General features: G+C 33.8%; 3 protein-coding genes across 16 annotated transcripts; 2 read left to right on the top strand and 1 right to left on the bottom strand.

Annotated features, from left to right (window-relative positions):
* Nucleotides 1-4,626: 4,626 nt before the first annotated feature.
* LOC120782413 (probable galactose-1-phosphate uridylyltransferase) lies at nucleotides 4,627-6,437 on the top strand. The gene is made up of 4 exons (XM_040114662.1): nucleotides 4,627-4,757; nucleotides 4,841-5,010; nucleotides 5,076-5,281; nucleotides 5,352-6,437. Exons 1-4 carry the CDS (start codon nucleotides 4,739-4,741, stop codon nucleotides 6,004-6,006), a joined length of 1,050 nt encoding a protein of 349 aa, XP_039970596.1. The 5' UTR covers nucleotides 4,627-4,738; the 3' UTR covers nucleotides 6,007-6,437.
* On the bottom strand, nucleotides 6,281-7,635 carry LOC120782414 (COMM domain-containing protein 5). The gene is made up of 3 exons (XM_040114663.1): nucleotides 7,219-7,635; nucleotides 7,010-7,153; nucleotides 6,281-6,950 (listed from the first exon to the last, which is right to left on the bottom strand). Exons 1-3 carry the CDS (start codon nucleotides 7,521-7,523, stop codon nucleotides 6,773-6,775), a joined length of 627 nt encoding a protein of 208 aa, XP_039970597.1. The 5' UTR covers nucleotides 7,524-7,635; the 3' UTR covers nucleotides 6,281-6,772.
* Nucleotides 7,636-9,829: 2,194 nt separating this feature from the next.
* On the top strand, nucleotides 9,830-60,210 carry LOC120781114 (fasciclin-1). Of its 14 annotated transcripts, XM_040113305.1 has the most exons (20): nucleotides 9,830-10,023; nucleotides 14,262-14,436; nucleotides 25,749-25,781; nucleotides 34,095-34,224; nucleotides 34,470-34,639; nucleotides 35,027-35,160; nucleotides 35,232-35,328; nucleotides 36,997-37,165; nucleotides 37,290-37,450; nucleotides 40,167-40,184; nucleotides 44,582-44,590; nucleotides 47,014-47,022; nucleotides 50,353-50,504; nucleotides 50,588-50,678; nucleotides 50,978-51,198; nucleotides 51,294-51,456; nucleotides 51,525-51,675; nucleotides 51,910-51,945; nucleotides 52,864-52,989; nucleotides 56,714-60,210. In XM_040113305.1, the coding sequence occupies exons 2-20, from the start codon at nucleotides 14,308-14,310 to the stop codon at nucleotides 56,716-56,718; spliced, it is 2,004 nt and encodes a 667-aa protein (XP_039969239.1). In that variant the 5' UTR covers nucleotides 9,830-10,023; nucleotides 14,262-14,307; the 3' UTR covers nucleotides 56,719-60,210. The 14 variants fall into 14 exon arrangements, with proteins under 14 accessions (XP_039969239.1, XP_039969192.1, XP_039969188.1 ...); XM_040113258.1 differs by lacking the exon at nucleotides 56,714-60,210 and having other exon boundaries at nucleotides 14,265-14,436; nucleotides 52,864-53,987; XM_040113254.1 differs by lacking the exon at nucleotides 56,714-60,210 and having other exon boundaries at nucleotides 52,864-53,987.
* Nucleotides 60,211-60,642: the final 432 nt, after the last annotated feature.

The following is a 60,642-nucleotide window of genomic DNA, read 5'->3' as shown; positions in this document are numbered from 1 at the left end:
AATATGACCAAATTTCATCTAAATATTTTATGCATGGAAGCGAACAGTAGCGGAATAGAGTGGTGCAACTACGTGCAAATGTGAGTTATGAAATGACAGGCTTTTAGTCAATCTAAGCTTATTAATATAATAATAAATTTATTTATGTATTTTCGGTTAATAGTGTAACATAATGCATGTACACGGATTGGGTTTTTAATAGTTTTTGGTATTTAATACTCTACCTGTCAAGTGAGGTTACTACGACACGCACCTCTTTATATTGATTAATTAACACCTAATAATTTTAAATTAAACGCTTCATGCAAAATTAAGTTCGTAAAGCGATCGGTCAATATAGCCCAAACTTATTGTGACAAGTTAAGCCTAAGAACCCAAAAGCTGCAATAGCTTTTAATCATAAAGCAGGTGCATGACGTACCTTTGTACTAGCTTACCGAAAATATTTTTTCGATAAATGAGCGGATCTACAAATGTTAATTCGCCACATTTTGGCGTTTAAAAGGCCCGTAACAGTTTCTAGCGAAAATATTTACTTTTAAGTTTCTGTAAATTTCATTTTATTCAGGTAATATAATATAAGTAATTAAGCCGGAATCTAAGCTAATTTTCACAAACAATCTACTACAGCGCTTTTCCAGCAAAATGTTACTCATACGCACTGCTGTCCCTGAAAGCATGCAATTGTTTGTGTACAGCTGAACTCATTAGTATTTTGAAATAATTTGTAAAAAAATATATTGTTTTTGGTTTTTTACATTTAAGAATGCGGTAATAATATGAACAGTTACTTATTTGTATGATTCAAACGGAATAACCAAAATGTTTGTATGTTACATTGATTAACAAGTATTAGCTTAAAAAATATATTTAGGTAAAAAGTATAGAAGTGAAACTAGGAAAGTGAAATAACAGCAACAACAACAATACAGCTATATACCAAACGTATATAGACAGGAAACAAAAATGTTATGTACACATATATTTAGAGTGTCGACTTACACGTATGTAAATGTATTTGTATGCAGTATAAATTCATACATAAATAAATATATACGAATATGTAAGCTGATAAATGATAATACACAGTGAAGGTTTGGAGTGTTAATAAATTGACAAATTCTCACTTGCATTCTGAAGTACATATGTAACTTTACTCTAACAACCATATGTAGGCTTAAACCCATTGTTATTTATTATTATAACTATACATATATTAAAATAAATAAAAAAATGTGTAAAATATATCAACTAAATATATATAATTATGTATATGTATACACACAGACCATACATACAAACACATATTTAATTAAACACGTGAACTCACACACACACGCATATACTTACATATATAGGCCGCATATAATGAATGGCAATACAAGTGACGCGATAAGTTGAATAGACAGAAATAAATTAAAATATATATACAGATATACATAGGTACATAGGTACATGCGACTAAATTACACAAACAACATATATACATTAATATATGGTATATATATGAATACAATGTATGGTATATCGTATGTAGCGGCAGTGATTGTTAAATTGCTTTGTTTGTTTGTATTAGATTTTATAATTTATAATAATAAAAAAAAGATGATGAAGAAAACAGAATGACTGATAAATCGCAAAAATAAAGTAAATCTGATAACAAATAAATAATAAAAATAAATAATATTTATTGAAAATATTGTTGTTTCTTACAGTACCGCTAGTCAGGTATGATGTTAGGAAAATTAAAAAAAAAAAAAAAACAGCCTGGAAACTGGAAATCCTTCCGTCCCATCCTCCACCTATTTTTTTTCAACGGAATGGAGGTTCCGTTTGCTTCCCCCGTGGGTATTGCGTTGAATGCTTTCAGAGCTTAAGTGTTTTCGTTAATTCGAACGGCATGATCTACATACATACATATGTCGTCGTATATCTCATAAAGCTCATCGTTCTATCGAATGTGACATTCGCAGTGGCCAATGCGCAAAGGACCATGACTTTTCCGTGGAACCTTTCTCTCGAAAATTCGTAATGTCGACTCATCAGATGTAGTCATCGTCCTCCTTTGCATCATAGAGCAAGACGGGAATAATGAGTGACTTATAGAGTTTGGTTTTTGTTAGTTGAGATAATAATTCAATTGCTTACTCAGCCCCAAGCAAAACCTGTTGGTAAGGGTTATTCTAAATTGGATTTCGAGGCTGACAATGTTGTTGGTGTTAAAACTAGTTCCAAGATGGACGAACTTATCTATGACTTCTAAGTTATGACTGTCAACTGTGACGTGGAAGCCAAGCCGCGAGTCCGAAGACTGTTTGATTCATGGCAGGAGATATTTCGTTTTTCCCTCGTTCACAACCAGACCCCTTTGCTTCGCTATATAAGATTATAACATGTTTATAAAATTTCCATTTATATGAACTCCTTTATTACTTCTATATGTTGAGTGTGCTTATTCCATATAATGCTTTTATGTGTTTCTTTAATTTAGTCAATTTTCAATAATAAATGAAATGAATAAATGAACAAAAGCAACATAGCCTATATAGGTGCGAGAAATACCTTTAGTGTGTGCCACCTTATGACCAAAAATTATTTAACTCCAATAAAAACTGTTCAAGCCCATAAGTACCGAATATTTGGACCTTAGTACCTATAGTTGACTTTTCGTCGAAAATGTCGGACAATGTGTGATATATATGTATAACTGAAATTAAGGGATAACCCCTCTCTTATAATATTATGTCCGTCCATCAAAAATGGGTTGAATCGTGACAGTAATTCCCTTAGTTTTCATATACCTAACTTAAAGATTTTCGAACTTCCGGGTGACTTTATACCGCATATATCGGCCAACATGTGAGTTAACAATGTGAATAGCTGCATTTTGACATAATGCGAGTATTGGCCATTTGTAAGAATAAGTCAGATCTAACATTTTATATACACCCATACAAGCTATTAGTTAAAATTTATAAATTTCGGAATGGACCATAGAAAATTTTAATTTTGAAAAATATTTGAAACTATGTCTCTCGCGTAGTTATTTTTATAATGAAATACTGAATCAAATTGTGAACATCTTCTTCAAAGTAACCCCCTCCCGCTGCAATACACTTATGCCAACGAGTTTTCCAGTCAGTCGGTATATTAGTTGGAAAAATGGCCCAGACATAGTAAAAATCGAAGAAATCACTTTTAGAGCCTCACGAAACGACGCATATCTCAAATACTAATGAATATTTTGACGTGAAATTCAGCATAGATACCAACTTACAGAAAAAAAATTTACCGATTCGAAAAACACGCGAAGTATAAATTAAATATTCAACTTTCAATTTGATCACTGTAGTACTTTTTTCACATACGCAAATGTTTAAAGCCATTTTTTTTTTCAAAATTTATAATTTTGAAAATTCATAACTCCAAAATTTTTCATATTGATTCGAACTAAAAAAAAAATTATAAGTGTAAATAGAATAAAGTTGCTCAGATATCGGACCACTCTGGAATAAATGTATGTAACTGCTATACAAATTGGTTGAGCAAAATTATTTGACAAGAAATCTTCACTAAATTTGGCGTGAGTAAAGCTAAAGCTAAGCTCTAATCTCCGAACATATTGTTCGATCGGATCACTATAGCATATACATATGTAGCTGCCATTCAAAGTGAAGATAATTTCCTTATTAAATAACCTTAATTCCACTTGAAAGTTGATTATATCAAACAGCATGGTTAAAAAGAACTAGTAAAGCGTTTTGCGTTGGATGCACAATGTTGGCCGGTTGCGTTATACTTAGATATTTATGTAGTTGCTTTAAGAAAGGCTTCCGTCAAAGGTATTATGATTACGGTGCATTGGGTGTAAAATTTTTGGTGTTTTTATTAGCAGCAGTGGGTCGGGCCGTTATCAGTAGGCTATAAATTTCATATGTATACCTATGTATTCCTATGCACACATACATACATATGTTCATATGCATGCCCAACAAATGAAAAGTCCAAAAAGTCAGAAGTCAAAAACCCTTAAAAAGATCTTCCTCAAATTAAAAGAGGAATTCCAGATAATAATTTTTTTTTCATTTAGTTTTAGAATAGGAAACTTCTGTTTTCGCTACTTTTAGAAAGGTGTTTTCTTCATAAAGAAATATTTTATGTGTTGTAAAATTTTGAAAAAAAATATTTCGAAAGTCTATACCAAATACAATACAATAAAACTTTTTTATGGTTTCATGCACAGAGAAAGTTGGAATCACTACTAAAGTGGGGAACCTTTTTTGGCGCATCGGCAGATATCATATGTAGCTTGAAAACATTTAATTTTTGTCTTTGCGCCATAAGTTATTTATTCTAACAAGCTAAGTACATTTAGGTGTAATAAATAAACTACCGTTAGCTTATTTAATCGGATTTTATTTCACTTTATGAAAAACATTTCCATATAGTTGTACGTACATATGTATATATGTATGCCCATGCCCATACATATACATATGTACGTAGGTGAGATTGTAAGTTGATTACATTCGTTTTAAAGCTGATAACACAAAGAACAATTTTTGTTTATTTATACTCATTGCACTTGACATTGCGCTAGAAGCGAGCGAGCGATCGGCTGATGTGTAGTCAAGTGGTGGAATTTCAGTCAGAACTAAATACTCACCGCGGTAGGTTAGTAAGTCAGTCCGTTTTGATTTTGCGTAAAATAAACAGATTTTATCACAATTGCAATAAAATGCAATTCGTAGCATCTGGTAAGTTTTGTTGCATTTACACGCATTCAGAATACGACCAAATGTATGAGGGTATGTACTTTTCAAATTTCAATTACGTATAGAGCATCCCCATCGACGATTCAATCCATTGACTGGTCATTGGGTGCTGGTGAGTCCACATCGCATGCTGAGACCATGGACGGGACAACAAGAGGCTCCACAGAAGAGCAACATACCCGATTTTGATCCCACTAACCCACTTAGTCCAGGTGTGGCGCGCCCAAATGGCACCGTATGTCTTGGAAAACAAACAAATTTACATTTTACATATAAATGCATGATTTTGTGTGCATGCAGGTGAATCCGGTATATACAGGAACATTTGTTTTCACAAATGATTTTCCGGCTTTGATGGAGGATAATCCGGTACCACCACCGTCAGATGATCCCCTCTTTCAAGTGTCGGAGGCAAGAGGTACTTGTCGAGTTATGTGCTTTCATCCGAAATCGAATGTAACGCTGCCACAGATGACAGTCGGCGAAATAACTGCGGTTATAGATGAGTATGAGCTCTATTCCACATTAGTAAAATATATATCCATTAATCCATAAGTGAATTCTTATTAATCACAGATGGATCAAACAGTTCAATGAATTAAGTAAAAAATTCCTCTGGGTACAGGTGTTTGAGAACAAGGGTGCTGCTATGGGTTGTTCGAATCCACATCCTCACTGCCAAATATGGTGCTGCTCATTCCTGCCTACGGAGCCACAAATTAAAGACGAACGATTGCGCAATTACTACACCAAGAATGGCCGCCCAATGCTGTCAGATTACGTGAAACGAGAGCTAGAACGTAAGGAACGTATTGTTGTCGAGAATCCCGATTGGTTAGTTGTGGTGCCTTTCTGGGCTGCTTGGCCCTTTGAGACTCTACTCATATCAAGAAATGACAACAAACGCATAAGCGATGTTACTTCAACACAGCGAGAGAATTTGGCAAAAGTTATGAAGGAATTAACAACCAAATATGATAACTTATTCCAGTGCTCCTTTCCATACTCAATGGGTTTTCATGGTGCTCCTACTGGCGAAGCCATCGGCGCTGACACGTATCATTGGACACTTCACGCACTTTACTACCCGCCTCTATTGCGCTCTGCCACTGTGCGCAAATTCATGGTCGGATTCGAATTACTGAATGAGGCGCAACGCGATTTGACACCAGAACAAGCAGCTCAACGTCTGCGTGAAATTGATGGCGTTAAACATTATTCGGAAAATTGATCAAAAAATTTAAAGTATATATATGCATACATATGTATGTCTATAATGTGAAACGACAGTAGGTGTAGTTAAGTTCGATTAACAGGGAGGTAACCAAATTATATTTTAACAGAGACCTCACATATCTCATTATATATATATGTATACTATAAAAAGAAAATCCTTAAAACTAAACGGTTAAGAAAATTTTAGATAATTTAGGGAGAAAAAGTTAAATGTATAAATGATTTATGATAGAACCAAAGATAAAGTAATAAAAATATTAGTTTTCCAATTTGTTAATATATTGAATATTTATTGTTTCATACATAGAAAGCACATATGCACATTAATATGCGTGTATAATGTAAATTTAATTTAACCTACTATCTAGAAGTCTGTCTTTGCTTTGAATATATATGAATATATTATTGAAAACATTATTTGCACAACTCTGTTCTTGTATTACTTGCTAATCACGTAGACACCTATTGCTATAACAATAATCGCCGCAACTTCTATAACAATTGAATAACATTACATTGAACACATTTACTAACAAAGCTACATTAAATACTCTTGTAATACATTGGTAAATAACGCAAAATGCTTCGCTTTGTATGTCCATCCATACACATAATAATGCGAAGGTGAGTTAATTCCATAAATATAATATATTCTTGCTCCAATAAATATAGTCAAGAACCAATGTTATAAATGGCACGTTTGCCTAATTGAGCATTCAAATTTCAAATAGAAAGTTCCATATAGATAATTTATCTCGAACTTAAAATTTCTTCATGACAGCGCGACTTTCAAGTGCTTGCATTTCACTTAGTAGCAAAGCAACATTATAGCGCAGTTGATGAAACATTGACAGTGGAAATTCCAGTGTGCGGTAACGACCATCGGGTAATTGAAAATGCAATATGATAGTCGGCGCATTAATACTGCCATTGCACGTGCTGCCACAAAAAAATGAAATGAAAATATTAAAATATTTAAAGAGTTAAAGCACACATACCCCTCTCCTAGTGATATGTTGATACGCCATTGCAGATTCTTTGGTTTGGAACGTGTTGTCTTGGCCTCAATGAAATTCTTCGTTAACGAGGCACGATGGTTATATAATACTTTACTTAAGTCTTCAACGCATTCATCAGTAAATCTACATATTGGAATATAATTGAAAAGGGCACATTGAAGTTTTTTTGTTTTGCAGAATTTACTAACCTCAGTTCCTTAAGGCAGTCTCGTAGTTCGTGGTCTTTAACAATACCCTTTGGCGTACGCAAAAATATTTGCATAATTTGTAGCACGGCTGCGAACAATTCACAAAAGTTATCTGGAATGTCTTGGCCAGAATGTGTAAGTTTAGTCAACTCCAAGTCTAATTCTTCCGGTGAACACTTCGAACTCTCCAAATAATGAACAGAAACTTTAATAAGCACCCGAAGTACTGGCTTTGTTAATTGCGGAAAATATTTGACATAAGGGCGTACGGTTCGCACCATGGTATATCTAAAGTTTGAGGACATTTTTCTGGACGTATCGCTTTTTTTGCAAAATTAGAAAATCTAGCTGAATTTCTCCGATTTTATTTGTATTTTCTTACGACTTTTGTTTTGTGTACGAAACAGCTGTGTAATAAGCGTAGCCAGATGACCGGTGTGTTATTTTTTGCGTGACGTTTACATTATTCTAGACACAAACCAATTAGTTAAGGCACAAATACAATATTACTTATAACACGACTTATGTTCTATGTCTTGACATATCTGAAATTTAATGTGTTGTAATAAAACGAGGTAAGAGAAAATCTTTATTTATTTTATTGAGAAAATTACGTTTGCTTTGAAAAAACTAATATTGGGACTTAGTTAATAATCATACAGTAGAGAAAATAGGATTGTCACCAACTACAACAGAACTCTAGTCTACAAAGCATCTTCGACTGCACCGAAGCTATATACCCTTCACAGCCGATCTTTATGTTGATTCTGATCGATCAGATTGTATGGCGTAAGTATAGTGGTTCCATCTGAACTTCATTTGCACCGAAGCTAAATCGGTTTTTGCTGTTGTTGTAGCACCAAAAACATTCTTGAAATAATTTTGAGGCATGGTACCGAGTTGACTACCCTTGGCCGGATAAAACGTGAGCAAAATTTCAGATCAATATCTTAAAAGGGAAGAACTAGATTCGTACATACAGACAGGCATAGCTAAATCGACTTAGTTCGCCACGTTGATCATTTGTAAATGTATGTATTATAGTAAGTGCGAAATTTCCTTTTGGGTGTTACAAACATCTGGGGTATATGTACTTATCTGTAATATACCTAGGGCATAAAAAGGAATACAAATTAACAAGAACTTATACTTCGCCGTTTTAAGTTGGGTCTAAGTAAGCATAACGAAAGTGAATTTACATACATATGTATATCTGGTTCTTGAGAGATCAGTTATGATCACGAAAACGTCATTGAATATGTATTGAATTCTAAAATGTGCAAGTACCGTTGAGGAATACACAAAGAGAAACCAGTCTTTAGTTTGTTAGAAAATGTGGATTTTGGTTAAATTTTAAAAAATATTGAAGAGATGAGAGTCGAATCTCCTTCAATGACTTTTTATGAAGCCAACTGGTCCCACCGTGCTAACGGTTAGTTTTTTAAAAGTGATTATGTACATACATATGTATATACGTACACATGTATGTACATATAAATGAATTTATGTGCGTTTACGTAACTTTGAAGTGCACTAAACTGGGTGTGACCCTTTTTTATTATAAGCACTTTCACTCTAAACTCACTCACACAAGTGATCTTGGCTGTTTGTCGCTGCAGCGCCAACCCTTCGAAAGTTCATTGCAAGAGAAACAAATAAAAATCGACATTTCTGCTCGAACACCCAGCGACCGTTAAATGGCGCAGCGTTTCGGAATCGCATTCGCTGCTTTTTTACGTGCCAAGTTCAATATCATTTATGCAATTGAAAGACGAGGGCATTTTATTTACGTATTTTATGGCGGGACGTGTATACTCACATACATACATACATACACCACATAGTACATACATTTATGTGCAATTTACATAAAACATATGCACCTACATGTAGTATGTATGGGCAGATGCAAGTAGCATTGCGAATTAGCACTTATTTTTAGGCAGAAAAATCGCCAGCATAACTTGATCAAGTGCAGCATACAATTGTATGTATGTATATTTGTAGCGAAATCTCCCCCAATTTTCATAATTTCATGTTTGGGCTCTCAATATATAATTCAATTCTGTTTCATATAGAAAGCTCTCTTGAACACTACGAAACACACATATACACAATATTGCTTGATTTTGTTAGTTTGCAAGCATCTCCTCAATTACTGCACATTTATGTATGCACGTATGTTTGCGAGCAAGTTGGTTAGTTCTCTGTGCTGGCTTTGGGCTGAGACAAGCCCAAACGCTACACCTAGCCAACGTTGCGGCTTTGGCCATGGTGCGCTGTGTTGTATGTGGTGCTTGTTGTGACCAGCCGACCGAGCAACCACACCACTTGCCGCTGCCACCGGCGACCAGTAGTGTTGCTGTTATATTCCGCTCTTGCCACCAGCCCACCAGCCGCCAGCCAACATGCGGCTCTACGAGAGTATGCGCGCGCCGCCGTGTCGTGTCGTTTGTTATCCAATTCAATAAGAAAAGAGCCATAATTGTATTCACCAGTTATGACATACATATGCACATGCACGGCAACGAGTCTGCTCTGCTCCACGAGTGCATGGCAGTGGCACAGAACGCCGCCGCTCAGCTTGTTGGCTCGTCGTAGCAATCGGTCTCAGTCAGTTCTTGGTGAACCGTTGTGCTGGTCGTGTCGTTGTCGCTGCCGTTGTTTAAACGCTCTTTACTGCCAATAAAAACTTGTTCCGTGTGTGTGTTTTTCTTGTTGTTGTTACTGTGTTTGTAGTACAGGTTTAGCCTTAGCCTCGACTTGAGGGTGTGCTACAAAGTGTCAGTGTTTTAGTAATTATACGTACGTATGACATATCAACGCTAATAACTGTGTGTGTGTGTGTGTAAGTGCGAGTATGCATGTATGTTGAATACTTGGTCTTGGTCTGTTTGTGCAACGGTTAATTGGAAATTACCAAAAAAGTCGGCCTCCAACATCCCGACCGCGCCAAGTACACCTTCCGCCGTGCTGCTGCCACACACCAAAGCCTCGGCTGTCATATTATTACTCAGTTATTGATTTTGCATTTGATGCGTGTGTGTGTGTGTGTGCGCGTTGGTGCTGCAAAGTTTTAAACGTTTTTTATTTTTCAAAATTTAAATACAGTCGCTGGGAAAACACTTGTGCATGCCGAAAAAATTTCAAGCTTACGATAAATATTTAACGACAGTGAAAACAGAGCTTTAATGAGCGTGTGACAAGCTGCCAAGCTGCCAAATGCGTCTTCAACGTGAATAAGCAGTTGTGGCAAAAGCATGATGGTGTGGCAAGCGCATGTGAGCATTTGGAGAATGTGCTACTTAATTTTTTCTTTTTCAATTTTTTTTTAAATTTATTTACTCAAAAAGTACGCTGCATAAAAGCAGTTGTTACTGTAAGACAATGCGCACACGTACATACATATAAATATTTCGCTGTGTGTTTGTCTGCACGAATGTAGAGAAAAGCACACAGCACAATAATGAAAACATCAGCTACTGGCCTGGTGCAGACTCGACCAGCAGTCGAAAGAAGTTGCGCTTGTGCTGCAGCGTGTGCAAAGCCCGCAAGAGCAGCAACAACAACAATTGCGTAATTACGTTTTTGTTGTACGCTATTATAGCGCTTTGGTGGTGCAATATTTAAGCAATTTTTTTCTTATTTTTTTTAAATACCAATTACAAAGAATTCTATACAATTTGAGCGAATTAGTAAAACACTTCACGCAGCGGGAGAACGAAGCCCTAGCAAAGTGCAAAGAGCCACCAAACGTCCTTTCATACGTAAAAACACACATATGCACATAAGTATGTGTAAGTGTGTATGTGGTTGTTTAGCACATGCAAGGATATGCGCCTATGACGTTAGTGACATAACGGTATAATTATAGTGTGCAAAAAAGGAAATCCTTGAATGAAAGTTTTAAGGGATGCATTTGTGCCGCGAAAGGCGCTTAAGCACTAAAAGAAAGTCAATGCAAAGAATTTGTAGTAGAAGCGGTAGGTAGAGGAGGAGTTCGGGCAAGCATTCCCGTCCACAATCTCGTTTATCGGCTGTTATCGCCATGTTGAACGCGTCCCTTGCATAATGAGCGCAAATTCACTGCTTACAATTGCAACTGTGAGCTGTCAACCACAGCAGCTACTGATTATCAGGGTTGTCTGTCTGCCTGTTGACCATAAACGTTTGGGGTGCCTTCCACGCGCTTATTATATTATATTATCTAGCATTCCATCTCGAAGCGCATATTTCATCTACTCACACCATTCTTAATATCTTTTCTTATCTTTAATAGGTTTATGCGCACCACTTGCTTATTTGATTGGCGCAAATGTCAATAGTCGCAAAAAAAAAAAACAAAAACAAATTGTTAGTACCCTCACCCATTGTGGGCTGAGTGCATGCCACCCAAGGAGTGTTATTGTGCATCCAACTGTTTTGGGTTTCGACCGCTGCTGTTTATCGCTTCCGTTGCGAGCAATTTCAGACCACTCAATTGTCAAGCCTGTGTTCCTCTGTCAATAAACACAGTGTCTGTTGGTAGCATAAATTTTGTGCAAAAAATACATATATGCTTACTGTGACTAACTATTTTCTTGAATTATGTAAGACCACACCCTCTTTTTATCATCAACAAATTTAAACTTGTTTTCTGCTTGCAAGCCACTCTAGAAGCTGTGAATTCAATATGAGCTTAGAAAATTGTAATCATAATCTCATGATTGAATGTTGAATACGAGTATGTATGTATAATACAATTAGAATTATTATTTTAATAGCAGCAAAATAAAAGCTCGATTTCGATATGTTAGAAATTTTCATAAAATATGTGCTCTTAAAAACACCCTTTAGGCGATAAGGATTTATAAAAGCGAGTGTAGATTAAGTTTGCCACGAGTCTCAGCGTCTCGATCTCTGTTTGCTTTAACGCGACTAGTCCCTCATTTTCTAAGATATCGGTGTGAATTTTTTTGTTCCCAAAATGCTGCTCCTTTGTCGGAATCGCCGATATCGGACTATAGCATATAGCTGCCATGCTGACCGATCAAAACCATGATAAAGATCTTTTTATACCCTTTTATGCTTTCACTTATGTGAAGCGTATTATAGCTGCGGTAGAACCGAATAACACTTTTTTGTTTTGATTCAGTAAAACAAATTCGTTCCAAAAAGTTGACACATTAACCTTGAGAAACAGTGGTATAGTATGAGTCATCTGTATGATAAACAACTGTTTTCAGAAGCTGACAATTGACAAGGAGATAACTCATTGCTTTTTTAAGCTGAACTTCCAGCTTATAGTAATTCATGATTCAGTATTGCGGTTAGCTATAATTATAACTTAACTATCATTTTTATCGCAATTTATATTGAATTTAAATTTGAGGAATAAATTTCGTAATTTTCAGAACATTTATGATTTCCATTTACATTTTCGCGATTTGTGCTTACATTCAGTTTTGCGTCAATGCTGAATCGGTCCAAATACGCAATAAGAGCTGGGAGCGCTTCAAGTTAGAATTTAGTCATTGATGTAATATCAATTGAGCTGCCTTTAGTCACGTTTTTATATACATACTTATGTATAATAAGCTAATCAATGTTATTATACCTTATAAAGCTAACCGAATAGTAACAGCTATATACACATAAGTGTGCGAAATTTGCAATATATAAATTATTTTAAATAATATAAATTTTTGAACAGAGAGATAGCTGAAATATTTTCACGAAATTTTGTCAATCTATTCTATTAAAATAGCTTCCCGAAAGTAAGCTTCGTTTTGTAATTTTTAAGTCTCTAACGGAATTTGTTTTTTTCAGAAACATGCAGAACGTGACATTTAATTACTCTTACATTACATTAAAGGTCACGTAAAATTTAATGCAAGCATTTTTTACATACATACATATACTTAGGTATGTGAAGACTTAATAATAATATATTAATATGTAAATTCTCCTGAGTAAATTTCAGCTGTTTTACTTCAAGTTTCAAAATGAACGGGAAACGGAAGTTTCTATTTTTAATATAATACTAATATTATTAATTAATAAATAAATTTATTATCTGCTCAGGAAGTTAACCGTTATCGAACTTTGCTTAATGCTCGACCAAGCGATCACTTCAAACTGTTATAGCATAATTTAAGAATAGTGAAAGTTCAAAAAAAAACTCTAGACGAATGACAAAATTTTGTTGTATGTTTTTTAATGTCGAAAATGATTAAAAAAAAACAACAAAGTTTTAAGTTATTTAATAGCACATCGTGGTACATTATGCACTAATCGAACCCAATGAAATATAACCCGAAACTGGAAATTTGAGAATTTAAACTGCGAAGAAAATTGTAAATATTACAGTATTTTACAGAATTTCCTTAAATAATCAATTCGTTCTTTTCCCGAAGGCCTTACGTATATCACTGTAATAAAAAGCTCTATTGAGCACCAAAATCACAGCATAATGCTCAAAAATATTTTTAACTACTTTTCACTCTTCTTGCTACACTGTATGCAGCGTTTCATGCACCCTCGGATGCTTATGTAAGTGATTGGTAAACTGATTGCACAAACTGGCAGACGATTCCAGCGTCTTTATTGCCAATTGTCGAATTTTACCGTGACTGCATTTGCAGTAAACATGTTTCAATGATTGCGATAATTCGCGCTGCCTCCCCCGACGACATAAAACTTGTGCGTGTAGACATATGTACAAGTGTGTGTGCGTGAGTGTATGATTCTGTCTACGATTATTCGTTGGAAAAAAGTTATATAAATACCATGTGAAAATCATAAACGCGAATATCGACGACACGCTCAAAAACAGAAATATGTAAAAATGTTATGACTCACGTGCATAAATATATATACCGTGTCAATATGCATATATAAATCTAATAAATAGCTTCTTTTTTGTTGTATTTCAAACCAACTCGCTGACAAACACCAACATCAATCAAAACGTGAAAACGCTGTCAACGCCGCTGCAATTACTGCCCACACTATACGCACACAAACATGCATTTCCATTTTTGTACACGTGTGTGTGTGTGCAGTAGTATAAGTCTAGCAAACAAACCAAACAAAAAAACAAGTGAGAAAATGCCATCAGCGTTCCGCAGGTGCACGCTGCAGGCCGCGCTGCTCGCCTGCCTCTGCGTGGCCATGTCGCCGTTGCGCGCCAGCGCCAGCATCGTGGAAAAACTGCGCGATGATTCCGATCTGTCGCAGGTAAGTCAACAACTCAACGCAGATATTTTCCTAATGTATCAGTTTTCAACGATTTTTTTTCTCCATTTCTATTTATAAATTGTATTTATGTACTTTTATCGTTTTCTTTCATTTCCACGTTTTTATTGTTGTTAGCGTTAGCGTTAATGCTATTGTGTTGTTGTTAGAGAGCGTTTGTGTTTTAACCCTCTTAGGTCGTCCTTGTTGTTGTGCTTCCCATTAGCTTGTTGTCGTTGCCCTCCACCTTTGACTTTTCGACTGTGTCCTTTAGAATACAGCACTACGCCCATACATCTACAAGATTCATACATATGTACATACATCCTAATCTCTTAGTATAGTTATATACATGTATATTTACTTAAGAACTTTTATTTAGGGCTTAGACCTCGTAGACCTGCTGCCTCAAACATACTTTAATTTTACTTAACAACTATTAGGCCTTAAACAAATGTTGTTGTTGCGCAGACATACCGACACACATATTTAGAAAAGTGTCCTCCAGCCGTTTTGATGCAATTGGCTACAATTCCCTGACCTAATTCCTATGTCAAATTCATGTGTACACGCACACGCACACATGTATTTGTTCCATCACGTTGGCATCGCGTCACAGCGCTCCAATGTCGTTGTTGTTGCCCTTGAATTGCCGCCTACCTGCTCGGGAAGCTGTATGCATGTGCATGTGTGTGAGCCGCTGTTGGAATTCGGAAAAATGTGGTAACAGCTGCTCATTCACAAGTCGCTGCAGCATACAGACAGCGCGTCGCACGAGTAAGATGAGCACTTCGTGTTGAGTTTTTTGTTCGTTGACGAATTGTGCAATTGCGAGCAGAGCGTCCTTGACCTCTCCCGTTTTGTGTTGCGTGGAGAAAGGTTTTGCGGCGCGAAAAAAACGCTAAAAACGCAAAAAGCGCCGCTGGGAATTAGCCTTGCAACAAAGTGTGGTTTTACTTTACATCGCTAGAGGTACAAATTTAGCATATACTTGTGTGTATGTGTTTGTTTGTCAGCTTTACATGCATAAAAAATCAATAGTTACACAAAACGGTCGCCTTAATTTATTGCGCTGCTGTCGCTTGGCCTTGTTTTGTTGTTGTGCTTGTGTCCGACTGCTTTCGTTTTAGCGCAGGCAAAGCTGGCGCCCCTCAACTCACCTTAACTAAGTTGAAAATATGTGAAATTATACGAGTATATGTACATGTATGCTATGTAAGTATGTATGTAAGTATTTGCATCCTGTGTGAGTAATCGATATTTTTTACAATTTGACTTTCTCTCGCTTTTCGCTTCACCCTTTGGTCGTGTGAATTTTTTTGCCTTTCCTTCTGGGCAGTTTTGACATTTGGCGATATCCGTGCGACATGTGGTGCAGATTAAAGTTTACGTCACCTGTGCGTGCTTTGGGATTTCGTATAAGCCGTTGGATTCTGCATGTGTGTGCGCTTCATACACATATACACGTTTTATACCTACATATCATCTATTTTTGCTATACACAGCGTTACCAAAGAATTTACCGTTTAGAAAATCACGAATTCTTGAGACGGTTAGCGGAACGATGATTTGTATGCTGTAAACCTGTTGCTTCCAAGTAATCGCAGCGTTAAATTTCAATAGTTGAATTTCGGTTACATAAGTGGCAAAACTAGAATTTGCTTCGAATAATTAGTTATATTAATTAATTTGTTGGAAATGTTCAGCAATTAACATTGATCAGTGCTTTCCTTGTATTAAAAACAACACAAACTCATTTATACTCGCTATGCCGCTGGAATTTAAAAAATTACGTAATATTTCCGAAAATTCTCTTAAAAAATATTTTGTAGATAAAAATGATAAAAATAAGAGCACGGTAATTTTTATGGAAAATCGGACCAGTTTGAGTATCAAACGGCTTAAATGCATTAATTTCAAAATAATGTCAATTTACGTCCCGCGTGACGGCCGTTTATTTTGGAGCTGTTCAAAAACCAGAGAGCTTCCAAATTTTTACTATATTTGGTTGGTTGCGAAATTTATCGCTCGAATGGCACCCATGAAGAAAAAAGATATAAAAAAGTGCCCATGTTTACACCATGACTAACCCATAATCAAAATAGCAAACTGCCGGAATTAGGATCTTTTATAGATCTTGAAAATTAAATTTTTATGCTCTTGCATAATTGTGCTACAGAGTATAATAGTTTTGTTCACCTAACGGTTGCACGTATCACCTAAAATTAATCGAGTTGGATATAGGATGGTGAGACGAGTTGAAATCCGGGTGACGTTTTGTCTGACTATATATGTATGTAAGCTGTAACTGGAGTAAAAATTAAGATTTCGCGATGAAACTTGGTATGCAGTGTGGGCGAAATCGGACTGCAACCACGTCTACTTCCCATATAGCACAATTTTGTATTCCATTTGATTATTACACTTTCCAGTACCCAAATCAAGAAGTAATTAATATAACAGGATCCAATTTTGCACTAATAATTTTTTTAAAGTATGCCACCTTAAAATCAAAAATTGTTTACAACCCACCAAAATTGTTGAAGCCCCTAGGAACCGAAAATGTGGACTCCAGTATCTGTAGTTGATTTTTGATCGAAAATATTGGTTAATGTATGAGGTAAACAATTGAAATTCAGAGAGAATCCTTTGCTCAAAATATTATCTCTATGTATCAAAAATTGGTTGAATCGGGTTAAAGCTTCCCTGAGCATCCGTATATCTAATATAACTTCCAAGTGATTGTATGTGAAATAATGAAACCTAGAAACATTTTGAATTGGAAATAGGTCTGACAGTGAACGAGGGCAAAACGAAATATCTCCTGTCATCAAACAAACAGTCGTCGCACTCGCGACTTGGCTCTCACGTCACTGTTGACAGTCATAACTTTGAAGTTGTAGATAATTTCGTCTATTTAGGAAGCAGCATTAACACCACCAACAATGTCAGCCTGGAAATCCAACGCAGGATTGCTCTTGCCAACAGGTGCTACTTCGAACTGAGTAGGCAATTGAAAAGTAAAGTCCTCTCTCGACGAACAAAAGCTAAACTCTATAAGTCGCTCATAATTCCCGTCCTGCTGTATGGTGCAGAGGCTTGGGCGATGACAACAACCGATGAGTCGACGTTACGAGTTTTCGAGAGAAAAATTCTGCGAAAGATTTATGGTCCTTTGCGCATTGGCCACGGCGAATATCGCATTCGATGGAACGATGAGCTGTACGAGATATACGACGACATCGACATAGTTCAGCGAATTAAAAGACAGCGGCTACGCTGGCTAGGTCATGTTGTCCGGATGGATGAAAGACACTCCAGCTTGAAAGTATTCGACGCAGTACCCGCCGGGGAAGCAGAGGAAGAGGAAGACCTCCACTCCGTTGGAAGAACCAAGTGGAGAAGGACCTGGCTTCGCTTGGAATATCCAATTGGCGCCACGTAGCGAAAAGAAGAAACGACTGGCGCGCTGTTGTTAACTCGGCTATAATCGCGTAAACGGTGTCTACGCCAATTAAGAAGAAGAAGAACATTTTGTTGGTATGTGGCATGATACTAGTTAATAGAAATCAGGTCAATACCACACCAACTCCTATATACTACGTGTGTCGTTTCGTTTTTTGATAAATCTTATGCTGAATTTGTTGGACAGTGTTTGAGTTATATAGAGTATAGGTGTATATAAAACTGCTTAGATTCTGACTCTCTGGTTGACATTTTACTATACATCTTAAGGTATTGCCCTGGCGTTGATTACTGCAAGTTTCACGAGTGTAAAATGTTCGGTTGCACCCGAACTTGTTCTTACTTGTTTTATTTTGAGGCCCAAAATAGTGTAGGTAACTGTGAAAAAAGTATAAGATAACGTGTTCTTAAGTAAAGCAATAGTTGGATTATATGATTTTATTTATAATACATCTTGTTGGATAATGATTTTGGTGTTTCCACGTAAAGCTAATAATCACTATTTTCTTCACTGTTTCACAAGAAAGTTTGTCATAGCCTTGCAACACAGAAAATTTCTATTTATTGAATATATTCGATCTTGTTAAATGCTTTTATGAAAATTTTAACTGATTTGAAGACTTTTATCCGTTTGCTTGCGAAAAAAGGGAAGCCGACAAATATTTAAAAATGATTACTATTATCGGACTGTCCGTTGAAAAATCTATTCCAAACTTTTAAAATCGACACTTATTGTGAGTCACAAAGCTAGTGTCTTATTCATTCATTATAAATGAAAACTAGAAAAACAGTAAATTCAGACGACCACACCTTCTTCATTTAAATATTCAGCGAACGAAACAGTCAGGAGCTATCGGCTTCCCCAATGATCCAGCGATCATTATTCTGCAGACGTTTCTACGCATGCACGACGGAGCGTGTACTCGTATATTCAACTAATTATTCATGCCGTTGTGCGGGTACTTACGCACTAAAGACGGTGTCGAAGGCTGGGACGCGACAAGACGCATTAACACACATGCATAATTATGCATGAAAACGCTGTGCGCCTAGGCAAATGCGTTTAGCCAATTGGAGTGTAAGAAGACATTATTCTGCAGCAACGATGGCACCGAACAGCGATTTTGAATGTCGCTTTTTAGCACGCTTGCATAGATATATGCATGTGTATGTATGTGATTAGAGTTTGCTTACATATCATACTTTCTTTTGGCCAAAAGCTGTAAAAATAACACAAAAAACACCACGTAGAATTTGTAGATATGTAAATCCATGTATGTGTATGTGTTTAAATACTTTACAGGCACAAGAGTAGAGTAGGCACAATGAACTCATTTGCGCCTCGTTCATTGTTGGCCTGGCCATAGTTCCACATTGTATGGTTTGGCAGATATCTAATACACATGTTTGTATGTATGTCGGTTTGTCTGCTTGTCTATGGCATACTTGGCATTCTCTTGGCCAGCTTGCGTACATTTGTTGTTGTTGTTGTTGGTCATAGTGTTAGCGCCTTCCAGTAGACCTCTGCGAGCTGCACACCAGCTATTCATGCTACCATAACATTTCACATATTAATACCCATCACCACACACATACACAAACAAGTTCTCCACGCACATGCACATACCTACAAACAATAGTTCAACTCATTTACATACTTATTGTATTTAGTATGATTCGTATTACCTCAGGCTTGCTTTGCACTTCAGTCATTGTAACGCGCCGAAAAGCGTCGCGCTCTGTTAGGCAAGTAATGCCAAAATTTCCAGCAACCAAAACTCGCTGCTCCACGTAAAACAACTGCCAACAACAACGCGTACAATGCGACTCGACTCGACTCGACTCGACTCTGTTTTTAGTATTCATTAAAATAAGTGACAAAGGGTAACCAGGTGGCTAACAGCAGACTTTTCTAATTGTAAACGTGTTCTTTTGTTGTTTTTGTTATTGCTATTTTAGGTTACAGCGAAACAAAAGAAAACTGCAAGTCAACACGAGTAAACACATATGTATATGTTTATATATGTAACTGCAGCTATGTATATACATATGTATGTGCATGTATAAATCAGCTTGCGAAAAAACAACAAAACTTACGCAAACTATTCACACATACGCGCATGTGTGTGTATGTGTGTGGCAAGTGAAAAAAGCCTAACTGGGAAATGGGCACACAAGGTAAATAAACGGCGTGAAATAAAAGAAATTTTGTAGTTGAAAGTCATCGTTAATGTTTGCAATGCGCTCGAAGATTTGAATGCTTATGCGCGCATCAACACACATGCAGACGTACATATGTATGTACGTACATGCATGAAACCAAAATATGCAGTTTGTTAACAATAGACCAGATATACATACTATACATACATATGTACGTATGTATGTGCATACATAGAAAGTATGTTGACAACCAAGTTCAGAAGGCATAATAGTTACCGTAATTCGTGTTTTTTGAGAAAATAATTTTTTGCTGGTACTGTGTAGTTGTCGGTTTTTTTTTCGCGCAGTTCAAGCAACATTAAGCTCAGTATAAATATACTAAAATTGCTTTAAATGGCTCCTCTAAATTGTAATCGCACCTCTAACAAGCTTTCTTATAAAAACTTGTTTCTAATAAATATGTGATCACATGCCCGGATTTATTACACGCCTGGTAAAGTACTTTCACCTGAGTAAAATTCTTCAGCATATTTGATGTATAACAAATGATTATAAGTCACAGCTCTCTTCGATACGCCGAGCGTTGGAGAATTGCACTAACATGTCCATTTACGCATGTTCAATGCAGTTCTTTGATGAAGAAAATGTTCCACGACGAACAAAATTTTAGTCACTTCTTAGTTTCGAGACTTGTGTTTTCTTTAAACAATTTTAATTTATTTCAAGTCGTAAGTTTTCATCTCAGCCATGCACAATGGTAAATCTGGGCTGAAATGTATAAAATAAAGCTTAGTAGTATTGAAGATAGGCGTTGTATCCTCTTAGTCTAAGCCTTTTGATAAGAGAGCATATCGAATCGAAGACAGCCAAAGTTTTTTAATTTCATATTTTAATCGTACAAATTGTTCCTGGTAATCGGCAGCATTTATTCAGGTAACAGCGGTACTGATTTAGAGGACGTGATGAGTGTGCGTCTTTCAACATTTCGATTATGGAAAAAATGTTTCTTAACTTCTGCTGTTAAACAGTAATAAGTTCTTCGTGACAGTGTACCCTACTGAAAATCACATATTTATTCCAAAGTAAAGGTTAGGATGACCTGAAACCACTAGAATTTAACTTTTGTAAAACACATAGTTTAGGGCGGGCTATACTGCTTTGTTTTGGTTATACACCCTTTTGTCAAATAAGTTCCTGCTTAATAGAAACTTATACCTACTTACAATCAGAATTACATATGTATATGTTTCACCATAAAACAATATTTTTAGCTTTACGTTTTAAATATGTTGAGCTACTACATGCTTAGTTCCTAAGTCAATGTTGGGTAGCCCAAACAGAAATATCAGAAAGTAATTTGTTTAAAGTATCATATTTTCATGTTGCCGGCTATGTTAATGCGAGGGTTGCCTTTTATATTTCGGGATTAGAGAACAAAAACAAATTTTGCACGCCGAAAAACGCTTTACTGCTTTTCAAAATATTCTCCATTAAAATCTATACACTTTTGCATCAGGTATAAAAAATTCATATTTCGCTTCAAACTACTAGAAAAAAAAACATCTCGAATCCTAGGTTTTATAGAAAATTGAATGCTCTGCAAAATATGAATTTTGCCATTTAAAATTTTTTTTTTCACTGAGTTGTGAAATCAACAAGAAAAACATCCTTAAAATAGTAAAACTTCAACTGTCAATAACTTTAAAACGGTTAGGTTTACGAAAAAATCGTAGGATACCATTTTTATAGCATTAAAATTTCATACAAAATCTATGAAACGAGTTGAGTTTTGAAGTAGTTGGATGCCAGATTTGGACTTTGCTATGTGATTTTAAGAAATACATAAATAAATAACTGAGAACCTAACCGTTACAATTAAGAGCATATATGTACTTGGAGAGATTTTTGTAGAGGTGTCTAAGAAACAATTTTTCAGAGTACCAAGCTAACTATTTTTTTTTACCCACCGTATTATATATACATACATATGTATATTATACGCATATATATTCTCGAATGCAAAACAAGCAATTTTTTTTCTTTTTACTCACCCTAATTGATACATATGTATACATATATTCGCGAATGCAGTGCAATTTCTATAATTGAATATGCGATCTCGCTTTCTGCACTTTCATTTTATTTTTAACAAATTGCTTAATTTAATGTCGTAACTTGTGCATAGTAATTGACCTCTGAATTTAAAGCGCTGACCCGTCTTCCTGCCAGAATCTTACAAGTCAGCGTAAACATATTTATATGTTGTATATAAATTTACAATGTAGTCACATATATGTATATAACTATGTCCGCCAAATGGGTGTGTAACTGCACATGCAGCCAAGCTCAGCCCACCGGCCGCAGTCGCTTAAAAAGTGCGTTGAAAGAAATGCTCAGTCAGCGCCGGCTTTCTGTGGCGGCCAGTCGGCCACTTGTCAACATTGGCATATTGCATTCTCAGCCGCTGTTGATATATTCCTCAAGCAGCAAATTATGCATTTACATAAAAATGCATGGAAAACATTTAAATGCTTATGTGTGAACGTGCATATGCGTTTGTGTGAGTGTGAGAATGCATGCATGTTGCTTATAAATGCGCCGCCTCTGCTTTTGTGTGGGCGCGCGTTTGAGTTGGTAATACATATACATATGTATATACATATATGTATGTAATCATATGTGTATACATGGGGATGTGTGTGTGCATACAAGTGGTGGCGCATGTGGGACGCTTCGCTGCGATTGACATTAATGGCACTTAGATCCCATTTGTTGCCTTTGTTTACCGGGCAGTCGCTTTTGGCCTCCAACTCTGCATTTATGGAACGTGCTGAATGATGAATGCAGGATCTATGACTATGATTAAATGCACATGTAATACTGTATACACATATGTATGTACGTACGCCTGTGTGTGGTTCGGGAGCGGCAAAGTGCTCCAGCGACTACTTCAATTAAATTTAATTAAGATTTAAACTGCTCAACAACGTGACGATGACCTTAATGTAGCCACATCGATTGTGTCGGCTATTATGAGGGGGTGTTTATTAAATTTATGCGAGTATCAAAGCAAGAGTCACAGCGTCTATGTGCATGACGTGCAAAGAAAAGCGAACTTCATAAATGCTTTTCGCCGCTCACAACCGAGGCTTTCGCAGCTATGTTATGTGTGCGTTCATGTGTGCGTTCATGTGTGCGCTTGTGTGTGAGACTATGTCCGTTCCCGTTTTACTTTTTACAGCTAAGATGAATATCATATGCAAACATACAATGATTTGAGCCTGTGTGTGTGTGTTTGCGTCTTTTGGGGAAGTGCTAATTGAGAATTACTTTCATCTTTCATCAGACAGGCAAAGCTTCAGCATTTCTAATATTTCTGCTAAGTGCATGTTACGTGTATTTGTTGTTCTAATTGTTATTGTAGTAAGCTGTTGTCTTAATTTCCTTCTTTTTAGTTGGGAAAACTTTCTTAGGTCTAATTATAATGAATCGAAAGCGTTTTTAATTGATCGAAAATTAACGCGTGAAGAATTTTTAATTTTTACAACGATGGTTTTTTGTTTTTGTAAATGAAAGTGATACCCAATGTTGCGTGGATCCAGTAATAGCAATCAAGAAATTAAATTAGCTTTACTGCGCAATTGTTTAATGCAATCAAGAAATGTATGAAAGTTGTTCTACTAATTCAAGAAGTCACTGTGAACTATGATGGATCGAACAAATAAATGTGACAGTGAATTGTAATGAATTACTTTTATAGTCCATTGGTTTAAGTAAATTAAGTGATAAACCGGACGGAATTGAAAATGTCAGCTTAAAATTTTGGATCCGCACTCTATATACCCTCATCATTTAGTAAGTCAACACAAAATACAACAAATGTTGTTGGAGATTATAAAGTTCCCGAGTTATCTTTTTTTTTAAAGATGGAGCATTGAGTTACGTCAGATTATAAAAGAGAAGCCCATCAAAAATCAAGTCTAATTTTTTCTATAAAAAACATTGAAGAATTTCAATCGAGCAAGAGGTACTTATATTAGCTATCAATTCGTATGAGAAATCTCAGTAGGAGCATTGGTATTGGATTTTCCTAATACTGGAAGGGAAAAATTAGAAAAAGGCATTGGTCACATTTTCGGAATGAATGATTTATGATTGAGTAGGGGCTGATTGAATAGTTCAATCTTAAAAAAGTTGAAGACTGACAGACAGACTGACAATATTTTCATTACTTTCTTCTTTTTCTTTATTCATCCAATTTTCCATTCACATTGTCTGCGCAATTGTCTTCACTCGGTTGGCCTTTAGTTACCATAGCAAACCTTAATTTTTCCGATTTCGACTCATTTCTGAATAGTTCCGAGCACATTTTCTTAAGCCCGCGTCTCGCCACGAGCAATGATGCATTTGATTTTGTCAAGAGTTCCAATTTTCGTGGAAATTTGTAAATCAATAATCGGGCGAAAATGTTCGCCTTTATATTTTTTTGCCACGATGATCATTTTAAGTTACTGTAAACAACACAATTAGCCCTCGTATGTCAAAACGTTCTTTACGTTCCAGTTGTGAGTTAACAGATTGCTACAGCGACCTCTACTTGACGTTGTTTGCACGAGAATTAGGTATTTTGGTACGAAACAAAACAAACCAAAATGTTGATACGTAGGACATGTTGAGGTTCTTTGTTGCCTTTCTGATGCCAACATGACGATTTTCAAGTATACGTATGTATATTGACATATGTATGAAGATCAAAGTACTCAGAAACACAAAAAGGGTTTTACCAGGAAAAAGCAATTTTTTATCGCTTCGGTTCGTGTGCGCAGATTAAATGGACCAGTCCGAGTCAAATTTGTAACAACTAAACGTCGTAACAACTCTAATCAAGAATTTGGTATGATCAGCTTATAAGGGAAATTAAACACGCTAAGAAATTTGGGCTTTTACCTTGAGCTCTTCTTTGAAAAAGTTTAACAAAAGCACCAACAAAGGTATTCTGTTGAATTCCATGCCAAGGTAATGCGGATTCCTCGCTGTAGTTATACATATAATCCCTTGTTATTGGTCTCGAAAATATTATGCCAGTATAAGTGATTGACACCAGCTCTTTGTTCGATTTCCTACTCTCCAATGCCAGCCAAATCGAATAAAGCTTTAGTTAGCTTCATTAGGGTAACAATTCGGTTCATCCTAACCCCAAAACAACTTCAAAATATTACTCAAATATATGTATATACTTGTACTTTTTGATTTTTCCTAAAAATTATTTAAATTAGTTTTACAAAACACACATGTATACTAAAAAATAAAATATTTGTTCCTTTGATAATTGAAAACAGTATCTAAGAGCTTAGCGAAATTGAAGTGTTAAATTACCACTTACTCACTCAAAATACATGCACAGTTATACATAAACACCTGTTTTCCTATACATATATACATATATGTATACATATGTACATATATACACATATACATATATTATATATAAAACTAGTTAGTCCTTTAGTAAAGTTCCAGCCAATCATACTTGTATACTCACCCAAACACACAAGATCCATCTAGCCACTTATGGGATACATACAGACATACTCACACACACACTCATACGTGCATACAATATATCCTGGGTATAGTGTGTGTGTGTATGAGAAATAAATGTTGTTTTATCGCCTCTTTTCTTTCAGGCGACAACGCTGAGGCGCCTTATACCTGTTAGGGTAAGATATCCTTGAAGAGTTGCATTTCGTTGCGTTGCGTTGCGTTGAGTTGCGCTTTATTTCCTTTTCCTTTAGTTATGTTCTTCCAGTTGAGTTGTGTTGAATTACGTTTAATTAGTCGGTTGGTTGCGTTGTGTAGCGCATAGCATATTGTACGTTCCTTGCATTTAATTGTGCACACATGCAGACACACTCACACACACATGCCATCATAAGTGCATAACAAGTTAAGTAAACTTATGTTGCGGTCGAATTATTCGTATTTGTTTTGCGGTCGACTGTTTGTATTGGCCCGGTGGTTTTATGCTGCCGTTAGGAGTCGCCCATTATGGCCGGCGTCCTGACCGAGGGTTGACCGTGCGCCAATATGCACACATGAGCGTCTGAGCTATATGACCGGTGGCTACTGAGGGCGCGGAAATTGGTTTTTTAAAGCACACCAGAGATACTCCCGCTGCAGATATGATTAGAAAATTGTTTTTTCTATTTTTTTTATTGCATTCCATACCAGCTGCAATTTGTTTCTGTATGCGGGTGCATTTCAATATAATTCCAAGGGTTGCTCTTATCTCGAGTCATTGTTAGCCTTTCTCATTTTAAACTGTATTCGAACACGCCAACTCAGGATGTTGATTGAACGTCTGTCATTACCTCCTCTGCCGAAAAACATTTGCAAAAGGATGTGTGCATGTGTGTATGCATGCGTGTGTGTAATCATTTAGAACATTACCATAATGTGTGTGGAAAACGTGCCGCCTCTCTTTTGTTTGATGTATTGATTTTATAATTGCTAAGGTGTTCAGTGTTCAGAAAATGACAGTTATGTAGCTGGTTACGCGTGGCTTCCACGGGTAGTGACTAAATACATTTCAAACCAAGCATACGAGGCGCTCATTCATTCATTTCATACAAATACACACACACAGTAGGTATGTATGTACATGCATTCATGTGCTTATTGGCTTTTGCACATGTGTATGCATAAGTCCACATGAAATACGTTCTCGAAATATGCATGTTTTATATATTTTATTTATGAACTCATTCTGTTATGCAAAAATGCATGCTTTTGCACCGAGCGACGTTATTTTATTTATTTTTTATTTATATACGTATATATGTATCTTTCTGTTAAAAAATAATTATTATTTATACGCCAGCTAATAAGAATTAGTAAAACCTTTCCATGTACACCGTTTAAATACTTTTTCGTTTTTTTTTTTCAAAATATAACATCCAACGTTGTTTTATTAAGTTTACACAGCATAAATAGCATAAATATAGTTTTATTAGAATTTCCCAGACCATTTCCTTAATATATTAAATTTTTATTCCAGTTGAAATCGATAGCCCTATGCCGCATATAGGTAGTATCTAACTTATCGATTTTGACATATCTTTGCTTCAAAAATGTGGCAAACTTATTTTCATTGCTTTGTGATATTCCTTTCTTCTTCAACTTCGGAAGTTTTCAGCGGATTCCTCTTAAAAATATTCCAATATATACATATACATATAATAGTTTTTCCTTTTCCAGAAAGTCGATGAAAAATTTGCATACTAAAATATAAGCCATAACGTTGTTAGCTGACGGTTTCAGTTGGTTACGATTAAAAAATTCTAAACAATTCTCAGTTTTTAAGCATTGTCAATTTTCCAACCATGCTCAGTTGATCTATTCCTCATTCTACGGTTATTTAAAACAATTTTTGGCTTTTTGTACTCTTTCATTCTTATTTGCTTTGTTTGGACTTCCACTGTTCATCGTTGCCGCGGCTACGTCTCAGATGTTCCCGTTGAGTCCAATTTTCGATGACTCGATCGAGCATTTCGACTGGCAACTGGCGAAAGATACGTGTGATGTTTTGTTCCAATATCTGAATCGAAGCGAGATTGTCCGCATAGACTTTATGTACATATCCGCAAAGGAAAAGTTTAACGGCCCAAAATGTGAAATTAACTTCTCACCGAAGTGCTCTCCCAATAAATCTTTTTATTGATGCCATGTGCGGGAAGCAGTCCATCTTGTTGAAACCAAATATGGTCGAGATGTGGAGCTTCAATTTCAGGCATCAAATAGTCGGTTATCATGGTCGCCAATGACGGTTACGTTTTCACCGGCACCAGTTTTGAAGAAATATGGACCGATGATTCCACCGGCTTACGAACCACACCAAACCGTTACTCAAATGCGGCAATTTTACTTGTTTACATACCCATTTAACTAGAAGTTAAACGATTCGTAAACTTTGTTCAAATCGACGTAAGACTTTCCATGACGAAATGAAAAAAAAATAACAAGACAACTTGTCTCACAGTGATATTGAAGGCTGGGTCTAGTTGCAAATCATGTGAATTCAATTCCAGTGACACTTTCTGGTCTAATGAGTACAAGTAGCCTGGTATGCTAAGGGAGTACATAATATTTGATGTAAGGGGTACCTTTATGATAAATTTAATATTTTCATCTAATTTGAATAAGATACTTTAAAATTCTTCTGTTCATCCATGTATTTCAAAATCAATTGAGGGCATTGTTTGTGAGACGGTTTACTGACTTCTATAAGATCGAACAGTTCTGTGAAGGCATGTATTGGCATGTAAGCATCAGACTCCTCTTTCTATGTAATATGCCTGTGAACGATATCACTAGGTTATAGTCATTTTGCGATTTTGATATTAGAGACTGCTTTTAGCTAATTTTGGGTTGCTAAAACCGAAAATGATAGTAAAAATTTCCAAACAAGAAATACTATATATAGCTATACGTGCTCAATTTTCGAAGTCAAATTAGTAATCAAGACACCTCACATCAGTCGCAATTTCTTCTTGCAGATTTGTCTAATTAGTTTACTGCCGACTTTTATTAAAGTACCCATATTTTGTTATGATCCATTATTTCTATATTGTTAAACAGATCGTATTGTTAATTGAAGCAATTTTTTTGCAAAAGACTGAAGCTAGGATATAATGTGGATATAATGTGGGTTAAAGAAGGGCTTTGTCATTCTTTTGTTCATTCATTGTTGTTTACATTGCAAAGTTTTAAGAGCATTTGTTTCAAAAACCAAAGAAAAAGGGTGGGAAAAATAGTCTCGTCAAGATCCCTTGATGAATAAAAAAGCTTTTCATACAAGGAATTGATTTTGATTATTCAATTTGTATAGCATCTATATCCAATAGCGATTCTATATCATTAGTTCCGACAAATTAATAACTTTTTGGGAAGATTTGAACGTGTGTAAAATTCTAGATCGATATTTAAGAAGCTGAGGGACTAGTTCGGCTATATATAGACAGACGAATATGGATAATCAACACAGCTCATCATGCCGATAATTTACATATGTACATACATACATATTCTATAAGGTCTCCGACATTTGTCACAACCTTCGTGTATACTCTGTTTAGAGTTTAATAATAGTAATATTCAATTTTCATAGCAAACTGCTTTTATATAGGGTTTCCAAATGAAGTTTTTTTTGTGCATAATTTATGTAAATCGCCAGATTGTCCTGTCGATGTAGAAAGATATGCAATAATCTAAATATAAGAAAAGTTGAAGTATAAAATAGCAGTGAGTCATAATAACGAAGAAGCGAGCTCACAATCAGACGGAAACGAGTTCTCAAACTCGTGTACAAAAACAAATAAAACTTTCATAAAATTGAGTTTCAACCTACCCTCACAAAAAATAGAGCACTCAACTGCAAAGGTAAGGGCACCCAACACGAAGTCAGCCAAAAGTAGTAATAACACCAACTACAAATTATAAAACAACAACATCAACAATATTAAACGAGGAACTGAACGGCGAACGACGAGCGTCGAACGCCGAGGAACAGCCAAGGACCATGACACCAAATTCAATTCATTAATTTAGCTGCTCCTGGCTTCGAACTTTTCGTGTTGTTGCTGGTGTTGCTGTTGGTTGTATTAGTGGTGGTGGCTATAATTTGAGTTTTCTTCTACTCAAACTTTATGCTTTGCTATTCTGCGCCAATTGGCAGCACTACTACCAAACTGTAATGTCAATAAAAGCAAACAACAAAAACAACTAAAGAAATAACAGTTGCCATGTGCGTGTTGTCGCCGCACACACACGCACGCATTCAAGTTCAAATGCAAAGTGCAGCAGCGAGTAAGGGAGGCAGTACACTAAAAACAATAGCAACAACAACAGCATAAAGCGGATATGCAGTGTACGACAAACGGAAGGACACGACACTTCGAGGCCAGGGGATGTCTCGGGTACTTGGTTTATAGAGGGTTGCGCGAAGGTGTGTTGGCCGCAAATAGTTTGTGTAACAGCGCCAAATGTGCAACGCCCAACTACCAACTGTATATGTGCATGTGTATATGTGTAGTGAGTGCAGCTGACAGTTGCCTAACAGAAGTGGCAACAACACAAAGCCGCTGGTGGCAGCGAGTTTGCAAATGATTAGTCACGGTGGTCGATGGCCCAACTGGACGCAGCTACTCGCACAGCTGAGGCTAGCCGTCCGCCGCTTTTTGTTGCCGCACGTTGCACCAAATGCTCGTGCGTCTGCAGCGTTGGCCGCCAGACAATGAGCTCCAAGCAAACAAGTTGTAATTGAATGAGTAAAATGACACAGATAAAATACGCTGTTTGGCTAATAGCAGTTTGCAAACAATATTAAATTTTATGTGAGTGCATTTTAGGAAGCTGCAACAACAAGTCGGATTCTGAAAATCTCCAAGCGAAATGCAATGAGAAGTATATACAAACATATATGCTATATATATACATATTTATAAAGCTATGTAGGTGCTTACATAAGATGAAGCCACGTTTGTGCATACATACATATACACATACTATGTATGTAGATCTATCTATTTGAATCTGTTACATGCATACAAAATTCATATATCTAGTTTTTGTTATAACTGAAAACTCTGCAAAAGCTTTTAGCTTGTAGCTTGTCGTGTTGTTTTGTTTTTGTTTTTGCTTTTGCATTTGTTGTTATTGCAAGCGTGATGTAATGGCTGGTTCAATAAACTTTGGCAACAACGGGGCGCCTTTTTGGTTTATGCAAGCAACTGTATCTACATATGTATGCATTGTTATATGTCTGTTTTGCGCTTTTAGTTTTTTGCACTTTGTAGTCATAGTGACCGTACAAGCGAAGTAGCGGAGTGGGGCACACACAAAGGATATACGTATAAGGGTGGCGGCACTTTTTTGTTTTTTCGATATCACTTACAATACAACCATAGCTATATACTACTAGTTGGTATATAAATATTGTATATATATACATACATATGTACATTTCCACATAATCATTGCACGCTAACTAAAGCCAGACTGAACACACCCAATGGCTTTACTGCTATCATAATGTCTTATAATTTGTATATTATGATTAATATACATATGTATATAATAAGAAAAGGGATGGCACCGAAACTATAATACCCTTGTTAGTGGTTTCATGTCTCGAAAATTGTGGTGTTACTTTGGCCAAAATCTATGCCAAATTTGAACAAGGATTTGATTTCGATCGATCAATTTGTATGGCAGCTACACGCTGTAGTATTCCGATCTGAACAATATATTTGGAGATTGTAATGCTGCCTTTGACAATAAGGTATACCAAAAGTGGTTAAGATACCTTGTCAAAAAAAAAAATTCCATATAAGGGCTTGATTTTGATTGGTCAGTTTATATGGCAGCTATATCGAATAGTGGTCTGATATTGGTAGTTTTCACAAATAAGCAGCTTCTTTGAGAGAATAGGGCGTGTGCAGATTTTCAGATCGATAGCTCAAAAACTGTGTGTCTGGTGCGCGCATATTCAAACGGCTAAATGGACTCGGCTCGCCACGCTGATCATTTACATATATAATTTATAGGGTCTCCGATGTATACTTCTGGCTGTTAGCAACTTCGTGGCAAAGTTAAAAATACACTGCACAGGATATAAGGATATACATACATACATATACATATATCAATATACCAATAATTTAGATTTAACTTAGTATGTATAAATTCATCAACTGAAGCAGAAAAGTTTCGAATTAAGCCATAGGACTATTCTTAGTGCCAGCACTCTATTGCAAAAATGAGCACTCAATCCGTTAAAAATTCATATACAATGATGTGCTACCCTAATGCACACACATCCATATATACGAAGGCATAGAAATGGTAATCAATGAAACTCATTCTGCTGAACTACTTTGAGAGCTCCATTAAGCCAGTAACACTGTATTTACGAGTTGTTGTAATAAAATTAGGCCATCAAATACTTTTTTATGTGAAAGCTTCGATTGAGTGCAATTTGAGTTATCTGCTGCAGTTTATAGCACGATGGCTGTGATTTTATAACCATTTATTTGTACAATGCACTTTACTGCTCTCTCCCTCTACTTTATGCTATATATCAAAAAGAGATTAATAGTACTTGTGGCTAAATGAAATGAGAAATATGCACAAGAAATAAAAATTTGTTGAAAATAACGGGAATGAAGTTTTTAGTATTTTTCAACGGAAGAAAGTTTAAACATGTGTATGTATTTTTTATTTGTTACTTATAAATCTAGAGTTTTGAGAGCAAAGGGTGTGGCTCTGCCTGATACATCTACATCAATGGGCTCCTTAAAACTTACAATATTGGAAAATTGTTTGATTTACTCATCTAAAAAGAAGTTATTATCGTTCTTTGTAGTTTTGAAAAATACCGTTAGATGGTAGATGAGCCTTACTTTTCAAGATAATAAATAATTTTCATCAGTTTATTTTTTGGACTGGTGCTGTTAGTACGAGTATATAATGATAAAAAACTATATACATATAAAGGTATAGAAAAAATACTTTCGTTAGAAAACTGTGGAGATTACCTTTCTCAAATATAGTTTTATAATAGAAAGTATTGTCAAGTGATCTCTAAAATAATACTTTCATATACATTCCTGCTTTGTTTTCTTTACATCGTTTTGTATTCGGACCATATATATATGATACCAATTTGCACAACGATTTAGATAGGAGTGTTTCCACATTCTATTTCCCTAACTCGTTCAATTAAACCCATAGAAAACCCCATCAATTTTCATGTACCGAGGCTGTCGCTTTTTCATTTCAAACAACGTTATGTTCATTAAGAGAGCAAAAAAGGGCATCGATTGCCTTATACTGCTGCAGAGGAGCCATTGGCAAACCGATTATGATCTATGGCTCCCTCAGAGAAGTATTCATTCAGATAGCAGACCGGCAATACTAGCCTTGAACTTATTAACAGTACGTTCAGGGTTGGTCGAGGCATCGAATAGCATCAAGTGTCTTTCTGATAAGATTGGTATGGGTGCCAGGCCATAGCGGAATCGCAGGAAATTGCAAATCTGATGAGCAGGAAAGGTAAGGGACCCTAGAACCGCTGTTGGTAAAATGAGAGGAGGTAGGTGCACCCGTATCTTCTTATGTTTCTACTAATAGATAACTGGAATTCGCGGAAGCTTGGCCAGCGCTGGCTCACCATCAATATCAAGCCTTTTGGCGAAAGATCGATCGCAAGAGATCTAGTGGTCTTTTTGCTCTCAGTAGCTGTGGGGCTTTACGTCCATGCAGTACGTTTGGGAATCTTGCCAGACGCCATCTGCAGAAACTGTATGGAGGAAGATGAAGTAGATACAACTCAACACTTCCTTGTTGACAGTCACGTGTTACGGAAATCAAAGCTTTAACCTTTGGGAGCACATGCCTTCAGACATCCCACCGAACCGGCGGGAGTGCCTGTGCAAATTTGTATTGGCTAATAAGCGTTTTGCTAATTTATAAGTTCGAACACAGGAGTTCTTCTTTTTTATGACCACACAAAAGATTACACGTGGACTGCTAACGTGCGATCTTTGATCAGCCAGCTAACCTAACCTTACCTATGTTGATTTATTTGTCTCTTATGCAAAAAGTAGAGTTGAACGCGTTAAAGGCTTCTAAAGTTGAGATGCTTCCAAACCATACTTTTTCTGATTACACTGAACTTTTTATAGTGTCAAATTTTAAATATTTATTTTTTTAGTACCCTATAACACTTTGATTTATTTTTTTTTCTATTTAGTTACTTAACTAACGCCCTATTATTTTTGATATATACTGTTTAATGCTATCTAGTCATCTATATTAAAGTATATCGATACACTTAGTAGAACACGTTAATTTGTTTATCCACTATATACATATGTACATTTATACACATACACACGTATTGTAAATAACTCATTCATACTGATGTGGATACAACTAATTGTTAATTTTCTTCGTATTCTTTTTATTCTTTGCAGTTTTATAGTTTACTAGAGCAAAATATCATTGCGAATTCCACTTTAACACTGCGACCATGCACAGTGTTTGTGCCTACAAATGCTGCATTCCAGCGCCATCATGGACCCACACATGTGCTCTATCACATAAGTGAGTAACAATGCGTATTCAGCGCTATTAATTGAAAGATAAAAACCCACAAACTTTTTATTGCCACTTTTTCTATTATATTATAATATTGTTGTTGTTGCTATTATTATTGTTTGTTCTTGTTGTACATGTTGTGGAAAAAATTTCACACCAAATAAATAAATTACTTAAGTTAACGAATAAATACAACGCTGTTATTGTAAAGATATATGTATGTCTAACATAATAATTTTGCATAATTACAGCAACGACACCAATGACGAAGGACGAACTTATAAAGGTTATACCGTCAGATATGGGTGGCAATCCATCATTGTATATAACGAAAAATCGCAATGGCGATATTTATGTGAATAACGCTAGAATAATACCATCGCTGACGGTCGAAATGACCAATAGTCTGGGAATGCGTCAGGTGAGATATGAATTGCAAATCTCTATAATTTTATTTCTAGAACTTTAAAGGTATATTAGTCTCAAACTACTACTACTATGTCAGATCGGTATAAGATTTTCAAGTAGTGAGTCGGGAAAGCAGTTCCTGAGGTTGCTAGCGAGCGATCACATTACCTAAAAATTAACATGTAGCTTCCATAACTCTATTTTGGCATATTGAAGGAAATGAACTGGTACTCATATAACAATATTTAAAAAAAGTAATTTCATAACTGAGAATCGTACATGATAATAATAGAGAGATTAAGGTCTAGACATCAAACTTTTCACTTTTTTATAAGTCAGCCCTATACACTCGAACCAAGAGAATCTCCTTTTTTTATAAGAAATATTTTTCTTCTCATAGGTGATGCACATAATCGATGAAGTCTTGGTGCCACTTACTGCTTTGCCCACTGCCAAAATGGAGTTCACCAATTTGGATGCCTATCAATTTATGAAACAGGCCGACATCTTAGATATCGGCGAGAATCGCTTGAGGTATATATTCGTCATTTAATTAAAGATTTATTACGTTTAATTTACTTACTCTCTTTTTCTTGCCGCCGCAGATCGTACCGCTCGCAAGTGACTTTAATGCGTAAGGATAATCTCTATCAGTCGCCAGGTGGACATACATTTTTAATACCCGTCGATGAAGGTTTCAAGGTAAGCAACTAAAGTCGAGTGGGTTGATTATTTTATAAATGCTCGTGTGGAGAAATACGATTACATAAGTAATAATACTATATTACTATACTCGTTCTACAACCATATACATATGTATGTACATTTATATTGTAAAAACAACCAGTTACCTTGATAAGTAGTTTTGTACCCTTTAAAAAGTAGTTAGAAATTTATTGGTTTGCAGAATGTTTAAAAAATTTGCCTTCAAATTAATCTATGTTAAATGGTATTAAGGGGTTATATTCACTGTTAATTTTAAAACAGTCTAATCTCTCAATGTATACTTCAAAATTTATGGCGTCCCACTCAAAGTTTTCCACTTTGCCATTTATACACTTTTGCCAACGTGTTTCCAAATCCTCAAAATAGTTGTTAAAGTAAATTTCCGGAATAGACACGATATTGGTTAAAAATTTGGCGAAAAACCTACGGAGAATCAATGCAGTATGCGACGGTGCATTGAAAATACCGGCCTCTTTTCACGAATACCTTCGCGCAAACCACGCATAACACTCAAATAGTACTCCTTGTTGATGGTGTGGCTGGTCGGAAGGAATTCGGAGTGCACCACACCTCTATAATCGACGAAAACTGCCAACATAACTTGATTTTTGACGTGTTCTTTCTGCTTTGGCTCATTTTTGACACGTTATTCGGCCGATTGATCATCTATTTCTGAGTTGTAAGCATAGATCCTAGACCAATAATACGTCTCATGACATCCTTGTAGTCGAAAAGCACTGTTTCACAGACGTTAACACGACGCTGTTTTCCGAAAATATTGAATCGTTGTGGAACCAATCGTGCTTTCACTTTTCTTAGACCCAAATCTTTTTTAAATGGTTTTCACTGATCCTTCCGATAATCCAACAATGCCAGTAAGATCTCTGACTGCTAATCGTCGATTTCCACGCCTCAATTCATTTATTTTATTGACATGTTTATTATCAGTTGAGGTTGATGGCTGCCCTGGACGTGGTTCATCGTCAACGCGTTCTCGACCTCTTTAAATAATTTCTACCAATCTCTTGCTTATGACAAACCACTTTCACCGAAGGCCTTTTTTTTCGCACACAAAATTTAATGGAACTTCTTTGTTGAATAATTTCACTCATCGTAAAAATCGCCGAATGCACTTCAAGTACTTCAGAAAGATAAGCGTATACTAAACACTAATGATTATTTTGATGTGACATTTGGCACAGATATCACTGACAGTCATACCAACCTTTATTTTAACGAATGGTTTTTCGCGCCAAATTTAAATTAAAAAGTTTTACTACTTTTTGCTCATAGTAGAAGTAGTATTAGTAAGAACTTAATTAAGCTGGTACAGAGGATTGCCGTACGTGTTCGTAAAAAATAATTGATATGTTTACCTAAGAAATAGTTCCTCCAAAGACCCTACAATTAAATTTTTCCCACTTTATAGACTTAATACGATATTAACAAACAGTTTATTGGAATAAAAATCAGATTTTTATTGCCTCTACATGCAATTTTCCCTATAGGGCAACACGCATTGCATACATAACAACAAAATATTTATGTTTATGTCTGCGCACACATTTAAACATACCTAGATGACATTTAATAGCGGCACTTATTGCAACCACTAATCAATTAAATGTCAATTAATTGTCATAGCAAACCACACGCAGCAGCCTGGTGGACAACAAAGTCATCGACGGACACGTCATACTGAACAATGTGATTTTTACGGCAGCCGCGCAAATGGAGGTGCCACAAACCACAGCCGCATTCGAGGACAATCTCAAAGTAACCGTTAGTTTCTTCAAACAAAAAGACGGCAAAAGTAAGTCGATTTACATCAACTCTACACTACTCACATATCTACAAGTATATAGATACATATGTATGTACATATATGCGTTAGGTATAATCCACTAATGTGTTTTCTTCTCTTCTTCTGCTTCCAGTGTACGTCAAATCGAATACTCTTTTAGGTGACGCCAAGCACCCCACCGGTGTGGTGTTGGCGGAAATTGTCAAAGGCAACATTCCGGTGCGAAATGGTGTGGTGCATCTGATTCATCGGCCGCTAATGATAATCGACTCGACGGTGACGCAATTTCTACAGGTAGGTGTTCGATTACAAATATATACAACCGATGAGTGAGAGTATGCAGTTGCCTGTGTGTGTGTGTGTGAGTGCTTGTGCGGTGACCCGCGACACTAAACTAGACGAAATACAATAACAATTATCTTGTAGAACACCAGTGTGTATATGTGTGTGTGCTTACCTATTAGCTAGTATTTGACACGCCCAACAACATTAGCAATTCTATTTGTGTTGGTATTTTAACTTACAATCACAAAGCGCAAGCGCGTGTAGTAAACGGTGTTTGAGAATTTAAGTTTTTACAGTTAATACAAATTTGATGAAAATGTCTTAAAAAAAAATTAATATTATTTTTTACCGCCCGCTGCTTACTGCGCGCTGCTTAGCACAATAAACACCTACATACAGTCAAAACTCGATAACTTGTACTTTTAGCTGTGAACACAGACACATTTTTTAAGAGTGATAAATGAATTTATGATATTACATAATACTCACATTCAAAACGAAACATTGGAGTTATCAAGCTTTGTCTGCGTTCCTATAATTTGCTGCACATTTGCTTTGCTTCTAAAAATTATGCGTACTAAAACGTAGAGTTAATCTAAATGATAATCAAATATTTTATCGACAGAATTTTAGAAATTTGTAAATATAAAATAAATATTTTTTTAGTGAAAATTTTATATCTAAGGCCATCATTTTTTTGAACTGGTGAATGATTAGGTAATTGATATTAAAATATAGTATAATAGCATAATTATTGCAAACAGTTTACATATTTCAAGCTGCTTTAATCAGTAGAGCAAGTCAAGTGTCTAGACTATTAACACATTTTTTGCTATCAACAAATTTTCTTTAACTCATCTTAAGCAGCATTTTTTTTCGAAGTAAAACCGGAAAATTTCAATATTACTTAAGCGGTTATATCCACTTGTAAGCCAGAAAAAACGATTTTTGCAAAGGACCATAAATCTTCCTCAGAAGTTTTCTCTCGAAAACTCGGTCATTTACGGAATTTAATTACTTGTACTTTAATAATTTGTGATTAATTTTGAAATATTTTGAATTTCCTTGATTCTGTAGCCGATCTCCGTAAAAATGTGTATATAATGTTATTTTTTTACTTAAAATAACAAATCCAAAAACCAAGCTATTATTCATATTGATGAACTCAGATTATCATCGAATTACTAGTAAAATTTACGATTTTTGACAAAATTTTTTGAAAGAACTTACACTTCAGAGTTGTTTAAAAACCCGAAATTATTATCAAAAATCCTATTACTTCCATCAGTATCTGACAAATATATCCTGTAAAAATTTCAAGTCGATAAGTTCAGCCGTTTCAGCAAAATTTTAATCACCGACTCCAAAAATTGTTCTGAGAAAAACACCATTTAAAGTTTTGGGAGCCGGTTACTCAAGCTAGCAAACTCTTACAAGTAAGTTCATATCTCTGTAATTGATTTTCGCATCAACTTGAAGATTTCTGAGAATATTCTCAACTGTGTGTACATTAGAAACTCATATTTGAAAAAATACAAACCGATTTTTTGAAATTCGCAAGAGGATGGATATAACGCCTTAAATGTCGCTCATACGTCATGTCGTCCCACGTAACTTATTGCTAGAAGTAATGCCTCTACTATTGCAATAAGCAGCTAGATGTAAATGTAGATTAATTACTTGTTCATTAAAAAGGAAGTACATTATGTAATTAGTTGCTCTGCAATTGGAAATGATAAGTGAATACAGGAAAAAAAATATTCAGGGAAACTTCAGAAATTATTATTATAAGGAGGTATTTTCTACATTGTTTAAGTACAATTGAACTGCAAAAATTCCAACTAACTGCTATTAGAGCAAATAATTGATATCCCCAAAATAGACAACAAAAAAAGACCTATATGTTGCCTACAAATAGGCGCATTTTTTATTATTTTAGCAAAGCCACGTACCTAAATCCGTCTTAGTTAACTTATTAAGCTTATTTGTAAATAATATGTGTAAAAAAACAAATCATTTTAATAATATGAGGATAATATTATTTCTTGAGCTCTTCTAGCTGTGCTTTACGTTTAAAAATATACTGCCAGTACGTGAAAAGTATCTATCTAATATATAAAATCGTGGTATAAAATAAAATATTTATTACGACCCGACTAGTTTAATCAATATAAATGTCTAAATATATAAATATTTTATATTTTTAATTGCTTTTTAGAAACGTGTAATTTGTCTTCAAGCACTAATTCTTTTTCATTAAACGCCCAGCGCACATTTTGCAGCTTTGATCTGACTTGAACCTGCTACAGTCGCTTGAAAAAAGTTGTTTACAACTCAAACAGGTTTCTCGTACGAACAAAGCGAACGCACATAAATTTCTAATATTGAAAAAATACAAGCTATAAAAATTAGCAATTTTATGGATATTTTGCAATGAGCGTACGTTTTAATTTTTTTTGTTGTTTCCAATCATTGAGAAATGCATAACAAGAACATAACAAAACCGCAAAAATTTCAAATATTCCAAATATTAAAACAAAAACATTACAAAATGCAAACAAAAACACAATTTTTACTTAAATAGAAAACAAAAACCCTATAGACTGATTTTACCTCGAACTTGAATTAGCAAATGTGCGATTTTGTAATTCGTTTTCGGTTTGATGTAAAATCATAAGCAAAATTTTATTTTAAAATAATTTTTAAAATATAAATTTTATTTTAAAAAAATTTTGGGTGCGATGTAAGTATACAAAACCAATAAACGTTGTAATTTTGTTATGAATAACAAATTAGATCATCGTTCACTCACACCACCCGAAAATCGTCATCTGATAAGTCATATCAGTCAGTTGAATAATTAATTAGCATATCAGGCTAAGCGGCAAAATTGGCATCTCAATTGATAAAATTAGTTAATATTTATTTGTGTATGCAAATAATTCAAATAAATTCAAAATTTCGAATTTTTTAAATTTATAAAAAAAAAATTTGTTAGCAAAAATGTAAGCTGTATATACCATTACTACATTCTCGTCCATTTCATAACTGGCTCTTTGAAATGTCATTCACGCCCACTATTCACACACATTAGCAGCAACTTACACTGTTTACCAAAAATAAGCATCTTCAGTACTCAAGTGCAGTGCATAGACTTTAGACTTTTAAAAGATTATTAGTTAGAGATTAGAGCTTTGAAAAAGTTACACACTCTTCGGAGAAAAATTATTTTTAAAATATTCACATGCACAAATTTAATACATATGTAAATATATGTATAGCCCGCAATAAAGTAGTTGGAAAAAATTTCCGTCAGTTGTTCATGCAGACTAAATACTTGAAAAATATTTAATGACAAAATTAATAATTAAATAATACTTCTTACTTCCAAAAATATAAATTCCCCTATCATAACTAAAGCTAAGTTACTTCATCTATCTATTTGATAAAAAAAACCCTCTGTCAAGATAAATCTTACGATATCGCCGAGCCAAATTGCACTCACCCACTTCAATAAAAAATAGTTTTGGTCAGGAATACAAATTTACAAGCCATACATTGCAACATATGCGCTATAAATAATTTCATAATTTTAATTTATTTCTTTCAAAATTTTTAGAACTCAAATTTATGTTAGACAACAGTACTGAAAATTAAGAACTATAATAATATTATATTAATAATAAAATGAAATACATAATAAGAATATACTAATACTAATTTAAATTACTTAAATTCATTAGAATTCACTGAAGCCATAATACCCTTCACAAATACAAAATATTCTTTAAAAGAATTCGATTTTGATCGATCAGATCGATCTGAACAATTTCTTCGGCGATTTTATTATTGCTTTCGCCAATAAGCCACGCCAAATTTCGAAGAAAATATCTAACTGAAAACGTTTTCTTAACAAGGGCTTGATTCTGATCGTTCAGTTGTGTGTAGCTATATGCTATAGTGATCCGATATCACCAATCAAAATGGGAGCAACATTTCAGGTCGATATCTCAAAATGTGTGAGATTACTTCAAGTATATACATATAGAAAGACAGACAGACGGGTATGGCTAAATTGACTCAGCTCGTCATGTTAATCATTTACATATAAGGGGTGATCCATTTCAAGGTTTCCTACTTTTTATACTCTCGCAACAATGTTGCTAACGAGAGTATTATAGTTTTATTCACATAACGGTTGTTTGTAAGTCCTAAAACTAAAAGAGTCAGATATAGGGTTATATATACCAAAGTGATCAGGGCGACGAGTAGAGTCGAAATCCGGATGTCTGTCTGTCCGTCCGTCTGTCCGTCCGTCTGTCCGTCCGTCCGTGCGTCTGTCCGCCCGTCCGTGCAAGCTGTAACTTGAGTAAAAATTGAGATATCATGATGAAACTTGGTACACGTATTCCTTGGCTCCATAAGAAGGTTAAGTTCGAAGATGGGCCAAATCGACCCACTGCCACGCCCACAAAATGGCGGAAACCGAAAACCTATAAAGTGTCATAACTAAGCCATAAATAAAGATATTAAAGTGAAATTTGGCACAAAGGATCGCATTAGGGAGGGGCATATTTGGACCCAATTGTTTTGGAAAAGTGGGCGTGGCCCCGCCCCTACTAAGTTTTTGTACATATCTCGGAAACTACTATAGCTATGTCAGCCAAACTCTACAGAGCCGTTTTTTAAGGCATTTCCATATACAGTTCAAAAATGGAAGAAATCGGATAATAACCACGCCCACCTCCCATACAAAGGTTATGTTGAAAATCACTAAAAATGCGTTAACCGACTCATAAAAAACGTCAGAAACACTAAATTTTACGGAAGAAGTGGCAGAAGGAAGCTGCATCCAGGCTTTTTTTAAAAATTGAAAATGGGCGTGGCGCCGCCCACTTATGGACCAAGAACTACTAGGAACTACTAAGACCGATTTCAATGAAATTCGGTATATAATGTTTTCTTAACACCCTGATGACATGTACGAAATATGGGTGAAATCGGTTCACAACCACGCCTTCTTCTAATATAAAGCTATTTTGAATTCCATCTGATGCCTTCTCTGTATAATACGAGTATAAACATTAGGAACCAATGATGATAGCGGAATAAAACTTTACAAAAATACGGTATTTGAAAAATATTTAAAAGACGAATAATGAAATCTCGATTATCACTTTACCATGCGAGAGTATAAAATGTTCGGTGACACCCGAACTTAGCCCTTCCTTACTTGTTTAAAGAAAATTTTCAAATTTAGTGGGGAACGTTTATTGTCATTCGAAAGAACATTCTTTAGCATTTATTTTTTGAAGATAATCTCTTTAAATGTTGACCGCGGATACGTCTCCGTCGAGCATTTCGACTGGTAACTGGTTAATGACACACTTGATGTTTTACTCCAAGGCCTGAATCGAATCGGGGGCCCACAGGAAAGAGTCTAAAGATCCAAGATCACAAGATCTTGGTGGCCAATCGACCGGCCCAAAACGTGGAGTTATTTGCTCACCGAAGTGTTCTCTCAATAAATCCGTTGATTCATGCAATGCGTGTGAAACCAAATATGTCCGAGATAGTGAGCTTCAATTTCGGGTATCAAATAGTCGGTTATCATGGCCGCCATTGTAGAGCGGTGATTCCACCGGTCTACAAACAATACCAAACCTTTGTTTGTTCTAAATAAAATTGCAACTCTGGAATCTCTGCACGATGCTCTTCGTCACGAAGGCGGCAATTTTACTTGCTTACATACTCAATGAGCCAGAAATGGGCCTCATCGTTGAACAAAATTTGGCTCCAAAACGTCGGATCTTCCTGGAACTTTTCAAGAGTCCATAAAGCGATTACGCTTGGGAATGTCGAGTGGCATCAGCTCTTGAACAAGCTGTATTTTGCATGCTTTCAATTTAAGATCTCGACTTAAAATGAGTCAACTCGTTCCATACGTCAGTCTGAGTTGCTGCGAACGACGCCGAATCGTTTTTCCACGGTCATCGTGTACACTCTCAGTTACGACTGCTATATTTTTTTAATTTCGTGCTGGACTGGGACTAAAGATGGGTGATTATACCTACGCTCAGTAAGTCTTTCCATGCTAAAATGTCAAACAACTCTGAAAAAAATTACTTGACAGCTTCACATGACTCACGCGTGATCTGTGTTTGCTATTGAAAAAAGTACTTGTACTTGAATCACCCGTTACATACATACTTGTATACATATGTATTTATTGAAATCTCTGACGTTTCCTACTAGGTGTAATAAGCTACTTGGCAAACATAATACAATTTCTTCAGAATTTTCAAATAATAATATACTAAATATAAAATGTTTTTAACATAAAACAAAACATTATAACAAATATTTTGATAAAAATAATGAATTGAAATAAATAACTACGATCTACTTATGATGAAAACTTTATTTTTAAATAAATATAACTTATATAAAAGCATATAAGATTCGATTCATTTACAATAAAATGTAAATTAATAATAATTGTTGTTTTTTGGCATAAAAAATGTAAATTAAAGTAAAATAAAATAAAGTTTTAGGGCAACAATTTTCGACTTTTCCCTTGTGTTCAACTAAAAATTAACCACTTATAGTTTGCATAAAATAAGTATAAAATACTATTTTAAGCTAGTTTCTTAAATGATTTAAATTTGACCTTCAGTTTCGTTTCTTGCACCTGCAATTTTCACTTGCTTTACAATTGGCCACACGCTTCAAGCCTTCACCCACACTAGTGAAATTATTTTATTTTCACCAGAAACACACATTTTTTCAACATTACTTTTTGAAATTGCACAATTCGAGCATTTCGTTCTCAAGTAAATTTGAACAGCAACTATTGACTCCATAACAGTCCTGTACAAGTACAAATCAAGCATTGGCATTTCATGTATCATACGAATATTATATAGTAGACATATAGTATATTTTATTAAAATTCCGTTCCTTATTTGTTCGATGTGATTGCTGTGTTAGAGCAGAAAACAATATTGACTCTGGTATTTTCTTTGTGCTCTTCTCTGCGAATGTTTTTTGTTTTGTTTTGTTTCGATTTTTATTTGTGAACTTTTTCGTTTTTATTATATGCAACGCTCCGGAACTCACGCAACCAAACAAACATTTTAGTCCTTTAAGGTAAATACTTCAAACAGTATACATATACGTACACAAGCATATATATTTATATATGTATCTATAAATTTGTAATGGCAAAATTATCTTAAAACATTTAGGCAAACAAATAAATTACAATACAATATTCATACTTAAGCATAAATATACTCCATATCACACGCATACTTATTTGCATACATACATGACTGTAAAATGCATATAATGGCAATGAGTTGGAATAATGTGCATACACTTTCGAACTTTTAAAGCATGCAAGGGTTAAATATTAAAAAGAAAATTGCTTTGGGAGAAAATAATATTAAAATAGTTGTATTTCAAAGCATGAGATAAAAAATATTCAAAAGATGAAAGATCATAGCTTCCATTTAGTTTTTAACATTATAAACTTGAGTGACGCTTTTACCAGAAACCTTGAGCTTTTTAAGTTTGTGACATCTCTTCTTGATAGTTTATATTAAAAACAAGAAAAAACGTAAACTTTGGTTGCATCGGAGCTAGAATACTCTTCACAAATAAGGAAGTTTCCATACAAGAACTTGTCAGTTTGTACGGCAGCTATATGCTATAGTGCCTCGATCTACACAATTTTTTCGGAGAATGTACCACTGCCTTAGGCAATAATTCGTGCCAAATTTTGATAAGATATCTCGTCAAACGAAATAGTTTATAATGCAAGCACTTGATGCCTATCGTTCAATTTGTATAGCAGCTATATGCTATAGTGGTCCGATATCAGCAGATCCAACAAATAAGCAGTTTCTTGGAGAAAAAATGAAAAACGGACTTGGCTAAATCGACTTAGCTCCATTATGCTGAACATTTATATACGTATTCATATAGAATGCTCTGTTTTATGACATATATTTGAAGCCACCACATTTAGACGAGAAATTGTTAGTAATGTCTCAGAGTTGTATTCTTATTATAATTATATAAATAAATATAAAAATCAAAGCTTTTCGAGACACTTGAAGATAATTATTTATACACCTACAAAGAAGTTCACTTCAATCGAAGCTTACATAAAATACGTTCCTAGATTTAGCTTATCAAATCAAAAAAAAAAAGAAATAGCATGCGAATTCTTATATTTTATTTATAATAAATACATATAAAGGTATATTTATATAGAGAAATGTGTGTACAAAGAACTCATAAGTATACGAGTACATCAAAGAGTGACCAGCATGCAACAGTCAAAATTATCGCTACGCTGTCTACATTCTTATATATTTATTGCATGATATTTTAGCATCTGATTTCAAAATCTGCTGGTATTCGAAAATTCTGAATAGTGAAAGAAAATTTTTCCAAAAACATGAAATCTTTTTTAATTTGTATGCATTTTTTCGATAACGCATTTAACATTTCCATCACGAAAACTGTTCACACTTAAACTAGCATAACTCAATATTCTGAGGACGCTAGAAAAGAAATGCTTACCCATGTTAAGCACTGAAGACTTTTAAAAGTTAAAATAGTAATACAACACTGTTCGCTTAGTTATAGAAGACTTCAGAGCGGCATAATACAGATAGATATGTCCCAGAATAGTATTTCAATACATGTAATTTCCTAGTGGTGTCTCACTCTAACAAAAGCTTCGTGGCATATGACAAAAGGGATATCATCTAGAAAATGAACTTGTAGATCAAAATTGCTGTTTAATTCTGCTTTTCTCCATTTTTATCCGAGCTGAATAAAATAATTTTGTTTTGTGAAAAGTAACCAAAAAATTTAATTCTAATGATAAAACAACAATATGATTCAGTACGTACGAATATGATTGCCATGCATGCCCAAAATCTGCAATTCTCTTATAACCGTTTGCATGTACGAATATATGTACATATGTATGTATTGCAATATATCGGATTTTTCATTTGCGAAATGCGCATTTTTGCCTTGCTTGCCATCAACCATAATGCAAAATAGCCGAGAAAAAAGTAGAAAACCAAATATAAACACACTTATTCCAAATTATGCATAGAACATATAGAGAAACATGAACCAAGTGCCAAAACACAACATTGCACGAAACAATACATACTATTACCCTTATACATAAATACATACATACATACAATTTATTGCAAATCGTTTAGAACCAAACTCAAAACAAAAAAATATTAAAAAAAAAATATTAAAAAAAAAATATTAAAAAAACATTAAGCAAACAATCACAAAGTATTTTAATTGAATTTCAATTGATTGTGTATTTTCTTGACGTTGTCGGCAACTCGTACGCTGATGGCAAACCTCAAACTCTCTCTCTATCTGTGTGCAACGACCTTAAAACAAAACATAAATGTTTCTGTCGCTGCTCTGCCTGCGTTCTAACTGTCGTTGTTGACACAAAAACCAAAAACACAACCAATATCAAAACTCATTATCACAACAACAACAATTCGCAAAACGCGTAGTTGATGAATGTAAGTATGTACGAAATTTGCAAAAAAATAAAACAAACACAACTAAAAATTTTAAAAATATTTAAATAAATCGTATGCTTGAATAGAATTAAATTATTTGAAATGAAGAAAAAAGTATAAAACTAATATTGCAAAATCTGCTGCATATAAATACTATGTAAATGTGCAAAATTATTGTTCTGATAATGCATTATGAAGTGATTTGTATAAATCCGAATTAATATATAAGGTATACATATATAAAACAAACACACACATCTAAACATAAAAAGTTGCGCCTTTTGATTTTACAAAGTAATTCAATTTTCTACACCATATCGGGTAAGGTAAAGATACGCCAGTTATTGAATTATATATGTTCAGCTAATTCAGCTTTCTTTGAAGTTCCTGCCTCTTTGCGACAACTTCTAATAAAATATTACACATTTATGTACTTATATGTATATGTAAATATATCTCCTACTGCTAATAAAAACGTCCCAAAATCGAACAAAATGTCTTTTCGGTCAACATTTTAAGGTATTTCAACCGTTATTTCCTTTGAAAGGAGATTAAGAAAGGAGAAAGAGAAAGATTATTGGAGAATTTAATAAAAAATTACTAAAGCAAAGGTTTATTGCTTTTGATGCATACGAATATTGGTGCCACGTATACGCCAGAGGGCTTCATCAAAGTATAGCTAACCATATGCACTTTATTTGTATATATTGTGACAAAAAATCACCCGAAAATTGTAATTAAATATCCCGCGTACTTCAAAAAAATATATTTGCTTAGATGGTCTGTCTTGTTTTTTCGTATTTTTCAAATTTTCACTTATGTTTTTATATTTATAATTAAATTTAACGAACCAAATATGTACCTTTTTGGTTGACCATTTTTTTCTATTTTTCCGCTAGAGACATTATTCCATCAGTGTAAAACTTTTCTGGTTTCTCGGCGAAAAACTGCGGCAAATAATTTTCACAGGCTTCTCTTGAAGCCAACTTGACTCCATTAAGTGAGTTCTGCATTGACCGAAACAAATGGTAGTCTGATGGTGCAAGTTCAGGGCTACAAGGTGGATGCATCACAATTTTCCATCCAAGCTTGCTCAATTTTTGCCGAGTCATTTAAGATGTGTTTGGTCTAGCGTTGGCCTGATGAAAGGCGTAGCCTGATCTGTTCTGGCCGTTGTTTTCGATTTATTGTTTCAATCTCATCAGTTGGTGACAGTAAAGTGTAGAATCGATCGTTCGACCAGGCTGGAGCAGCTCATAGTGAATGATTCTTTTCCAATCCCACGAAGCACTCAGCATAACCTTTCGAGGCGTCAATATTGGCTTTGCGACCATTTATTGAGCTTCACCACGGTTGGGCCATGATCTTTTTCGCACATTATTGTCGTATTTGATCCACTTTTCGTCTCCTGTTCACAGTCGCTGCAGAAATGGTTCGATTTCATTTCGTGGTACCCAAACATCGAGCTTCTTTTTGTACCAGCCTTTTTTAAATGGTTCAAAACAGTTTGATGATTAATGTTAAGTTCCTTAGCAAATGTCATGGCCGTTTCCATAATTTCATCGACTTTTTCAACGATAGGTCGACCAGAGCGAATTACATCTTTCACATCGAAGATATACACTTCTATTGACAAAATACGAAAAGACTTTTTCGTCTACCCAATATATTGCATATGTACTTATGTATGTAAATATATCTCTTAGTACTTAACGGTTGAATACGAACGTCTCAAACTCAGACAAAATGTCTTTCCAACACTAGTATTTTAACTTACTTTAACCGTTATATGATATGATATAAAGTATAGCTAACCATACGTACTTTTTTTGAGAAATTGATTAACATATTCTCAATAATGAAGTTACGGAAGCGCCACTAGTCATCGTCCCAAACTTCGACTCGTAGGTATAAATCTTCCCGTTTAGTTGCTAAAATTATAATTTGACTAAAGTTGGGAGTTTCTGAAATATAAGGATGTTGTAATGATTCTTTGGAGAGCTTTGGCAAGTGTAGCTCGCATTGGAGATATGTATTGTCACTGTGGACTCCTTCAGCACAATTCAACGAATTTAGTGTTCTTTCTCATTACCAAAGAAATTAAAAAAAAAAAAAACTGTAGCTGAAAATGTGCGAAAACTCAGTATCAGATAAAAAAGTTCATTTAGAAGTTATGTAAGAGTGTTCTCCATCATAATTGGAGTAAAATGGAACTGCTTGGTTCTAGAGAAAAAGTAAAAAAATTTACTGAATGCATATTCCATTAAGTTCTTTTATAAAAATTAAGGATCCTTTGAGTTACAAAATTATAGTATTGCACAAATTGAGTTGCAAGATATGTTAGATAACATCCGTAGACAGTTTACTTTACTTTGGCGCCATAATAATAATAACGGCAATCGATGCGTCACATCTCTGCCTTCTGTCCAGATACCCGTCCTCCAGGGTTTGGCGATTTGATTAACTTTTAAATTAATAATAACAATGGTGTAGAAAATTGCTAAAATAACTAAATATCAAAATTCTTGTCTTCTGGTTTTCGAAATACTGCGCTAAAACTCATTAAACCAAATAACAAAGCTGCATTTTTTACATTAACAAATCTGCTGATACTCTATAGATATCTATAGGTTACATATTGCAAACAATTGCAACATTTTCTATGAATGAAACACAATGCACTAAAGTCCATTACCCTTGACCTACAGCACGTCGAATTTAATTAGTATCTATCACCTGCACACTAGCAGACATTCCCTTGCATACTACATACCTATGTAATCATAATATCGGATTATCATATCAAAAGCGATTAATTTTAGCATTTCACTTCCTATATGCCACATACTCGTACTATACTTCTATGCAATGACATTGGAAATGCTTTAAATTTCCCATACTCATATTTGTCTCCCGCTCTTATTAAACTCTTTTGATATGTATTTACTCACAATTTTAATTAAACTATAATTATTGCTATAAACAATTTTTAAATGTACCATTATTACTAGTATTTATGTGTATATACATATATTTGCATTTAAATATAAATTCACTTGTATCGACTATTTTGAATATTATAAATAGAATGTGTCTGTATGTACATATGTATATAAATAAGTTAATCTCATCTAAAATTTTGCATTCGGCCTAAAGCCTACTAATTTGATAAATCATATATTTATATTATTATGTGCATACAACTATTTTGCTTATGGTTACTTTATTCAATATAAAATGATTGCTTATATTTACATATGTACATGTTCACATACAAAAACAAATATCAGTAAATGCTAATGCTTTCTCGTTATTATTTTCACCGTCTAGGATAATGAAAATGGCGCTCTGCGCAAATTTTACGACGTAATCATGGATAACGGTGGCGAGGTGCTAACCGACATTAGCAACTTGGGTGAAATTACAATTTTGGCACCTAGCAATGATGCCTGGGAGGCTAAGGATGTACAAAACTTAATAAGGTAAGATATCTTTTGCTAAACTATATACGAATATATGTATGAAGAGGAAGAAAATTATAATGAAATTTAATTTTATTTCATAGAAATCGTGAGAAATTGCGTGATATCCTGAATATGCACATTATCAAAGACAAACTGAATGTTGATCGAATTCGCCAAAAGAACAAGAATATTGTAAGTGAATAGTATAATACCATATGTACATACTATATACTTGATGTTAACTAAAGCTACGCTACGCAGTGAGAACAATTTTAGAAAGTATGAATTAATTGTTTTAAAACTTGAACATTGCAATTTTCATAATTACAAAAATATTTGTATATAAAAATAGTAAAAAAGTAATATTAATAATTTTGCCATATTTGAAAAATGTAATAATTAATTAAATAATTATTTGTGTATATATTTGTATTATTAATCATAAGAGCAATTAATCATAAGATTAATTAATCCCACCGTTCCATTTGCAGATTGCTCAGGTGCCAACTGTCAACAATCGTACATTTTTGTATTTCAACATCAAAGAAGAAAATGGCGAAGAAATGATAACTGTTGAAGGTGGTGGCGTCAACGCAACTGTACTGCAAGCGGATGTCGCTCAAACTAACGGTTATGTACACATTATTGATAAAGTTTTGGGCGTTCCATATACGACTGTACTCGAAAAACTCGAAACGGATCCCATGATGAGGTAAAAAAAAAACATTTTTTTTTAGATATAAAATATAATACGAGTACTCCGTTACAAACTGATTGAAATCTGGTTTTATTTATTTTTTCTTCCAGTGATACCTTCAAATTGGGTCAATTCTCCGCCTTTAACAATCAACTGAATAACACACAACGTCGCTTCACCTATTTCGTGCCACGTGATAAGGCTTGGCAGAAGACCAAATTGGACTACCCTTCAACACATAAGAAACTCTTCATGGAAGACTTCGCCTACCATGTAGGTTCAATAACTTTTAAGATATAACATGCAAGCAGAAAGTAATCAAAGCCTTTAAATACTTACAGTCCAGGTCAATATTGGAACGTCACTTGGTCATTGCCGATAATGTGTACACGATGAACGACTTGGTAGCAATGACAGCTGCGTCTGGTGACTCCATTTTGCTGCCTACATACAGAGATTCCTTGAAAGTTAAAGTAGAAGAGGAAGCCGGACGTAAGTATTAAGCATTACAATTACTTTAAAAACTCATAAGAATATTTGAATATGAGGTGTACTTATTAATATAAGGGAACAACTAATACATATATGGTTTATGGTTGCGTATAAATTTATAGTATTATCTAGTATTACTTACTTACAGCAAATTAATTGATAATATTAATTACAAAAATATTTCATTTCATTTTCCAAAAACGAAATATTTTCGCTTAATTTGCTTACGTGAAGATCTTCACGATGAATATGCTTCACATGAGTGGACCGGTGAGTGGTGCGACCGTTGAAAATTACCCGCTGCAAATTCACTCATCTATACATTAATTAGTAATAGCGCTTTTTGTTTCACATGTTGTTGTTACATCATCACCGATTTTCCTATATAACTCATCAGTTATAGTTTTTAGTATCGAAAGTAGTTTTATTTTGTAGTTTTCGCGTGTACTAAGACTATGTACCGTTAAATATTTGATAGGGATGTTTTAACTTGTTTATATTTAAGAAGATTCTAAAAATGGATCGGAGTAATACTTTTATGAACTACATATATTTTTATGGGATTCAAGCGTCAAAAGTTGCAGGGAACCTGTTTTTGTAGAAAAATGTCTGGGAAAAAGGATTGGATTGCATTCGTTTTGGTTGGAGTATCTGTCAGTTTACAGCCTTTCGTGTCACGAAGAAATTTTTTTTTGTTTTCGATAAATATTCATGAGAACTCTATGTAAGCTTGAGCACTTAGCAACAGAAGAGAAAAATATTAAAGTATTACGTACAAACTTTTAGAAATATAGGATAAGACTCGGTCTACAAAAAAATTATACATCTCCTAAGCTATTCTGCCAAAAAAAATTTATTGTAAAATTAGTACTATAATAAATTTTAGAACCACCTTTTAATAAAATTTTGTTTAGTCAATGAATATTGGTAGGTAACTCGATTTCTTTAGCCATATAAAGTCCCTAGATCCATATGTATTCAGCTCACCGTTATTTGTTTTTTATTTTCTTATTAGAAAATAAAATTTTAGAAATGTTTAACTCATTGTCTTCACATATACATATGTACATATAATTTTTGCCAAATCATATACTCATACGCATTACGTAGCTTATTTATCGCCTAATTTTTAACATGAATTTTTAAAATAAAAAAAATAAATCTAACAAATTTCATTTTTATTTATAGGTTATGTTATCACTTGGAATTTCAAGAAGATCAACGTCTACCGACCGGATGTCGAGTGCACCAACGGCATAATACACGTCATCGACTATCCCATGCTGGAGGAACGGGACGTCGTCGTCAACGGAGGTAGCTATCCGTTAGGCACTAACTTGTGCATTCTCTTCTCAAATATCCTCATGATAGCAATAGCGAAATTTCTTTTCTTAAATAATTAATTGTATGTATAAATTAACTTACAACAACAAAACAACAAAAACCAAACAAAAACTCATTTTAAATGAAACAAAAAAATCAAAAAAAAAAATCCAAACCGAAAAAATTGCAAACCAAACATGCAACAAAGTGAACATACACTCATACAATCAAAGTTCATAGCCAGCAAACCGAGCATCACACATCCAAACACCATATTTGCCTGCCACATTATGTAACATACTACAGATCACATGACTCACGCGTTGCACATGCCATCGCTGCATGTATACATATTGGCAAAAACAACAAAAGCAAAAACCAAAAACAAAATACTAAAAAGTAAATGCGTTCGATAATTGCGGCTGCCGGCAAGCAAAAACAAAACCACAGCTATTCTTGTACATTTCAACTTTGAATGCAGCCCAATTTGATACACACGTAGTATATATTGAACGTCCGGCAACACCAAATCCGCCAATAAAGCAAAGTTAAAAGTAAAAGTTTTCAGTTCTCTCGCTCTCATCACACAACGAAACAAAATTCACATGTATGTAAATAACTTGTGACCAAAGAATTGCATTAAATAGTTGTGTGGCATGTTACCTGCACATTCTACATACATACATACATATTTAAGTAAAAAAAAGAAAAAAGTGCATACTGCTTTCCAGATAGAAAGTTTCTCAGCCGTCTTCATAAATTTTGTTTTGAAAATTTGTATTTAATAGTTTTTTTATTTTTTCTCCTTTCCGTCTAGTATTAAACAATCTTACTTATTAGCACACAAAACGCCTAGAAGTATGCAACGCCTTCTGTGTGTTGCGCGAAATCATTGTAAATTAGCATTGAATGAAACTGACTTGTATGTGCTAGCTAAAGTTTAAATATTGTAATTATGTATATTTACTAAATATGTAATTCATACAGAGCATACTGTTGTTTTTATTTTTAAACATTATTATTTTTTAATAATTTTAATGATTTTTTATTTATTATTTTATGGTACTTTTTAGTCACTTGCGTGCATAAGTAAAGGTGTGCGCATTTTAAAATGTAAAAAAAGTTGCCTTTAGTTTCAATTGGTTGCTTTAAAATAAAAATAAAACAAAGTAAAAAAACAAAAACAAAAAAATTTTAAATATAAATAAAAAAATATATAAAAATTATAAACATTTTAGTTTTGCTACTTGTGTTTATGTAGCTTTTAAGTTAACTTAATTTGTATATTCGGAAACGCCTAAGATTTTATTATAGTTTCTCATCAAGTATAATAATTTAATTACTAAAAACAAAATAATAATATTAATTAAAACTAACTAAAAGCATTTTCAAATATATATTTTACTATAAGATAATTCAAACTAACATGTATCAAATTGCATCTGAAAGTGAGTAACAAGCAATATTTATGGAAAACAAGTATTATCCGCCTTTTTTAAACATATTCATGCAAAAAAAAAAACTTTCGCGTGCGTCAAAAAATCGTCCATTAAACATTATAGTCGACATTGTTTAAAAACTTATAGTTAGACTTAAATTTTTTTAAATCGTCCATTAAATAATATAGTTCACGACTGCTAGTTTAAAAAAAAATTTTAAATAACTTTCTTTATTCTTTAAGATTTGCATGAAATATTAAAAATGTTAATTTTTATCACGATCACTAATTGCTAAAAGTTTTCAGTAACATCATCTAAATTAATATTGAGAAATCATCAAATGTATGCATAAATATATAAACCAAACTGCCGAAATCCATAAAAAAAGTTTAGAAATTTTGAAAGGAAGTCTACACTTTATTACCTTCTAGAAATGGTCACACGAATTTTTAAATTAACGCCAGAGACAAAGGAATGCATAGTTCACTATTCGCAAAGTTATATAACGACTCATGTCATTGCCATTTACATGAAATCAAAAACAAAAAAGTTAATGATAATAAACATTTTTGTTATTTCAATACAGTAATTTGAGTAAATACTAATGCATATAAAATAACAGCTCCAAAGATTATATATCACCAAATACTATAAACACTTAGTATACCTCTAAATAATACTTATATATTCAATTCATCCTTAAATGAAAGCCTGTCTGATTTTGTGTCGCCTTCAGTTGAGATGTGCATACTTTATACACCGTTAGAATGCATTTTTCAATTACATTACTACGATTACGTACTTTAATTTTTTTATTAATTATTTTCATTACAATATTACTTGATAAATGTAATGTTTATAGTCATCATAATTTAATAAATTGTAATCATTACATAATTACATTTTATGATTACAAGTTGCGTTGAAAATTTGGTTACCGAATACTAACTAATTTGTTCCAATAAGTGTAATGCACCATTTTTTTTTATTTTTTAATAATTACATGATTACAAGTAATCAAAATCATCCTATTATTACATTTTATGATTACAAGTTTCGTTGAAAATTTTGTTACCGAATACTAACTAATTTGTTCCAATAAGTGTAATGCACCACTTTTTTTATTTTTTAATGATTACAATTACATGATTACAAGTAATTAAAAAATAAAAAACTTAACGCAAGCCATAGGCACTTACAATTTTGCTATAGTAACGACAAGTTATTTCGATTCTTAAAAATTAATTAGTTCATTACCTTGTTGTGTTTATAAATACGCATTTAAACGTAAAAAATTAACACAAGCAATGTGAATCTACAATTTTGCTGGAGTAACGAGATTTTGTTTTGCTTCAATAATTGCAATACAGAAGTTGTTTGTAATGATTACAAGTAATTAAAAATTACAAAACTTAACAGTTCAATGAGCACCAATTTTGCTGGAGTAATGTTTTTTTTTTTTTTTGGTTTTACGAAATAATGAATTCATTACTTCGCTGTATCTTTAAATACGTAATCGTATTGGTTTAGTCATATTAAAATTACGGTCCATTACTACATTTTACTTATTCTGTTTACTACCATCCATAAAAGTTCAAACTTCAATAAAATTGGTGAGGCTTGGATTTTTGAGTTTCTAAGAAGAAACATAAATATTAAACCACCACTTTTCTATACCCATTACACAGTGAATTAAGTGAAATTTGCAAACAAAAAAATAAATAAGTGCTGCCTCGTGCAATTTTTTCATATTTTTTATCGTTTATCTATCATAAAGATTCAAAGTTTCATTCGAGCATACATATGTACATACATATATTGTACCAATCATTCATACATACATACATAGTACAATAATCTTCATTGTAAAAACTCGCCTTGCCTGTAGACTTGTTGATTGAAAAGGTAACAACAACAAATCATATGCAAGTATAAAACAAAACGCAAACAGTAGTTATTAGAAAACTATTTAAACTATTATAGTAGTAACTCAGCAGCAGCAACACACCTGCTAATAGTGTCTATTCGAACATTTGTATGTAGTGTTAAAACAACAACAACATCAAACAGCATACATTACTACTACTATTTATTCCACTTGCAACCACATCTTGTCCTGTAATGAAAAGTCAAATAAAAAATCAAATATTATAATTTAAAACAGCAAATATAATACTAATAGTTAACCATTACAAGAAACCAAAAACAAAACAAAAAAATCAACAACAACAACAAAGACTTTCTATATATATGCTATAAACCTTATATATTTATAGGTTAGGCATTAACCTAGCAACCTTCAACTACTACACTACATACTCACATTATGTAGGTAATGCGCAGAACTATCTGCTTTGATGTGTGTGTACCATAATTATCAGATCACATTCCGAAACTGTTCAACATTCTTATTGATTACGTTAGTGATTACGATTTTTAATTACTCTTCTACTTCAACTACATATGTATGTATGTATAGTAATGATAATGATATTTAAATATTTAATTGAAGTTTAAATTACACTTGTTCAAAAACTAAAATGAAATAAAAGATAAACAATAATGAATATTAATACATTTACTAAGTAATTAGTTAAGCGTAAAACAAAAAACCGTAAAATTGAAAAAAGTAAAAAAAAAACAGCTAAAAAATATTCCATGAAGTTTAAAGAGACGAAATTAATTATGTAATTAAAGCATATATAATTGCAATAAAAAAACAATTATCAATTTCATTAATTTTGGTAGTTAATACGAGTAATCAACATTTAATATTGGTATGCTCGCAGTAGATGCAAAACATTGTAAGCTAAAGAAAACGCATTTTTAGGGTGTTGGCGAGCTTGCTTATGGATGATGGTCAACAAACACAATTCAAATACTAGAAAAGCATAAACATACATATTTTCTAAAGCACTCATTTTCTAAAAAAAAAACTTCAAATGCAAGGCATTCGACTAGTTCGGATTGGAAAGAAATAGTTATACATATATACTATACCAAGCAAGGGTTAGATATTTTCAAATACAAAAACGAACTGCAAGAAATGCTGTCTGTGGCCACATGATGCTTAGGCTGAGCAAATCAGCGCAATCAAAAGACAAAAAAAACATGCTACAGTTTTCTGAACAGCAACCGATTTTTATTGCTTACACACTCACTTCTCATGCATAATTGCAAGGATTTATTGGGGGGAGTGAACGTATTCTATCTACAAATACCTTAAGGTTATAGATTACAGCGCGTTGCCAAGCAGAATAAGAGTTTGGTTTCTAAAAACTAGAAAAGGTCAAGTTTTGCCACGCTTCGAGTCTCATCGTTAATTATATGTAAGCGAAAGCATTGTATGTATGTACATAGATAACGTAAATTGGCGAAACATTATTCGTTATTGGAGCTGTAGCTTAAATGTTCCCTATCGGCTGTATTCAAAGTTGCATTTAAGATTATAATTGCACGGGTTATTGAAAGACATTAAAATTTCAAACAAATTGTTAGTTAAAGTTAGATGCATTAAACTCTTTTGCCTTTTCACTTAAGCCTTCGCTCTCAAGAAGTAACACTTTAAAGAGTAAAAAAAAATTTTTTACAATTAAAATGTATTTATTTTCGTTTATTTTATATTAATTAATATTATATATAATACATTTGTTTGGAAGTTCAAAACATTTATGTAATTAAATAAATTTTAAAGAAAACTAATGATAAGAAAACGAGTATTGCGATAGGATTGAACGAGGAATACAACACTGACGCTTAAAAAAGCTTTTGTGACCTTCAAGCATTCACACTTCAAACGGTGCAAATATAAAAACAGCAACATTTAATTACAATAACTAAATATTTATTGAAAATATTAGATAAATGTAAAGAAAAAAAAAATAAACAACAAGAAAATATATTATACATATATACAAGTATTTCATATAAATATGTATGCAAACTTATTGCTGTAGTCAGTAGTTACACGTTAAGATCATAATCTGCTCCAAAGAACATATTAAACATCACAACGTCCCGCCTCTTTTTACACAAACACAATCACAACTTATACAATTACACCACAAACATGGCCCACAAGCTACTTAATTTTAGTAAAATATCGTTTGAGACGAATTATAACACCTAAAATACCGTTATGTGGCGAAACGTCAAGCACATCAAATAAATATGTATACTTTTCCACACAGAATTAACTCGATTAGCACACTTGAGACTCCCATAGCTGTAACATACACACATATAGGATGTATATGTAGTTGTGTAGCGTATGTAAGGTACATGTGTTTAGCATTGAGGGGCGTGCACAGTGTACTACACCTTAGCAAATCGGTTCATTAAATAACTATTATCTAACAACAAAATTAACGTGTAACTAGTGCCTTACTAAAGTTTAACTAATTACCTAAACCATAACCTTAAATTCATGTTTAAACATAACTTTAATTTAATGCATAACAAATACGTATACATATACATATGTATATTTTATTAAAAAATTACTTAGAAAACAATAATTAAGCCTAACACTTTGTAGTATGCCAGCTTACATAAAAATGTTAAACTAAAATTATAAAAACAAAAACTATAAGTATAAAATGTCTTGGGCATGTCAAGTGCTACTTCAAACAAAAAACATAATGTATAAATGTATATAATATATACATACATACATACTTACATTATAAATGCATATACATTCAGAGAGAGCATATTTAAAAAGATTAAATTAATTATATTTTTAGTAGTTTATTTAGATAAGCAATAAAAGCTTGCATATAAATAAAAATCAAGAACCAAAAATGTATGTATGTTATTCACAGAGCAGCCAGGATAATGTTTGTTAACATTAATAAATGAAATGATGCAACATAATTAATAAGTAAAAGTGGGGAATGCTAAACTAAACAGAGTCTATGCTAACTATGATCAAGAACTGTTAGTTCAGCCTGACAACAGCACTGTATGTTAAATTTAACAGAGTCTATGCTAACTTTAACCAGAAGTGTTAGTTTAACATGCCGTCAGGAGTTAATGTTAAACTTAACAGAGCATATGTTAACTACAATGAAATATTGTTAGTTTAACATAGCAACAACAGTGAATGTTAAACTAAACAATATTTATGTTAACTATAATCAAGAAATATTAGTTTAGCATGGCAATAGCAGTGTTAAACTGAACACAGCATACAGCATGTTAACTATTATGAAGAAGTGTTTGTTTAACATAGCAACAGCGGCATATGTTCCCAGAGATTTTTGCGGTATAAGCTACATATGTAATATTTACATAAATTCCTTTAAATGTTCCCTAATTTTCGTATTTTCTGCTTTAGTTCTTCTGTAAATACTGTGTGGTGCATGTAAACCTTAGGAATTCGAATAAATTGTTCAATTTGAATTTCTTTGTTCAAAGTGGATTTTTAACTATGTACAGTTACAATGTTTATTAATCTAATTCGGATAAAAGGTAAACAATACAATTTAAGAGGTCCTATTATAAAAAAATCCAAATTATTCAAAGAAATTAGATTTTTTTTACAACAGCCCTAATTTTTCCGCTTTTTAAGCGTTTAAAAGTATTGCCAACAGAAGAATTTGTGTAAAATTACTTTTTAAATAAAATTTCTCGAAATTAAAATATTTTCTTAATTTCTTTTTTAACATTACTTAGGAGCAATACCTAAAATACCATTCGAGTATATGCATAATACATTTATACATATACATATGTATGTACAAGTATACAAAATAAAAACTTGAGGAGAACATACATACGTACTACACAGTTGAACTTTATGCAGTCAATGTAGCACGCCGCGCCTCCTTCAGTATGCAGATAATAAATAAACATTTAATGAATTTGGAATTTATAAAAAATATATATAAAATGCACATGCATATGTATACACGCAGATCATATAAAAATACATCAGTACATACAAATACATATACATATGCATATGCATACATATATTAATAGATTAACATACATATTTAAAAGTAAATGAAAAAAAAAATAAATGACAAATGAATTAGTATATACAAAGAAAGTTCAATGCAAAGTTTTCAAAAAGCAAAAACAAAAACAGAAATAGCAACTTTCACTGATTTGCTGCTTAATTACCATTGCATAAGTGCATACATATTACCTGCAAAATGTGTCTCTTTTTATTAACTTTATGTTACAATTACAACTTGGT

This window comes from Bactrocera tryoni, chromosome 1 (assembly GCF_016617805.1).
Source record: "Bactrocera tryoni isolate S06 chromosome 1, CSIRO_BtryS06_freeze2, whole genome shotgun sequence".
In the NCBI taxonomy this organism is placed as follows: domain Eukaryota; kingdom Metazoa; phylum Arthropoda; class Insecta; order Diptera; family Tephritidae; genus Bactrocera; species Bactrocera tryoni.
Note: the sequence above shows the minus strand (reverse complement) of the source record. Positions and strands in the feature narration are given on the sequence as shown.

What these genes read in the sequence shown, in the direction of transcription:
- LOC120782413 (XM_040114662.1), top strand. An exon ending in TGGCGCGCCCAAATGGCACC is followed by an intron (nt 5,011 to 5,075) that starts GTATGTCTTGGA and finishes GTGTGCATGCAG; the next exon opens with GTGAATCCGGTATATACAGG. An exon ending in ATAACTGCGGTTATAGATGA is followed by an intron (nt 5,282 to 5,351) that starts GTATGAGCTCTA and finishes TATTAATCACAG; the next exon opens with ATGGATCAAACAGTTCAATG.
- LOC120782414 (XM_040114663.1), bottom strand. Translation starts at nt 7,523, where the DNA reads ATGTCCTCAAACTTTAGATATACCATGGTGCGAACCGTACGCCCTTAT. An exon ending in GACTGCCTTAAGGAACTGAG is followed by an intron (nt 7,154 to 7,218) that starts GTTAGTAAATTC and finishes TCCAATATGTAG; the next exon opens with ATTTACTGATGAATGCGTTG. An exon ending in AACATATCACTAGGAGAGGG is followed by an intron (nt 6,951 to 7,009) that starts GTATGTGTGCTT and finishes TTTTTGTGGCAG; the next exon opens with CACGTGCAATGGCAGTATTA.
- LOC120781114 (XM_040113258.1), top strand. Translation starts at nt 14,308, where the DNA reads ATGCCATCAGCGTTCCGCAGGTGCACGCTGCAGGCCGCGCTGCTCGCC. An exon ending in GGCGCCTTATACCTGTTAGG is followed by an intron (nt 25,782 to 34,094) that starts GTAAGATATCCT and finishes TATTCTTTGCAG; the next exon opens with TTTTATAGTTTACTAGAGCA. An exon ending in GCCAAAAGAACAAGAATATT is followed by an intron (nt 50,679 to 50,977) that starts GTAAGTGAATAG and finishes TTCCATTTGCAG; the next exon opens with ATTGCTCAGGTGCCAACTGT.